The 72,089-nt window shown below is 42.1% G+C and overlaps 1 non-coding gene across 1 annotated transcript; it reads right to left on the minus strand.

Moving 5' to 3' along the window:
* Positions 1-39,855: 39,855 nt before the first annotated feature.
* LOC128897509 (U6 spliceosomal RNA) lies at positions 39,856-39,962 on the minus strand. Its single transcript, XR_008462428.1, has one exon. It is a non-coding gene; the product is annotated as a U6 spliceosomal RNA (small nuclear RNA).
* Between the last annotated feature and the right edge of the window lie 32,127 nt (positions 39,963-72,089).

The following is a 72,089-nucleotide window of genomic DNA, read 5'->3' on the forward strand; positions in this document are numbered from 1 at the left end:
AGGAAGCAGTCCTCCATTCACTCCAGAAATCTTCTGGACTGCCTTCTCTCTGCTGAATTAATTTCCCAGTAGATATCTGGCAGGTTGAAGTCTCCCACAAGGACAAGATCTGATGATCTTGAGACAGCCTCCAATTGCTTATAGAATAATTCATCAGCCTCCTCATCCTGGTTGGGTGGTCTATAACAGACTCCAACCAGGATGTCAGATTTGTTCAGCCTCCCTCTGATTTTAACCCACAGGCTCTCAACTCCCTCATTTTCCACCTCAAGTTCTGTGGCAGAGAGTGTCTCCCTAATATACAGAGTCACCCCTCCTCCTCCTCTCCCTTGCCTGTCTCTCCTAAAGAGCCTGTAATCCCCCAGTGTAGTACTCCAATCATGCATGTTATGCCACCATGTATCTGAGATGGCGACTATATCATAGTCACCCTGTTGGACCAGGACTTCCACCTCCTCTTGCTTGTTGCCCATGTTGCGTGCATTGGTGTACATGCACTTCAGCTGGGCTCTCAGCTTCTCAATTGACCCTAATTTGTGCCCCATTCTTTCCTCTGCAGAGAGACAGATTTCCTCACCCACCCCCTTCACACCTAGTTTAAAGCCCTCTTAATGAGCCCTGCCAACTCTAGTGCTAGGACTCTCTTACCCTTTCTAGATAATTGCACCCCATCAGGACCCAGCAGGTGGGGTGCAGTAAAAGTTGCCCCATGATCGAAGAACCAAAATTCTGCTGCTGGCACCATCCCCTGAGCCAATTGTTGATGGTATGGGTTCTCCTGTTCCTCTTAGTGTACACCCCTGCCCGTGAGGGAACTGAGCAGGAACACCACTTGAGCTCCAGCTGCATCAATCAATTGTCCCAGGGCCTTGAACTCCTTTTTAATCTCCCTGGTGCCCTTCTTGTCAATTTCATCACTACCAGCTTATATTACCAGCAGAGGGCAATAGTCAGAGGGCTGGATTAACTTTGGGAGCCTCCTTGTGATGTTCCTAACCTGCGCCCCGGGTAAGGAGCGGACCTCCCTGTGGGATGGGTTGGGATGACCTGTGGGTCCCTCAGTACCCCCCAGGAGAGAGTCCCCAACAACTATAACCGTTCTCCTTTTCTTTGTGGAGCTAGTAGTTATAGTTGGTGGGGACTGCTTGGCCTTAGGCTCCTCTCCAGATGGCTGCTCCTCGGCCCTCTCATCTCCACTGCCCTTGGCCTGCAGGGCCTCATACTTTATTATGCAAGGGCAGTGAAGAGGAGGAGGGGGCCGGGATGGATTTCCCTTGCCACCCCTGGCAGGGACCTGTGTCCATCCTTCCCTGTTTCCAGGGACCCTTCCCTCAGCAGGGGAGATCTGCAGAGCCCTCTCCCACAAATCTAACTCCCTTTTGCTTTCCCTTATTGACCTCAGCCTAGATACCTCTTCCTTCAGCTCTGCCACCAGACTGAGGAGAAAGTTCACCTGGTCACACCTGACACAGGTGTTCTCTCCTTCCCCCTCTATTCCAAGTGCCAGGCTCAAGCACTGTCTGCAGCCAGCAGCCTGGACTCCTGCATGCTGATGCAGCAACTCTGTCTGGGTAGATGCTGTTTTTCTAGCCTTCATCTGAGTGATAACCAGGGTTCAATGTTTGTTCGAACTTTTTTTTTTTTCCCATGTGAGCAGCAGGCAGGATAGCTCTCAAGCCAAAATGGCACCGCACACACAGCCTGGGCAAGATTTAAATCTCCCTTGGCTGACGTCACACTCCCGATCCCAAGCAGGCTCGTGAGAGGACAATCCTGCCGGACCTCCCTCCCAACCAGGGGGTCCTCCTGACCCGCAAAGCCCCAAAAAGAAAGCGAAAAGCCAAGCAGAAAGCTCACGATTCAAGCAGAGTGGTCCTGAATACTGGTTCTGGTTGGCTTTCAAGCCAAAATGGCATCACGCGCACAGCCCAGCCAGGATTTAAACCTCCCGCAGCTGACATCACGCTCCCGATCCTGACCAGGCTCATGAGAGGATGATCCTGCCAGACCTCTCTGCCAACCAGGGGTCCTCCCAACCCACAAGGCCTCGTAAAGAAAGCAAAAAGCCAAGCAGAAAGCTCATGATTCAAGCAGAGCAGTCCCGAATGTGAGTTCCAGTTGGCGCTCAAGCCAAAATGGTTAGGTCATTTAGTTCAAGGTCAACTCCATTCAGCACAGAGGAAAGACAGCAGCTCAAAGAGACTGAAAAAGACTGAACTGACTGAGATTCAAACTGAACTAAAGCTAAATATTTTAAAGTTGCATTCTACCAAGCTACCAATGAAATTCATTTAGACTTATCTTTGTTTTAGTTACCAAACCAAAACATTCAGCCTGAGTATTCCAGTAACTGTCCCTTTCTTAAAGGCACAGCCTAAAACTGTACACAAAGAGCTCAGGCCCAGCCAGCATGGATTTGGGAAGGGCAGGTCCTGCCTGACCAATCTGATCTCCTTCTAGGATCAGGTGACCCTCCTGGTGGATGTGGGGAAGGCTGTGGATGTAGTCTACCTGGACTTCAGCAAGGCCTTTGATACCATCCACCACAGCAAACTCCTGGCCAAGCTGTCAGCCCATGGCTTGGATGGGAGCACACTGCATTGGGTTAGGAACTAGCTGGAGGGCCAAGCCCAGAGAATGGTGGTGAATGGTGCCACATCCAGCTGGCAGCCAGTCACTAGTGGTGTGCCCCAAGGATCAGTGCTGGGACCCATCCTGTTAAATATCTTCACTGATGAGCTGGTTTAGGGGATTGAGTCCATCATCAGTAAATTTGCAGATGACACCAAGTTAGGAGCAGATGTTGGTCAGTTAGAGAGTTAAAGGGCCCAACCTGGGGGCAGGTGTTGTCCTGTTAGAGGGTCAAAGGGCTCTGCAGAGGGTCCTTGACAGGCTGGACAGATGGGCAGAGTTCAACAACATGAGATTTAACACATCCAAGTGCTGGGTTCTGCACACTGGCCACAACAACCCCATGCAGTGCTACAGGCTGGGGTCAGAGTGGCTGGAGAGCGGTCATGCAGAGAGGGACCTGGGGGTACTGGTCAACAGCAGGGTGAACATGAACCAGCAGTGTGTCCTGATGGCTAAGAAGGCCGATGGCATTCTGACTTGTATGAGGAATTGTGTGGCCAATAGGAACAGGGAAGTCATTGTGCTCTTGTACTCTGCATTGGTTAGGCCACACCTTCAGTACTGTGTCCAGTTTCAGGCCCTTCAGTTTAAGAAAGATGTTAAGATGGGCAAAAAAGCTGGGGAGGGGTTTGGAGCACAAGCCCTACGAGGAGAGGCTGAGGGAGCTGGGGTTGCTTAGTCTGGAGAAGAGAGGGCTCAGGAGAGACCTTATTGCTGTCTACAACTACTTGAAAGGTGGTTGTAGCCAGGTGGGGTTTGGTCTGTTCTCCCAGGCAACCTGGGACAGTGTGACCGTTTTAGGCTGTGCCTTTAAGAAAGGGGCAGTAGTTGGAGCACTCTGGTTGAATGTTTTGGTATTAAAATGAAAACATGATATTCTAAACGAATTTCATTGGTAGATTGGTAGAATGCAACTTTAAGTTTCAGTTCAGTTGGAATTTTTCTCAGTTCCAGTCTGTTCTGTGTTTTTCAGCCTGCTTCTGCCTCTGAGCAACAGAGGCTGGACCTGTTAACCTTGAGATAAGAAAACTAATCCCTGCATGTGCTTAGAAGCCTAACAAGAATTATCTTCCTTAATAACTGCCTTTTCTCTCTCTCTAACCCTTTTTGGGAAAAAAGGGAGGTAGGGGGAGAGAGAGGGGGAACCCTCCTCTGTCCGGAGGAGGGAGTTTTGTTCTGTATTACTTTCTTTGCTGTATATTTCTGTATATATTGTAAATACTGTATATTGTGTATATATCCATTTGCTTTGCATCCTGCTTGTAAATATAGCTTTAATTCATTTTGCTTCTCCAACTGAGTTAGCCGTGGTTTCTTTCTTTGTGGGGGAGGGAGAACTGAACTTTCTCTCACCACCACAAGAGGACACACTCTCTAGCTGTGCCAAGGGAGGTTTAGGCTGGATGTTAGGAAGTTCTTCACAGAAAGAGTGATTGTCTATTGGAATGCACTGACCAGGGAGGTGGTGGAGTCACCATCCCTGGAGGTATTTAGGAAGAAACTGGATGGGATGCGTGGTGTCATGGTTTAGTTGACTAGATAGTGTTGGGTGATAGGTTGGACTCAATGATCTCGAAGGTCTTTTCCAACCCGGTTAATTCTATTATAATTCTATTCTAAAACTAATGTGTAGCCACATAGAATGGTTTGAGTTGGAATGACCTTATATATGATCTAGTCCAACCTCCATTCCACTAGAACAGGCTGCTGAAAGCCCCATCTAACCTGACCCCGAAAAATTCCAGCAATGGAGCATCCACAACCTCTCTAGGCAGCCTCTGCCACTGCCTTACCACTGTCACAGTAAAGATTTTCTCCCTGAAATCCAATCTTTTTCAGTTAAAAGATGCATGGCCTTATAAAAACTCCCTCTCCAGCTTTCTTTTAGGCTCCCATTGTGTACTGAAAGGCTGCTATAACGTCTCCCTGGAGCTGTCTCTTCTCCAGGCTTAACAATACTAACCTCTCAGATTGTCTTCACAGGCGAGGTGCTCCAGCACTCTGATTATCTTTGTGACCCCACTATAGACTCATTCCAGCAGATCTGTACCCTTCCTATATGAGTGGCTCCAGAGCTGAACACGGTAGTCAGGACAGGGTCTCACAAGAGTGGAGGAGAATAATTACTTCCCTTGCCCTGCTGCTGTTCTTGTGGTTCCCCTGATCCGTGTGCAGGAACTTGCACTTGGCCTTGTGGTTTTCACAAGCCCACATCTCAAGCCTGTCAAAGTTCCTCTGGATGGCATAGAATGGAAATGATCTAATTCTCCTCAAATGAGGATGAAACAAAAATCTTCCATTTCTGATATTCTAATGGATGTAAAATTACTAATCAAGTGTTTGATAGCTTCAGGCACAACCACTGTGTCTTTAAGACCTCTACTGATATCACACAAGATGGCCATGTTTATCTGAACTAGAATTAACTTCAAAAGTAAAGGACAAATAACACTGAGGCATAATAGCTTAAAGTACACTTGTCACATTCAATGCAAATTTTGGAAGCAACAAATAGATACTTGTCAAAACTTGTCATTTGTATGCTGTTGCATGATGATAAAATGCGTGGTGTTTTAGGTGTCTCTTGTCAACAGTATGTAATTATCTGTAGCTACATTTAGGTAGTGTTTTTGCTGAGAAGATCAACAGCTCCAATTCCCTCTGCAGGGAATGTGTTTGTTTAGAAGGTTCTTAGCTTTTCTGAAACTCTGTCATCTGGTTCTCTCCAGGGGTTTCAAAGTAATCATCCCACTATTCCAAGGAGCTAGTAAAAAAACCACAACACAGCATACCAAAAATTAACACCTGCACAACTCACTGAAATACATTCAGGGTTTTCATCTTATACATAAATCTTCTATTAAAAGCAGTTTAATCCCAGGATTTGTTTACAAATAATCACATTCTCATTTATGTTGCAACAAAATGAATCTTGTGCAAGAATATATGATGCTTAGGTGAAATCTAACTAATCTGGAGCAATATCTTTGTTTATTTTCTTTGATGTGTCTATACTGTTACTATGCCTAATGAATAATAACATCCTCATATGCCTCCTTAGAGTAGATCAAGTGATTATTAAGATATCTGCCAAACAGAAGTGACACCTAGATATGAGGCTTAGCCAGTTTTCAATGATAAAATAAAACTTATGGAGTATAACACTGTTTCAGACATGGCATCTCAATCTCTGTTTTTGAGCTCTGTTGTTATTCTGGAACTCAAGGGTACACCTTTCATAAAGTGCTCAGTATTTAACATATCCCACTGTTGTCAGCAGCCCAAAAGTTAGCCTCAAAGTGAAATGATTGTGTGTTGTAGCTGCACTGGCTTACTCGCATCAAATAATCCTTTTTTTTTCAGGTTTTCCCATACTAAAAAGTTTAAGCAGAACCTTTTCAAGCTACATGGAGCCATGTGGATAACACTCCTAAAGTCCCTGAATCATTTTGCTGTTTTAGCTTGAGGAAAAAAAAAAGCCACAAAGAAAGCACCCAATATTTTCGATAATGAATATATTTTTATATCCTTAATTAATGAACAAAACATTTGTGAAATTCAGTTAGATCCTGTATTCTCCACTGACCTGGCTACTTTCCTGAAAGACTTACAATCCTCCTCAGCATCTTTTGTTTAAGAATTTTCAGAAGAACAGACTTTCATTTGACCATAGGATTTGAAAGCACTTACCATAGGCTTTCGAAGATCTATTTCTGATTCTTGTAAGATTATAACATTTTCCCAGTAGAAATGTTATTTATTAATAGAGAATGTAGTCAGCTGTAATTGGGAAGTCACTATCAGTCACAGCAGCTTGTTCTCAAGAGAAGCCAGTTTTCACCAAAAGCTACACAGAACAGCTACAAGTCTCCAGTTTTATATTTTCATTGTACTCTATATGAATGCTAGTTATCTAACCATGAATTTGTTTAGTTTTCAGTGTTTTGCTATTTTTGCTTACTTTTTCTGAAGGAGTTACGTTTTTATCTTAAACTATTTTAATGTCATATACTAACAATTCTTTTTTCTTAAAGTGTTATATTTGTATTAAGAAACAGAAAAAAAATAAGATTTGTAATCAGTACCTTTGCAGTTGTGATAAATGTTATTATTTTTTAACTTTGCTTTCATATGCCTTTTTTTTTCTTTCCTAGCTCAGCATACTAGTGATAAACATTTGTCAGAACTAAATTGTCATCTATCAAAATCTCATGCTTCAGTGTTTAATAACTCAAATCTCTTACCTCTTCCAGCAAATAAATCATACTAACCTGCCTATTTCATCTCTCAAATTTGAAAAAAGAAGCAAAAGGCAATTGCAAAATGTTGATATTTAACAAGAGAAGGTCAAACAAGATGGCCTCAATAAGTCAGCGTTGCTCACATTTTATTTTTGCAAGGCCAAGAGTTTTGGTCCAAAAAATATTGCTTCGACCATCATACTTAAAACACCAATCTCCCATGTGTGATGTCTGGTTGCTATTTCAATATTTTGAAAGACTTCTCTTGTTGGTTGATTTTATTTTACTAGTTAAGTCTAAAATTATGAGAATATGAATATGGATTGATTTTGTTTTGTCAGAACAAAAGAATGACTCATCAAAGCACAAATTTATATGCAAACTGATGTTACTTAAAGAAATGCACATATAATACATGTTCTGTTTCATATATCAGTTTGCATATTGACAGAATCTACTTCTGTTTATGTAGATCCCCATTGGGAACATTTATTTTTAAAAGGTTTAGCTGCAGTACTAATGAAACACATACGACAAAATATGAAAGGAAGAAATTATGGCATTTTTTATTGTGACTGAAAGAATACTCTTCAATGACTGCTGTGAATAAGAAGCAGAAATTTCAGCTTCCCTAACCTCTCAACAACCTTGAATTGTCCTTTCAGTATGTCTACTCTCTGCAGTGTTTGTGCATGAAGTCTTTATTATAAAAAGAATAAAATTTACAGAAAATAATTAAGTTACAGTGATGACAGGTAGAGTTTCAGAATTGATCATATTTTCTTAAATAGATAAAAAGTCAACTAAAATGTTATTATGATGTGCAATAAAATATTCTTTTCTGACGCCATTTACCTGGACCTGAGCAAAGCCTTCAACACTGTCCCGCACCACATCCTGGTCTCCAAGATGGTGCAGTATGGGTTTGGTGGATGGACCATTCAGTGGATAAAGAACTGTCTTGATGGCTGCATCAAAGGGTGGCTGTCACTGGGTCCATGTCCAAGTGGAAGCCAGTGACAAGTGGAGTCCCTGAGGGATCAGTACTGGGACCAGTCTTGCTTAAATTCTTTGTTGTCAATATGAACAGGGGCATTGAGTGCACCCTCATCAGGTTTGCTGAAGACACCAAGCTGTGTGGTACAGCAGACATGCTGGAAGGAAGGGAGGCCATCCAGAGAGACCTTGACAGGCTGGAGTGGTGGGCCCATGAGAGGTTCAACAAGACCTAGTGGTCCTGCATAAGGGTCCTGCAATAAGGTCCTGCATCTAGGTTGGGGTAATCCCAGGCACTGATATCAGCTGGGCACCAACTGCCTTGAGAGCAGCCCTGAAGCAGCCCTGATCTGGGATTGCTGGTGGATGAGAAGCTCAACATGAGCCACCAGTGTGCACTTGCAGCCCAGAAAGCCAATCACATCCTGGGCTGCATCAGGAGAAGAATAGCCAGCAGGTCAAGGGAGGCGATACTCCCCCTCTGCTCTGCTCTGGTGAGACCCCACCTGGAGTACTGTGTCCAGTTCTGGAGCCCCTATTACAAGAGAGATATGGATGTGCTGGAAGGTGTCCAGAGAAGGGCCATGAGGATGATTAGAAGGCTAGAGCACCTCCCCTATGAGGACAGACTGAGGGAGTTGGGGCTATTCAGTCTGGAGAAGGCTCCAAGGAGACCTAATTGTGGCCTTCCAGAATCTGAAGGGGGCCTAAAAGAAAGCTGATGAGAGACTTCTTGGGGTGTCAGGTAGTGATAGGACTAGGGTCAATGGAACAATAATAGAAATGGGTAGATTCAGATTGGATGTTAGGAAGAAGTTCTTCCCCATGAGGGTGGTGAGACACTGAAACAGGTTACCCAGGGAGGTGGTGGAAGCCCCATCCCAGGAGGTTTTTAAGGGCAGGCTGGATGTGGCTCTGGGCAACCTGATATAGCGTGAGGGATCCCTGCCCATGGCAGGTGGGTTGGAACTGGATGATCCTTGAGGTCCCTTCCAACCCTAACAATTATATGATTCCATGATTCTTAAGCATTTTCTAGAAGTGCATGTAGCCTGCAAATTTTCCATTTAATGAAATAAACTATGTCAATGCTGATACTTTATAAGACAACAGAAGAACTACATTGCAAATAGTTTCATGGATACTCTCACAATATTTTTTCTGAGAGTCTGTGGTGGGTTTAGAGGCAGACCCCCTCCCCAAAACAACCATCCTCTGCTACCAAGAATGTGCTGGGTTGAGGCAGCCCCCTCTCCCCACCACGGGCAGGAATAAAACACTCAAACAAACGGATTGCGAAAGTGATGAAAGTTTAAATGGAAAGAAGTGAAATGTTACAGAAAGCCCAAAGCGCAGTGACAAAGAGAGATCCCAAAGGAAACCCAGAGGCATCCCTGAGGGTACACCCGAGACCCTCAGGGCTCCTTCTTCCCCCTCCCTCTGCTGGGCTAGTCTCAGCTGGCCAGGCCTGAGACTGCCCATCCCCCCGTGGCCTTGGGCCTAGCCAGGCCCAAAGCCAGCAGACATCTTCCCCAGTTACCGGCTGGCGGAGGAGGAAGAAAAGAGGAAGTGCTAGACCCCGCGCTGGATCTTATAGTGGTGCAAAGAATCATGGTAGGAAATATACACAATTTCCTGTGTCCATCCCTCTGGGCTGGACTTCTGGACACAGGAAGTGAACACACCAGGGGGGCACCCAGCTCAAACTGCAACAGAGTCCAAGAAATATTTGCTTTCAAATATCTTAAGCTGTCTCCAGTAATCCATGTAACAATGTAAAAAGCATGTAATAGACTTCCTTGGCAGAAGAACAAAGCAGGTGGACACATTATGACAGAATTTTGTCATAATCGATTTTTTCTACCATTTTCAGAAAATATGTTAATAATCATGAGTTATGGTTTTGGTTTTGGTTTGGGTTTTGGCTTTTTGTTGTTGTTGTTGTTGTTAAGGACTCATTTCCTAGTTTTATGTTGAAATAATGTTAAAATTTTCATAATAACATACAGAAGAAGAAAGGAAAATAGTATTTTGTTTTCAGGCTTGAGAGACAGAAACAGATACTGTAAGCTGAGTACTACACTGCAGCTCAGACATGATTCCTGCTTTTTAAATTTTCCATCAGTAATGTTTTGTGACATGTTTCAAAGACAAGTAGTCATGCCACAACTGTGCTCATTTCCTGTCAAGCACCTGCAGATCACAAATAATCATGAAAGACAACAATCCACCCGGAGCAGTTTTTCACCTTGAAACAGACTTTCCCTAGTGTTATATTAGGGAAAGATCCCAATTTCCTGTGTTTCCTGGGAACTGGACCAATGACACTGATCACAGAAAGAAATCAGACATATGCCCTTTAACGAGGCTAAATGACACCATTTGTGCTGTGTAGGAGTAGTTTAGTTTAGTTTAGTTTAGTTCTATTTTATTGTTATTTTACTAATTTTATTCTGAAATTGGATCATTTCACTAACTGGAAAAGAGAGCATTAGTTATCTTAACATGGTTTCTGTTCTAGACATGACCCTTGGTTAGTATTTTCTCAAGTTTTACAGTAGGTCTACTAATACAATTGTTCTTAAACTCAATTGAAGTAAAATCAGTCAAGGCAGCTACTGTCTAAAAGTAAAAATACTACGTATTATTTCACTTATTAGTAATGCTTGTTTCCAACATAAATCTTGCTTTCATCATGTTCTTCATATTATAACTGTATGATAATAATACAAGTCTATTTGTTTTGTGTATATATTTGCCCTAGAGTAGAAAACACTGCAAGTTTTAAGAATTAATAAACCGTTAGATTTAGTGAAAATAATCCAGTTGGACTTGCAAGATAATCTGCTGTTATATTCTTTCTAAAAACAGAGTGTACATTACTCTCTGTATTTTATTTTCTTTTTTTTTTTTGGTTGGTTGGTATTGTGGGGTTTTTGTTTGTTTTGTTTTGTCTCAGATATGCTTCCTTCTATTCATGTCACTAATTTTCTTATTCTTTTGACTTTAGGGAACAATTTTCTTACTGACTGAAACAGTAATTAATATAGAAGTCTCTCTCTTTTTCTCATCATTGTTGTAACACCCTTTCACATGTTAGGTCATTTATTTTCCTGTTGTTTTTTTTTCCATGCAACAAATTATGCCCTCTAATAAAATTATCATACATGTATTTAATTCTTTAGACAGTGCAATTAAATAGCAAATGACACTGAGAGGTAAGGAAAACAAGACATAGTCAAGGACGTACATAAGTATTGCAGAAAAGACCAAGAATTATCTTTCACAGTTTTGAAAATATTTTTTGATGGAGAGTGTTGGGGGGTTTATTTTTAAGGATTCTCATTATTTTCTACATTTCTCCATTTCCCCCTTCATAAATGTCTGTGATTGTCTTTGATAGAATTTCATCCACAAGGAGTCTCAGATTAATTTTCCGTCTCTTCTGTGGGAGCAGTGTTGTAGCCTAAACATTTTACAAATGCAAGCAAGGAAATTTCTTGTATCTTCTTGTATCCACTTGGGTCACAACAACCCCATGATAAGCTACAGATTGGGGAATGTGTGGTTGGAAATCTGTGACTCGGAGAGGGACTTGGGGGTTCCAGTTGACAGTGAATTAAATATGAGTGAGCAGTGTGCCCAAGTGGCCAAGAGAGCCAATGGCATCCTGGCTTGTATTAGAAACACTGCAGCCAGCAGGAACAGGAAGGTGATCATCCCACTGGTGAGGCCACACCTTCAGTACTGTGTTCAGTTCTGGGCCCCTCACTGAGATTCGGAGAAGGGCAGTAAGTCTTGCGAAAGGCCTGGAGCACATGATCTAAGAGCAGCATCTGAGGCAGCTCGGGTTGTTCAGTCTGGAGAAGAGAAGGCCCAGAGAAGACTTCATTGCTCTCTACAATGACCTGAAGGGAGGTTGGAGCAAGGAGGGGGCCAGCCTCTTCTCCTTGGTGGCAAGCGACAGGACTAGAGGAAATGGTTTCAAGCTGTGCCAGTGTGATGGGTTGATGCAGACCCCCTCCCCACCACGGGCAAAAATAATGACTCAGACAAACAGATTGCAAAAGTGATGGAAAGTTTAAATGGAAAGCGGTGAATGTTTACAGAGAGCCAGAAGTGCAATGACAAAAGAAATCCCAAAAGCATACCCAGAAACATTCCATCCCCACCTGAGGGTACACCCAAGACCCCCAGGGCTCCTTCTTCCCCCCCCACTCCACTGCTAGGATAATCTCAGCTGGCCAGATCTGAGACTGCCCATCCCCCCAGCCTGGGGCCAAGCCAGGCCCAAGGCCAGGAGACATCTCCCCCAAGTTACCGGGTGGCGGCAAGGAAAGAAAGAGCAAGTGCCAGAGAATTATGGTATGAAATACCTGGTTTCCTGTGTCCACTCATTGGGCTGGACTTCTGTACACAGGAAGCACCCCTCGTATGAACACAGCAGAGGGCACCCAGCCCAAACTGCTACAGCCAGGTTCATGCTGGATGCTAGCAAATACTTCTTCACAGAGAGGATTTTTAACAATGGAATGGTCTACCCAGGGCAGTGGTGGCGTCACCATCCATGGAGGTGTTTAAGCAGTGTGTGGACCTGGTGCTTAGGGATGTGGTTTAATGTTGACCCTTCAATGCTGGGTTGAGGGTTGGACTGAATAATCTTTGAGATCTCTTCCAACCAGGTATTTTCTGTAGTTTTGTGATCTGTAAGAGAGAGATGAATGTCAGGATGTCTTCCTTCTTGACTTTTATATGTACACTCAGTAGTTTGTAATCCAGTTTTTTACTGCTGTTTAAAACACTGTCCTGCCACTTGAGATGAAATTTGTCCTACAGTCTTGGTGAAGGGAGGAGTGCAGGCAGGGAGTGGGACTGACCATGGCCAACAGCCAAACACCCTCATAGTCCCTCACACAACTCACTTCTCTTTCCTGGTGGATGGGGACATAATAGAAAGCAGGTGAGATGACTTGTGGATTGAGATAAAATTGAAGCAAAAGATGTGCACAAGAACAGTGCAGTAAGGTGTTTCTCTGGAAAGCATGGAAAGCAATTCCAAATAATTTATGCCTTGGCAGAATTCCAATCCAGAAATGAGCACACATGAATGGAGCTGTGAAAGTCCTGCTTCTTCCTCTCTGAAACGTTGGTTGAAGAACTCAGTGATGAAAACAGAGGATGAAGTAAATGGAGAATGCAACGGGAAATAAGAATGACTGTCGTCAAGGGGAAAAATGTATTAATGGACAATTTATAGCACTTGATCTTAGAATACATAGAATACATAGAATAAACCAGGTTGGAAGAGACCTTCAAGATCATCGCATCCAACCCATCAACCAATCCAACACCACCTAAACAACTAACCCAATATTGTCTTCTAGCTCAAACAAATTTTCCCCTCTCTGATATTTACTTTAAGTATCAACGTTATTTATACTGAATAGTCATATCCTTTCATTTGCTGGACTGAACAAACCAAAGTCTTTAAGTCTCCTCTCATAAAGAAAGCTGCCTGTGTTCTTGATTATGCTAATAGGCTTTCTCTGCATTTGTTCAAAATTTCACATAGTGATCCAGACAAGGTATAACTAAATCCTTATGAAATAATGTTAGGTTTTTAACCATCTCTACCAAACATATTTTATGGCTTCATTGCCTGATACTAATTTATCTCTTTTCCATAATCACACCAAACTGTCATCTTATACTCAGTCATGATAGATAGACACAGGAGGTTCTGTTTGCAGTTTATCTCCATGAAGATCAAATCACTGGAGTTTTGAGTTACTAAAGGTTGTTCTATTTCTATTATTTCAACCATCAGTGTTATCTTTTCTGCATAATATATTTAATCTAATCTGTACTTGAATATAATGTTTTACTATGTGTTAGTGCCTGTAGTAAGGAAAATTTCAGGAAAATAACTAACTTCCTATAAATTTTTAGTAAGCATGGAATCCTACAATCTGTCCTCTACAAAATTCTGAGGATTAAAATAATATGCTTACAGAATATTATAATTAATTACATATTTGTTTAAAATAGGATGAAATGAAACTTGTCTTGCTTTGATTAACATGAGTAACTTGCTTAGCATGAGTAGTTAGTTTTACTGCAGCTTTAGTTCACAAGCAGTGAACTTATGCTTTAGTTGCATGATGGGAGGCCTTGAGACCACTGCATCTTGTGAAAAAATATGATATCTCGTTCATCAGTATAAGTTGCAATCTGTGAAAAAGAAGGTAGCCATGTTCTCAGCAGAAGATACACCCTTGAGATGTGAAAAAGAATAACTGTCCTGGAGACAGAAGAAGGATCCAGTAAAGAACAAGGTGCTAAACCCAAATATTACTGTTGGACCAAACCACTGTGTTGGGAGGGGAATTTGTTAGTGTAAGGTTATGTCCATGGATTTCTCTGTTTTGGGTCCCTCTCCAGAGACATCCAGCTTGAGCTGAAGTAAACTGACTCTATGGCAGAACCTAGAATCCAAACTTTTCTTTACAGTCAGAAGCTAAGACTGGATCCAGTCCGTGATGATTCATGGGCTATGAATATACATACTCATGGTGAGTGATATCAAGAACTTACAAAGGAGATTTGATGAGTTTATTTACTTCAAAGAATAGAGAGTGAGATGTAAGGTATTTTTTAGGTTTTGTTAAAAAAATGTACAAAGTTTCTATTTGTAGCTTCTCTAAACTTCACTAGCATACATGTGTAGTATGCATTTTGTGTAGATGTCTGTATACCATTGTTTGTACTAAAAAAAAATAAATCCTCTTTTACATACCTTCTGTCTAAAAACAGACAAACCCAAAAAGGCAAGACTGTAGGAAACTGTGACCGTTTGAGGCTGTGCCTTTAAGAGAGAGACAGTGTTGGGACCACTCTGGCTGAATGCAAATTTAAGTTGTAGGGCAGTTGGAATTTTTCTCAGTTTCAGTCTGTTCTGCAGTTTCAGCATGTTCTGCCGTGCCAGCCTGATCTGCTTCTCTGCCTGCCTGCTTCTCAGCAAACTAAGCAGAGCTGACCTTGAGATAAGCAAAACTAATTCCTGCATGTGCTTTTGAAGCCTAATAACATCTCTTTTCCTTAATAACTCCCTTTCTTTCTCTCTCTAACCCCTTTTTGGGAAAAAAAGGGAGGTAGGGGGGGAGAGAGGGGGTTACAGGGAGGGAAATCCTCCTCTCGAGGAGGGAATTTTGTTGTGTTATTTTTCTTTGCTGTATATTTCTGTATATATGTTGTAAATACCTGTATATATTGTGTTATATATAACCTGTTTTTCTATATATGCTTGTAAATATAGCTTTGCTTCTCCGACTGAGTTTAGCTGTGGTTTCTTACTCTGTGGGGGAGGGAGAGCTAGGCCCTCTCTCAACCTACCACAGAAATGTAATAAAATTTCTTAGGTCAAAACCCCAAGGGACTAAAGGTAAGACGTATAAACTCGGAGTTTAGTAGTAGGAGACAGAAAAGAGAGAAACACCCCTACCTTTAATTTGCTGTCTTTATTAATAAAGCAAAGTATTTATAAAACATACAAACACAATTACTGTGCTGATCAGTCCTACAACTGACATGTACACAGTGATTTTATGTTTTCATCTCTTCAGGTTTCATTTCAATCTTTAACAGTAATTTACCTAAACCTAAAACCTGGTACTTAATTTCAAATCATAATATTGAACCACTGAGTTTAACCACATAACCTGATATCTTGTTTTCCAATATTAACTCAAAAAATGAACTCTTTTAAATCTGTGTTCTTGCCCTTCATGACTATGACATTGGACCAATTTCCAGTATTACTAAGACCTTGCTGACTGTTTGCAGTGTAAGCACTGTTTTCTGTACTCAGTGAGAAGAATAGTCCCAGAAGCTGGAAGGATTCCAAAACAGTAAGTTGAAAAGGATATAACTTGTTTTTATGGCTTTATCCAGAAGAACAGAGAGGCAATTTGCATTTCTGCTGTAGCTGTGCTATAAGTAGGCCACAAAGCCAGCTGAGATTGTGTTATTTCTGCCTCATCAGTTAGCACCTTTGGATGAGAAGGCAGATATGATTTATGGTGGAACAGAGGCTGACAGAGCCCAGCTGGAAATGGGAGATGAAACTGGGTTAGTGTTGAAATGCAAAAGGTAATCTAGGTCATATAAATGCAGATAAGTAATTCATTCTCATAAAACTGGAGACAAGGTTCCTAAAATAACAATGTTTGTATCTTCTGTCTTTGATTGGAAATGCTAGTAATACATTTTCACTGTAAGGATATTCTCCCTCCTATCATGCAGACTAACTTCAGCTGTAAACAAAAAGGTATTGCTGCCAAAAGGTGGTTTGATGAGCTGTGATGAACAAATTAACAATCTGTTCCAGGTGAGAGTAGACAGGTGTCTGCACATATAACCTTCATAGCTGGTGTTTATTTTAAAGCTTGTTGACTAGGTCAGCAAACTGTATCTTTATGTAATTCTAATATTTAGTACATAAGATTTATAAAAAAACAATAGTATTTTGATTTAACATTAGAAAAAATATTTCAAAAATCCTATTGTTTTTACATGGGCATTAAAAATTGTCATGACAAGTATATGGATTTATCTATTATTTTCTATAACAAAATAATTTATAGGCTTTATTTCTGTTATTTGGTTGGTTTGTTCTGGCTAAAACAGTAAAATGTCCTAAAAAGAAAAAAGGTTTAATTTTATGCACATGGTGTAAATACAAGGCATCTTTAGTTGAGGTCTGAGCACATTTTCAGGTCTAACTTACAATTTCCTTGGTTACAGTCCTGCATGTATGCTCCAACACCTTCTGCCTTGGTTGACCACCTGCTTGTGAATGTCCTGAGTATAAAAAGATTGCAGTACGTTAACCTCAGTCTCCCTGGTGAGACTACATAAAACTTATCCACTCCTTCATTCTGTTTCAGTACTGACAAAAAAATAGAAAAAAAAAAAAAGACTTGAGAAGAAAAGTAGATACTAATGTTAATGGAGCAGTGACTTCACAATTAAGTCTCTGGCCATGGTACCAGATAAAACAATTTAAATCAAGCATAAAGTACAAGTATGTACATTTCTAGACGTTCCAGCAGCCAAAATGGTGTGACAGAAACCATTGAATCATCATCACAGAATCATAACTATAAAATCATAGAATCATAGAATCACAGAATCACAGAATGGCTTAGGTTGGAAGGGACCTTAGAGATCATGTACTCCAACCTCCCTGCTGTGGGCAGGGATGCCTCTCAGCTAGGCTTAGCTGCGCAAGGTGTCATCCAACCTGGCTTTGAACATCCCCAGGGAGAAGGCATTCACAACCTCCCTGGGCAGCCTTTTCCAGACTCCCACCATCTTCCTCATTCCCTTTGTTGTATTTCTAGACACCCTTATGAAAAGTCCCTCTCCAGCCTTCCTGTAGGATCCCTTCAGGTACTGAAAGGCAGCTCTAAGGTTGCCCCAGAGCCTTCTCTTCTCTAGGCTGAGCAAGCTCATCTCCTTCAGCCTATCCTCATAGCAGAGCTGTTCCAGCTCTTGGATCACTTTTGATGGACTTGCTCCAGCAGCTCTCCTTCCTTCTTATGATGGGGACACCAGAACTGGATACTTTATTTAAGGTGAGATCTCACAAGGATAGAGTAAAGGGGAAGAATTATGTCTCTGAAGTGTGCTGGCCACACTCCTTATTTGAAAATTTCATTAGAGAACTGAACCTCACACTCTCCTTCAGCCTTTTCCATATCCTTGGTAACCAGGTCACCTAATTCCCTCCAGAGGAACCCTAGATTCTCTCTTGCCTTCCTTTTCCTCCCAACATACTTTAAAATCCTTTTCTGCTATCTTTAGAAATTGTAAATTTTATCTTTTTCTTTATTTTTTTTTCCTACTGTTCAGCATACATTTGCAAGACAAACCCCTGCATTTTCTTCAGCTGGAAAAAACCATGAGATTTCACAAAGCTGGTCTTCCAAGACAGATAAAGAAACATGAGGCACAAGATTATTCTTAGTATAAGTGTTCCTCTTCTCATCACCCATTGAAACTGGGTTATGGTGTATTCAAGACTGCAAGAATCTCTGTTAGCCAAGTGTTACTGGTACAGCAATCAGGTAACCTGGTTACTGAGGATATGGAAAAGGCTCAAGTATTCAGTGACTTCTTTGCTTCAGTATTCACTGATAACCACTTGAGCCACACAACTCAAGTTACAGAGGGCAATAGCTAGGTCTGGGAGAGTGGAGAAGTACTCACTATAGGTGCAGATCAAGTCTGGAAACACCTAGAGAACTTGAAGCTGTATAAGTCCATGGGACCTTATGGCATACATCCCTGGGTGCTGAAGGAACCGTCAGCAGAGGTTGCTAGGCCACTAGCCTATGTGAGAAGTCATGGCAGTCTGGCAAAGTTCCCACAGCTCTGGTAGATATGGAAAGAGCAACAAATGTCATCTACTTGGACTTGTGCAAGGCATTTGACACTGTCCAGCATGACATCCTTGTTTCTAAATTCCCTTCACATCTAAGCCATTCTATGATTCTAAGATTTTTTTTTTTTTTCCCAAGAAAGGGCTGTAAAACCATATTGGGGAAAAGTTACAGCCCTTAACAACTGAAGATCATTACAATAAAAGTATTACTGACTGAGTAATAAAAAGCATGGTTGGGGAGAGAAGGGAAGTGAGATTTTGTTTTAAAACATATAATTCTGTTTTCTAAACCATATGCTACATTGAATTTAGCATTTTATTTTGAACACACAAGAAAACTGTGCAGGTTCAGTTCCAGAACTGTCATTTCAGCTTTGAAACAGAATTTAAAATGTCTCCTATACATGTTGAGGGGAAGATACTGCTCACTCTTTTTGATGTCCGCTGTGGCCGAGAAAGCTTTCACCATAGCCTTTGCATAATACTACCATATCACTGCCCTACCTATCTTCCTTTTTGCTTCTTCCTGATGTACCGATAATCTATTTGATTTGTACTGTGGGGTTTTGTTCGGGTTTTTTACACTTATCATTTTTTGATGGCACCTATGTTTACTTACAAACATATTTTCTTTTTCTTTAATGTCCTCATAAGCTATCCTATTTTAAAAGATTTTTTGCCTAATTTTATTTGCTCTACTGCACTCTTCTGAAGCTTTGGTCTCTTTTTACACACTAATTTCCTCCCTTACCTTAGTTCCTTCCTTACTGCTCCCCTTTTCCATCCAGCAAATTCTTTTTCTGCTAACCATGTTCTCATTAATCTCTTTGATACTTGAAGTGTGCTCATTTCTTAGTTTTCTTCTTAAACTTGTCTCTGTACTAATTTCCTCTTTAGAATAAGGTATGGTGAGGATATTTCAAGATGGACAATTCTGGTATTAAAACAGAAAGAAGGAAGTGAAGAAGGCTATTTTCTAAATAAATCCCATGTAAACAATGAAAAATAAGTGATACTTCACATCAAGTTGAAATATGGTCCAGAGTTTCGTTTTTCAGGTAATACTTGTGTACAGGTTTTTTTTTTGTTTGTTCTCTATTGGTCTTGCAATATAACTGAAATTTACAGATTTACAGTCACTTGTAGCTTTCACATTTATACTAGATAATAATGACACTAAAATTACTCTGTTAAAATATGAGCTATTAATTTTTAGTATTAAAGACATAAAATGTACCCCAGAAGCAGAAGTATTATGTTATCACACACATCTGGTATCTTCAAACTTTAAGATGACATATTATTTTATAAATTTCTTATGAATTTGGGTCATTAAATAACAATTAATTAAAATGTGGCCAATTCATATGTTAATGAACTTTAGTTTTTGTCATAGCTTCATACATTTGAAAAAATTTCAGAGAATTTATCTAGTTTTTTTTGTTTGTTTGTTTTAATAAGTTCCACTAAAAAGATTTAAGAAGTCCTTAAAAGGTTACTTTTGGTATTCCCTCTCAAAAGCTGTATAGTGAAAATACATTACTGAAATCAGTGCAAGACTTTCTGTTACTATAATGCATTCAGAATCTCCTTATTGCAGCTTCCAGATAGAGATAAGCAGCCAAGTCATCAGAATCACGAGCTCTTTGAAAACTCACTGGTTGTATTGGAAACCTTTAGCTACCTCACTGATAACAGTTTTTAGGACTCTTATTTGATGCTTTTTTAAGGAAAGAAAATACTAAAGGACATAAGAGTTAGAAGCTGGAAAGCATAGAAACAGTAAACGTATTATATCACTTCTAATCTCTGAAAGGAAGACATGCTGTGCTTATTTTGAAGAAGTGTAAAAATGGCTATTGAAATAGGAAATAGAGGAGAGAAATGGGAAATATACTTCTGCAACTACTTACCTTAGACTGTCATTTCTTTATAGAGGAAACCAGCAGTAGGTCAAGATTTAACCTGAAAGTTTACAGTGATATTTCATAAAATATACTTTTCCTTCCTCAAAGTGTACCTCAGTGCATTTCTCACTGTAGTTTTGAGAAATCTTCAAAAGTATCAGGCAGAACAGACACGTAGGGTTTATTTGTCTTGAAATTATTTTCATGAAACTTTACCTTGTGTGATAGCATCCATGGAAATGTCTATGGATTTGTCACGAGCCCATTGGTATGTTGCATCTCTGCCTTGATGTCCTGACGAATTGTGAGCCCACTGAGCAAAGAATATCTCGCCTCAGTGTTTCCCGTCGAGATCAAGTTCAGAGTCCTTGTCTACTTGGGAAACTCTTGCAGCTAAATCTGCCTGATGGTTGTGCTGCTGTTCCTCAGTAGCTTTGCTCTTAAGAATGTGAGCATCAATGTGCCTTAGTTGATCAGTGAATTGGCCAACTGTAGGAGGATCGCCACCATAATTCCTTGCCACAATTCTGCTTGCCAAAATGTTCACATAATTGGAAGGAGCAAGTTTGATGAGCTTTTTAGCAAGACCAGCTGCCACAGGAATATCGTCAGGATTCAGAGTATCATGGTCACCATAGAGTATCTCTCTAACAGCAAATTCTCTCAGATGCTTAATTCCCTCATCTATAGTAGTCCAGGGCTTAGGATTCCATGGAAGGTCATCTCGGGAAGGGTATCTCAGGGAAACTGCCATTAAAAGGCGTATCCACAGATTAACCTTACCGAGAATCTTGGCTAATTCACTGATCAACTGAGACACATTGATGCTCACATTCCTAGCTCAGTTGGTAGAGCATGAGACTCTTAATCTCAGGGTCGTGGGTTTGGGCCCCGCGTTGGGCGCCAAAAAAAAAAAAGGAGTGTGGTAGTTTGAAAGGAAAAGCTCTGCTTTCCCTCCCCCTGGAGAAAGAAACCGCGGCTAAAACCCAGTCGGAGAAATGAGAGTATATTTTACAAGGAAACAGATTATATGTAACACAACAAATACAGGTATTTTACAATATATACAGAAATATACAGCAAATAAACACAGTCAGAAACCAGACCCCCAACAGAGGGGGCTTCCCCCTGTGCCCCCTTCACCCCCCTACCTCCCTTCTCCCCCAAAGAGGTAGAAGAAGAGAAAAGAGGGGGGTTAGCACAGCAGAGGCCTATTCACAGGGAGTTAGTTAGTTAATATCTTATCTTAGTTGGCCAGAAGCCCAGAAGCAGTCCAGCCGAAAGGAACAGCAAAAGAAGAGAAACTGAAAGTCCCAGCCGCGCTGGGTCCACTCTCACCTCCCACTTTACCTAGCCAATGAAATTTGTTTAGAATGCCAAAATATTTTATAAACATTTAGCCAGTGTGCCCCTTCCTTAAAGGCACAGCCTCAAACGATCACACCATGCTTGCAGTTGCCTGCTTTTTGGCCTGTGTTATATGCTTCTAAATCTTGCCAGAATCAAGGCTTCAGAACCTTTCTTTCACCTCCTTAAACTAAGAGGTGTTCAGGCATCAGTACAAAACAAAGAATTAAGAGAAGCAGAAATTGATGCAGCTTGTGTAACGCCAAGTAAGATTTTGAAAGATAATCCTAGAAAATATAAGGACTTGAGAAGGAGTGATATATTGCACATAGCCATAAGGGACAGACAGAGGTTACTTTGGCAGTGGTAGAATGATTATCATAGCAGCAACTGGAGTAAGTTGGCAAGTGTGTTTAGAACTTCTGTTTTTCCTCCCTGACTCCCCTTCCAATCCTGCTGTAGTGTACAAGGATCAATAAACATAAAAATTAGCACACAATTACATTTTTTTTCTTGTCTTTTACATGTTTCTGCATGTTTTGAATTCAACTCTGAATAATATTTTGTTGAAATGGTAATGAGCTTTATATAAACAAGCCTTTTCAGCAACTGATTTTCAGTTAGCATTTTTGTGTGTGTGTTACTTTCTATGTCAACTGTTAAAGAGTCTAGCACCCTTGGTGAATATGATAAAATGCACTGGTGTAAGCATGCAAACCTTTGAAATTCTAATTACATGGCAGGGCCAATATTATTGAGAAATATTAAACTCTTCTGCTACAATACAGCAACCTTTTCCAGGCAATAGTCTATGCATTTGTAATCCTGGGATCCTGGATGTACCTGCAACTCTGCAATTTTATTTTTTGTGTGTGTGTGTGAGTAAAATGTAATTATTACTTATTTTCATAATAACACATCAGATGCATTCTGCACAAATGCCTGCATAAAAAGCCTTTTTTTTCATATAGCAGTCCAGATAGTTTACTTCAGTGACTGATCTGCATTTATGCCAACTCACGAGTTTTCCCACTTGCACATATACCAAGATGTAGTAAGATATCCTGGATAGATAGGCTTGCTTCTCACATTATATCCCAACATCGCACTGCCTAAACTGTTTCCAAAATTTAGTAATTCTGATTACACATAACCTCAGCTACTTGCTGTTATGACTCTACGGAAAATCTTTATGTGGCAGGCTAATAAACAACTTCTGTTTAATATCATTGTACACATAGGGCCAGAACATATTTTAACAAATATTTACAATTTTCAAAATTCTGGGAAACTAGATCTTCTGGGTGCGTAGTCCATTTCAAGATATTTCATAGAAAAATCACAGTGGTTTACTTCTCATAAGCATAATTTCATTTTTAAATTGTTAATCAATTTCACATATATTTCATAATTTTATATCACTATTCCCATAATCTCTCAATTGTCTATTTAAATATAGGATATAAATCAGGAAATATTCTGATTGAAATTTCTGATTGAAGACCAAAGTTTCCTCTACTTTCATCCTGAAATATACCTTTGAACAATCTTCTTGGCATTATGTTAATAACAAGTATGTGCCAAGATATCAGATACATTAGTGAAGCAACTTTAGAAAGTCATTCTGACAGTTTTAGGCTGTGCCTTTAAGAAAGGACAGCTACTAAAACACTCTAGCTGAATGTTTTGGTGTAAGAAGGAAAACAAAAATAATTCTAAACTAATTTCATTGGTAGATCAGTGGGAATGTAACTTTAGGATTTTTAGTTTTAGTTCAGTCTGTGCAGTCTCAGTCTGGACAGCTGCTGTCATTTCTTCTGCTCCTGGTAGTTCTGACCTCGGATTAATAAGAGTCTAATTTTTTTTTTCTTCCCTTAACAACTGCTTTGAACTGACAGAATTTCCCTTAATATCCATTTCTCTCTCTTTAATCCTTTTGGGGAAAAAAGGAGGAAGGGGGAGAAGGGAGTTTTGGGGGAAACCCTCCTCCATCAAGAGAGGGGGGGGAAGTTTTCTGTGTTATGTTCTTCCCTGTGTATTTTTTTATATACTGTAAATACTGCATATTGTGTATATATTCATTGCATTTCACTCTGCTTGTAAATACAGCCTGTTCCTGTTTTCTTCTCTGAGTTAGCTGTGGTTTGGTGGGGGGGGCGGTGTAGAATTTAACCTTTCTCACTACCAGTCATGATCAGTTTTCTAATGAAGTTCTTTAACTTAATTCTTCACTTAATTAATTATATTTTTTGATTCCTTAATAAGTATTATCCACATAGTATTGCTGCCAGATCCATCTACCTAGTCACAAGAAACAGAAATTGGAGCAATTTTTTGAGGCAACTTTTAATTTTGCTTAGTTAATGCAATCACAGAATCAGAATCACTGAATGTTAGAGGTTGGAAGAAACCTCCAGAGATCAACTAGTCCAACTCCTGTGCCAAAGCAGGGTCACCTAGGGTAGTCCATTCAAGAATGCATCCAGGTGGGTTTTGAAAGTTTCCAAAGAAGGAGACTTCACAACCTCCCTGGGCAGCCTGTTCCAGTGGTCTGTCATCCTCACCATAAAGTTTCTCCTCCTGTCAAGGTGAAACCTTTTATGTTCATTGAATGGAAGCACAGCCTAACAGGCTGTTGGTCAACCCAGCCTCCCCCCACCCCACCCCACCCCCCACTTTTGTATCAACAGCAAACTTGCTGCTGAGCATACTCTCAATCCCCTCATCCAGGTTGTTAATAAAGTTGTTGAACAAAATTGGGCTTTGTATTGATCCCTGAGGAACACCACTGGCCACAAGCCTCCAAGATGACTGTGTGCCACTGATCACAATCTTCTGAAGTCTTTGTCAAGTCAGCTTTGAATCCACATCACTGACCACTCACCTACGCCACATTTCCTGAGCTTTTCTAAGTGGACATTACAGGAGACAGTATCGAAAGCCTTTCTGAAGCCAAGGTATATGACATCTACTGCCCTTCCTTTGTCTACCCATTTGGTCATGGTTTCGTAGGCTATCAGATTGGTCAAGCAAGATCTCCTCTTGGTAAATCAACCTTGGCTACTCTTGACAACCCTCTTTTCTTCTATGTGGTTAGAGATGACCTCCAGAATGAGCTGCTCCATCACCTTTCCAAGGATGATGGAAGTGAGGCTGACGGGTCTGTAGTTGCATGGGTCTTCCTTCTTGCCTTTTTTGAAGACTGTAATGATGTTTGCTTTCTCCCACTCATCAGGCACTTCTGACCTTCATGACTTTTCAAAAATGATGGAGAAAGGCTCAACAACAGTATCCGCCAGCTCTATCAGCAGTCGTGGATGCACACCATCAAGGCCCATGTATTTGTGTGTTTTCAGTTGTTACAAGTGATACCTAATCCAGTCCTAGTGGAGTGTCTGTTTCCCTCCAGTTCTGCTCCCTTACTTCTAAAGACTGGGATTTCTGAGGGCCTGTCATAGGAGTAAAGGCTGAGGCAAAGAAGGCATTCAGCAACTTTGCCTTCTCTACATCCTCTGTCACCATATCTCCCATATTATTCAGTAGTGGACCCACCTTTTCCCAGCTCTTCCTTTTGTCATTTATGTATTTGGAAAAGCTTTTGTTTTCTTACAACTCCCTGGCATGATTTAGTTCCAAGAGAGCCTTGGCCTTTCTTGTCACATGTCTACATTCTCTGGTACTATTTCTATAAACCTCCCAACTGACCTTTTTTCCACATATTGTAAACCTCCTTTTCCTTTTTGTGTTTTTCCAAGACTTCTCAGCTTATCCATGCAAGTTTCCTACCTCCCTTACTTGAATGTTTTTTTTTCAAGGGAATACATTTTTCTTGAGCTTGAAGGAGGTAATGTTTGAATATTAAGCAGCTCTTTTGGGCCCTCTTTCATTTTAGAGCCGTAGCCCACTGGATACTTCTAAGTAGAGTTTTGAAGAGGGCAAAATTAACTCTGTTAAAGTCCAAGGCTGAAATTTTACTTATCACCCTGCTTCTTTGTCTGTTGATATTAAAGTCTAACATGTCATGGTCACTGCAACCAAGATTACCCCCAGCCTTAAGATCTATAACCCCTTGACACTTGATCTTGAGGATGCTTCCAACTGCCTGCAGAAGGCCTCATTGACAGTTTCTTCCTGGTTTGGTGGCCTATAGTAAAAGCCCACAACTGTATCATTCATATTTGCATGTCCCTTCACTCTTACCAATAAGCTTTAAACACTGGTGGGTTTTTGTTGCTGTTGTTTCTGAGGTTTCTAGGAATATTTGTTCTCAAGTTTATTTTTAAGTCTTTTTTTTTTTTTTTTAACAAAATTTCTGTTTCTTATACCTGCCATTCTGACTTCAACTGCCCAGCCAGTTAGAATAGAATGGAACACAAGCCCTACGAGGAGAGGCTGAGGGAGCTGGGGTTGCTTAGCCTGGAGAAGAGGAGACTCAGAGGTGACCTTATTACTCTCTACAACTACCTGAAGGGAGGTTGTAGACAGATGGATATTGGTCTCTTCTCCCAGGCAGCCAGTACCAGGACAAGAGGATACAGTCCCAGGCTGCGCCAGGGGAGGTTCAGGCTAGATGTTAGGACAAAGTTCTATACAGAAAGAGTGATTGCCCATTGGAATGGGCTGCCTGGGGAGGTGGTGGAGTCGCCATCATTGGAAATTTTCAGGAGAGGACTTGATGGGGCGCTTGGTGCCATGGGTTAGTTGTTTAGGTGGTGTTGGATTGCTTGATGGGTTGGACGCGATGATCTTGAAGGTCTCTTCCAACCTGGTTTATTCTATGTATTCTATGTATTCTAGAATAGAATAGAATAGAATAGAATAGACCAGGTTGGAAGAGACCTTCAAGATCATTGTGTCCAACCTATCATCCAACACCACCTAATCAACTAAACCATGCAACCAAGTACCCTATCAAGTCTCCTTCTGAACACCTCCAGTGATGGTGACTTCACCACCTCCTCAGGCAGCCCATTCCAATGGGCAATCACTCTCTCTGTGTAAAACTTCCTCCTAACCTCCAGCCTAAACCTCCCAGGCGCAGCCTGAGACTGTGTCCTCTTGTTCTGGTGCTGGTTGCCTGGGAGAAGAGACCAACCTCTGCCTGTCTACAACCTCCCTTAATGTAGTTGTAGAGAGCAAGAAGGTCAGCCCTGAGTCTCCTCGTCTCCATGCTAAGCAACCCCAGTTCCCCCAGTCTCTCCTCATAGGCCTTGTGTTCCAAGCACCTCACCAACTTTGTTGCCCTTGTTTGGACATGTTCCTGCAAGTCAACATCCTTCCTAAACTGAGGGGCCCAGAACTGGCCACAGTACTCTAGGTGCAGCTGTGGTGGGTCTGGACTACGCAAGGAGAGAGGGTGAGCCAATACTAAGCTGGGCCCTGAGATGCTGGGACGAGGGGGTGGACACAGTGGACCTGGATAAGAGGGAGGCGAAGATTTTAGGCTCCCTGACTCGTGATGCTGGTCTGGACAAAGAGTTAGCCAAACTTGATGGTATACACACTCTCTGGGCCCGGATACTTAATGCCATCAAGAGCCGGTACTGCTCAAGAGATGACCTGCCCTGGGCCCCAGTTAGATGGACAACTATGGAACAGGGCATTCGGTATCTGAGGCAGATGGCTGTGCTGGAAATAATTTATGGGGATGGCCAGCTCCCCTCGGACCCAGATGAGGTGCCCATGAGACGGCCCTTCGTAAAGAAACTCACCCAGGGTGCTCCTCAGAAATATGCTCACACATTAGGAGGGATACTCCTGACTGGACAGGATGGGAGCCCTAAAACTGTCTGTGAGTTTGCCAATGATTTAAGGGAATATGAGGACAGCATAAATCAGAAACCCCTGATCTCAGCCATAGAAACTATGGCTAAAGACATTGTCAAAGAGATCAAGACCTCCATGTCTGAACTGAAAAAGGGGAGCAATGCCTCCTTTGCCCCTTCTCCCTCAGAATGGGTCCAGGTTTCGGCAATCAGGAACAGGCCATCTTCCCCTAGGAGGTCACCCCAAGCCAATCGGGGGATGTCAAGGGTGTCTCTGTGGAGGTTCCTCTGTGACCATGGAGAAGACATGGACACCTGGCATGGCCAACCCACCTCTGCCCTCTGGAACAGAGTGCGGGAGCTGCAAGGTGGGCATCACAGGGATAACTCATCCAGGAGAAGGGCTGCCCCAGTTTCCAGGGGTGGTCCCTCTCGCTCAAGAGACCCTTCCCCTAGTAACACAGGACCCTGTGACAAGTGTGGGCATCGCCGCCAGCATTAGAGGTGCCCTACCTCCAGCCAGGTGGAGGCCAGGGACAACAGAGTATACTGGGATGTGTATGTAAAATGGCCTGGCACTTCAGAAGCCCTGAAGTACCGAGCTCTGGTGGACACAGGGGCCCAATGCACCCTGATACCATCGAGGTACAAAGGGGCTGAGCCCATAAGCATTCAGGGAGTTACAGGGGGCTCACAAGACCTGACTGTACTACAAGCTGAGATAAGCCTGACTGGGAATGAATGGGGAAAGCACGACATAGTGACTGGTCCAGATGCACCTTGCATTCTTGGCATTGACTTTCTGCGGGAGGGATGTTTCAAGGACCCTGGGGGGCACAAGTGGGCATTTGGGGTGGCAGCTGTGGAGACTGCAGGCAAAGAACAGCTGTCCACCATGCCCGAGCTGTCGGATGACCCCTCCGTAGTGGGCAGCCATAAGGTACAGGATTTGAAGTTACCTATTGCCTCCCGCATAGTACATCGCAGGCAATACAGGACCAACAGAGACTCTCTGCACCCCATACACCAACTGATTCGACGACTGGAGAGCCAGAAGGTGATCAGCAAGGCTCACTCCCCCTTCAACAGCCCGATATGGCCAGTGCGGAAGGCAAATGGGGAATGGAGACTGACCGTGGACTACCGTGGCCTGAATGAAGTGACTCCTCCGATCAGCGCTGCCGTGCCAGACATGCTGGAGCTGCAGTACAAGTTGGAATCGAAGGCGGCCAAGTGGTATGCCACAATTGACATTGCTAATGCCTTTTTCTCCATTCCCATTGCAGAAGAGTGCAGGCCACAGTTTGCTTTCACCTGGAGGGGGGTACAGTATCAATGGAATCGGTTGCCTCAGGGCTGGGTCCATAGCTCAACCATCTGCCATGAGGTGATCCAGACTGCCTTAGAGAAAGGTGAAGCCCCTGAGCACCTGCAGTTCATCGATGACATCATTGTATGGGGTGAGACAGCAGAGGAAGTCTACCAGAAGGGTAAAAGGATAATCAATATCCTGCTGGAGGCTGGTTTTGCCATCAAGAGAAGTAAGGTAAAAGGGCCTGCAAGGGAGATCCAGTTCCTGGGTGTTCAATGGCAGGATGGCCGTCGCCACATCCCTCAGGAGGTGGTGAACAGAATAGCCACTATGGTGCAGCCCATGAACAAAAAGGAGACACAGTCCTTTTTGGGACTTGTGGGCTTCTGGAAAATGCACATTCCTGGGTACAGCCAAATTGTGAAGCCTCTCTTCCATGTAACAAGGAAGAGAAATGATTTTGTGTGGGGACCTGAGCAGCAGGTGGCATTCGACCAGATCAAACGAGAGGTGGTCCATGCTATGGCTCTGGGACCTGTTAGAACTGGGCCAGAGATCAAGAATGTGCTGTACACTGCAGCCGGTGAGAATGGTCCTACGTGGAGCTTGTGGCAGAAGGCCCCTGGTGAAGCCAGGGGCAGGCCCCTAGGTTTCTGGAGTAAGGGGTACAAAGGCTCCGAGGCCAACTACACCGCGACAGAGAAGGAAATCCTGGCTGCCTATGAGGGTGTCCGGGCTGCCTCTGAGGTAATTGGGACTGAGTCGCCTCTATTTCTAGCTCCAAGGCTTCCAGTCCTGACCTGGATGTTCAAAGGAAGAGGCTCAACCCCACACCATGCCACAGATGCTACCTGGAGTAAGTGGATGGCCCTCATAACTCAGCGAGCTCGGATGGGGAGCTTTGAACGCCCTGGCATAGTGGAAGTGGTCACCAATTGGCCAGAGGGTGCTGACTTGGGAATGCCACCAGAGCAGACAGTGACTCGTGCTGAGGAGGCTCCCCCATACAATGATCTCCCTGATAATGAGAAGGGCTATGCTTTATTTACAGATGGGTCCTACCGGCTTGTGGGCAGCAAGCGGAGATGGAAGGCAGCTGTCTGGAGCCTGACAAGGCAAGTGGCAGAAGCAAGGGATGGAGAAGGTGAATCCAGTCAGTACGCAGAGGTAAAAGCTGTCCAGCTGGCCCTGGATATAGCAGAACGAGAGAACTGGCCAGTGCTGTACCTCTACACTGACTCCTGGATGGTAGCCAATGCCTTGTGGGGGTGGCTGAAGGAATGGAGGAGGAATGGGTGGCAGAGAAAAGGGAAGCCTCTTTGGGCCGCTGACCTGTGGCAAGACATTGCTGCCCGCCTGGACAGGCTGCCAACCAAGGTACGGCACATCGATGCACACATCCCCAAGAGCAGAGCCACAGAGGAGCACCAGCACAACCACCAAGCAGACCTGGCTGCTAAAATCTCCCAAATAGACTTGGACTGGGAACACAAGGGCGAGCTGTTCTTAGCTCGCTGGGCCCATGACACTTCTGGCCACCAAGGGAGAGATGCCACATACCGGTGGGCTAGGGACAGATCCGTGGACATCTCTATGGAGGCCATCTCACAGGTCATCCATGAGTGTGACATCTGTGCCGCCATCAAGCAGGCCAAGCGTATGAAGCCTCTGTGGTATGGGGGGAGATGGTCAAAATATAAGTACGGAGAGGCCTGGCAGATTGATTACATTACCCTGCCTCGGTCTCACAGCGGCAAGCAGTACGTACTGACCATGGTGGAGGCAAGTACAGGGTGGCTGGAAACCTACCCAGTACCTCATGCCACCGCTTGCAACACCATCCTGGGCCTAGAGAGACATGTCCTGTGGAGACACGGCACCCCTGGGAGGATTGAATTGGACAATGGAACCCACTTCAGGAACCATCTCATAAGGGACTGGGCAAAAGAACACGGGATTGAGTGGATCTACCACATCCCATACCATGCACCAGCTGCAGGGAAGGTCGAGCGCTACAATGGCTTGCTAAAGACCACCCTAAAAGCCATGGGGGGTGGAACCTTCAGGAACTGGGAAAAGCACCTAGCTCAAGCCACTTGGTTAGTGAACAGCAGAGGATCTGTGAACCGAGCTGGTCCTGCCCAGTCTGACCTGCTGCATGGAGTTCCTGTGATTGCTGAGAAGAACCTGCTGGGGAAGTCAGTGTGGGTTTTCCCTGCTGCTGGTGGGGGCAAACCAACCCGAGGGGTGGTCTCAGCTGAGGGTCCTGGTCACACCTACTGGGTTATGTTAGAAACTGGGGACATTCAGTGCATCCCACAGCGGAACATGACTCTGGCTGAGAGGGGATGAACTCAGAGGGGGCAATACTCATCAATGTGTCATAGTCATTGTGTAAATAATTATAACTTGTTCTAAGTTTCCCCTCCTAGCTTTATACTGGCCTAGCATCCAGGACTCGACGTACACACTGCACACCAACCCAGAGAGCTCCTGCATCATCTCACCTCACCTGTTCCTGATATCCTTGCAGCATTGGACTATTCCTGATGTCCCTACAGCAGCGGACTGTTCCTGATGTTTTAATTTCCCTTTCAAAGACAGACTGATTCCTGATTCTTCTCCACATGCCTGCCCAGTTCAAGCACACCTACACTGACCATCATCAGAGAGAGAGAGAGACTGCCCTGGGAGAGAGTAAGCCGGGATAACAAGAGAGTAAGCCGGGATAACAAGGGACTTGGGCCAAGGATTCAAATACCACGTGTCAAGATTGCATGAAGGGGCTGTGGCAGGAGAGAAGAAGTGGAACAGAGGGGGTGGATTGTGGTGGGTTAACGCCCTTTTCTGAAAAAAAAAATAAAGCTGAGTGGAGGGCTTGCTGTACTTTACCCTCCCCTGCGGGGCGTTTTCCCCTAGGAAGTTGAGTCTGTTCCACTCCCCCCTCCCTGCCCAGCTAGGGTATAAAAGCAGGACATCATAGCTGTTGGCCTTCCTTTTGGCTCCTGCCTCTGCTGGATGAGAGCTGCTGCATCTGCCCTCCTGCTCCTCAGCCACGTGGCCGGACCTGATCCTTCTCCCTGCTGCCTCCACACCTCCTCAGAGAAAAGACTGGTTTTGTATTATTTTTCTCTTGTCCCCCTCCCATCCATCCTTGTTCCTTGTCCCTTGTGAACCTTTCCTGTTATTGTTATATAGTTTAAAGAAAATTCTTCACCTCTCTACTTCCAAGCCGACTCCAGATTATTGTTTTGTGGATCCGCTCCTTACCCTTTTTCTTTCCCCCTCTGTTTGGGGAGAGGAGGGGAAGTGGGGGAGAGATTCTCAACCTTTCCCCTATCTGGGCTTTTCAACTCCCAGCTAAGGTTCAAACCATTACAGCAGCCTAACCAGTGCAGTGTACAGGGGCAGAATGACCTCCCTGCTCCTGCTGGCCACACTGTTCCTGATGCAGGCCAGGATGCCATTGGCCCTCCTGGCTGCCTGGGCACACTGCAGGCTCATGTTCAGCCTACCATCAACCAGCATCCCCAAGTCCCTCTCTGCCTGGCTGCTCTCCAGCCACTCTGACCCCAGCCTGTAGCTCTGCATGGGGTTGCTGTGGCCAATGTGCTAACATTTTAGGCTGGGCTACCACTGCTTCATGGCAGGGAGCTGTGATTTTATTCAATATCATACAGCTCTGTAATTGTCTGAGAGGTATTTCTTTACACCTTCTATTTTCTGCAGAAGATCTGAGTGTGCAGGTCCAGCTCGATTCACTGAACCTGTACTATTTACCAGGCAGGTTGCTTGTGTTAAATGTCTTTCCTAGTTTTTCAAAGATTCACCCCCCATGGCTTTAAGAGTGGTCTTTAACAAACCGTTGTAGCATTCAATCTTCCCTGCAGCTGGTGCATACTAAGGGGTGTGGAATAACCACACAATACCGTGCTCTTTGGGCCAGTTCTTTAGAAAATTGTTTTTAAAATGAGTTCCATTGTCTGACTCAATCCTCTCTGGAGTTCCACGTCTCCACGGGATTTGTCTTTCCACACCAAGAATGGTGTTGCATGTGGAACTGGGTAAGTTTCCAGCCATCTAGTGCTTGCCTCTACCATAGTAAGCACGTATTGCTTACCAGAACGAGAACGTGGTAGAGTCAATCTGCCAAGCTTCACCATACCTGTACTTGGACCATTGGTCACCATACTGGAATTGTCTTGATTGAAACAGCTATGTCTTGCCACAGGTCAGCTGCCCAAATAGGCTTTCTTTTTCTCTGCCAACCATTCATTTTCCAGTCCTTTAGCCAAGCCCACAGAGCATTGGCTACCATCCATGAGATGGTGTAGAGATAAAGCTTTGGCCATCTCTCACATTCAACTACATCAAAAGCTAGCTGGACAGCTTTCACCTCTGCAAATTGACTGGATTCTCTTTCTCTATCCTTTGCCTCTGCAACTCGGCGTGTTGGACTCCACACTGCAGACTTCCACCTTCGCTTGTCTCTGACAAGGTGACAGGAACCATCTGTGAACAAAGCATAATCCTTTTCATCATCAGAAAGGTCATTGTAAGGAGGAGCTTCCTCAGCATGAGTTACTCTATCCTCTGGAGGTTTAGTAGAGTTGGTGCCTTAAGGCCAAGTTGTGATCACCTCCACTAGACCAGGTCTTCCAAGATTTCCCATTCGAGCTCTTTATGTTATCAGGGTCATCCACTTGGACCATGTGGCATCTGTGGAATGGTGTGGTGTGGAACAGGTGCCTTTGAACATCCAATTCAAAACTGGTAATCTGGGAGCTAAGAGAAGTTGTAATTCAGTTCCAATCACTTCAGAAGCTGCTTTTGCTCCTTCATAGGCAGATATAATCTCTTTCTCTGTTGGAGTATAATTTGCCTCTCAGCCTCTGTAACCTCCACTCCACAAACCAAGAGGATGTCCATGTGTCTCACTTGCTTTGCCACAAGCACCAGGTTGGACCACTGTCACTTGCAGCTGTGTACAAAATGTTCTTAATATCTGGACTGTTTCAGGCAGGTCCGAGACCCATTGCTTGAGCTGCCTCTTGCTTTATCTGGCCAAAGGCTGCTTGTTGTTCAGGTCCCCAGTGGAAACTGTTTCTCTTTCGAGTCACATCATACAGAGGTTTCACAATCTGACTATCCAGGAATGTGCAGTCTCCAAAATCCCACTACATCCCAGAAATGCAGAGTTTCTTGCTTGTTCATGGGATTTGCCATGGTAGAGTCTCTATTTACCACATCCACTGGAATGTGTTTGCATCCATCCTGACACTGCACTCCCAGAAACTGAATCTCTCTGGCAGGTCCCTTCATCTTGTCTCGCTTAATGGCGAAACATGCTTTCAGGAGAATGTCAATAATTTTGTTACCTTTCTTGAAGAATTACTCAGCAGTTTTACCCCAGACGATGATATCATCAATGAACTGGAAGTGTTCTGAAGCACCACCTTTCTCCAGAGCATCATGGATCACTGCATGACAGATGCTTGAGCTTGGATCCAGCCCATTTGCAATCTGTTGAAAGTGTATTGGATTCTTCTCCAGGTGAAAGCAAACGGAGCTGTGCATTCCTCTGCTATGGAAATAGAGAAAAAAACATTAGCAATGTCTATGGTAGCATACCATTTGGTCTCTTTGGTGTCCAGCTCATAGTCGAGTTCCATCATGTCTGGTACTGCTGCACTCATAGGTGGAGTTACTTCATTCAGGGCACAGAAGTTGACTGTCAGACGCCAGTCTCCATTCGGCTTTCGCACAGGCCACACTGGACTGTTGAAAGGTGAATGAGTTTTGCTGATGACTTTCTGACTCTCCAACTGATGAATCAGATTCTGAATGGGCACCAAAGAGTCACAGTTGGTTCTGTATTGTCTGTGATGCACAGTTAGAGATGCAACCAGCAATTTAACGTCCTCTATCTTATGTTGTGCCACCACTGCAGATTCATCAGAAAGCTCAGGTCTAACAGACAGCTTCAATTTTTGTCCATAAACTTCCACAGATGGTACTCCAAAAGCCCATTTGTAACCCTTAGAGTCTTTGAAACACCCTTCTTTCAGAAAATCAGTTCCCAAAATACAGGGTGAGTCAGGTCCTGTCACAACTGTATGCTTCTTCCACCATTTACGATTTAAGCTTATATCAACCTCCACCTTAGTTAACTCTTGAGATCCACCAGTGACTCCCAGAATAAATATAGGCTCTGATCCCTGATAATTTGATGGCATTTTGATGCACTGAGTGTTAACCAAGGCCCTGTACTTCTGAAATTTTGAAGTGCCAGGCCACTGGATGTACACAGCCCAATAGAGTCTGTTATCTCCATGTGGTGGGTTTAGAGGCAGACCCCCTCCCCACAGCAACCATCCTCTGCTACCAAGAATGTGCTGGGTTGAGGCAGCCCCCTCTCTCCCCACCACGGGCAGGAATAAAACACTCAGACAAACGGATTGCAAAAGTGATGAAAGTTTAAATAGAAAGCAGTGGATGTTTACAGAAAACCCAAAGCGCAGTGACAAAGAAAGATCCCAAAGCAAACCCAGAGGCATCCCATTCCCACCTGAGGGTACACCCGAGACCCTCAGGGCTCCTTCTTCCCCCTCCCTCTGCTGGGCTAGTCTCAGCTGGCCAGGCCTGAGACTGCCCATCCCCCCGTGGCCTTGGGCCTAGCCAGGCCCAAAGCCAGGAGACATCTCCCCCAGTTACCGGCTGGAGGAGGAGGAAGAAAAGAGAGAGTGCTAGACCCCGCACTGGATCTTATAGTGGTGCAAAGAATTATGGTAGGAAATACACAATTTCCTGTGTCCATCCCTCTGGGCTGGACTTCTGGACACAGGAAGTGAACACACCAGGGGGGCACCCAGCTCAAACTGCAACACTCCATTATCCCTCTCCTCCCCCGCACAGGAGGCATGGCACTCCTAATTATGGGCACTATGTACACATGTGCAGTGAGCACAATGTCCCGTGTTAGAATTGGAGCCATTGTTGGAGCTATTAGAGTTGTTCTGGGAAACTGTGGAAGTAACAGATACCCTTCTGGTATTGCTACCTCTGGTTCTGCCACTTTGCAGTTCCTTCAGTCTCCTGAAAAGATTAGAAGTTGGTTGGCCATCCCACCTGTTCATGTTCTCACCAAACTGATCACACAGTGTTATCCAAATACTCCCACATGATTCCCTTGGTGGTCTGTTTTGGTTTGACCTGTTTTGGTATGACCTCCTTGGAGGATGTCTATTCCTCACAGATGAAACTTGTATCCATCTGGAGGAAGAATTGGAATTATTTCCTTGTGTCAACTGGCATATGGCATTTTTAAATTCATCCTTCATCTCTTTCACGCAATTCTTTATCTCACCAGACAGAGTTTCAATGGCTCAAACCAAAGAAACACATGTGAGACTATCCTCCAGTTGCCTCATTTGATCAGTGAAATGGCCAACTGTAGGAGGAGCTCCATGATAATTTCTTGCAACAATTCTGCTTGTCAGAATAGGAGCATAATTAGGAGGAGCAAGTTTGATGAGCTTTTTAGCAAGACCAGTTCCTACAGGAATTTCATCAGGATTCACAGTTCCATGGTTACCATAGAGTACCTCTCTGACAGCAAATTCTCTCAGGTGCTTAATTCCCTCATCCATGGTAGTCCAGGGTTTTGGATTCCATGGAAGATCATCTTGGGAAGGGTATCTCATGAGAGCTGCCAATAAAAGACATGTCCACAGAGAAACCTTACCAAAACACCTGCCTAGATGTCTATCTATTCCATTATCCTTTGAGAGAGTTCCTAGCTGAGGTGCTGACTTGTCTCCAACCATTAGAGCTGGAGCACCTGTATTGAAACATCTGCCAAGGCAAGCTAGAACTGGATCATTCGCTGCTTCAATGCAATCCTTCCGCACATGTCTTAATTCTTGGTGAGGGGCTGTCATGTTCTGAATATCATCCTCTTCCTCATCTGTCTCATCTTCCTGTACATGCTGTCCCCATAATCCTGCTGCCACTCTCCTAAGGATGTCTTTAATCTCGTAAGCACCTACATTAGCTGTTGTCTTACCCGGATCTGCAATTTGCCCTTCTGGATCTCCATTCAGTGATGGTCTCAATAACTCAGCTATATCTTTAAGACAAATCTTCTCTCCCTCCTCAGCAGGCTCTTTTTTAGTCGAAGTTCCCTCATCAGCAGCAGTATCTTGCTGCTCTTCCCCATTGGCTCCTAGATCAGTTCAGCACCTTCCACCTCTCTTGTCTAAAGCTGCTACTTGCTTGATTGGAGCTGTGTTTGAATTCACAGCTGCCTTAACAGAAGCTGACAGGTTTTGAGATGGCACAGCTGCCGCAGAGGACACTTCCAGTCCTGCCAAAGAAGAAGGAAATGACTTTGCCTCTCTAATGGCCACCGAGGACATGGGAGCCACCATGTTAGGTGCTGCCGCTGCTGCTGCTGCCACCACTGGCTGATTGCCAGAATCACCAACAGCACCGTTCAAAGCAGCCTTTCCAATAACCTATTAGCTCTATTCTTAACTGATTCAGATTCTCCATTCTCCTCATCACTAGAAATATTCCTGGCAAGCAGGAATCAGGCTTGAAACCAGCAGCCCAGCTGAAGTGCATGTACACTAATGCACACAGTATGGATAACAAACAAGAGGAGCTGGAGGCCTTGGTACAACAGGAATGTTATGATGTAGTCACCATCACAGAAACATGGTGGGATGACTCACATGACTGGAGTGCAGTAACTGATGGCTACAGGGTCTTCAGGAGAGACAGATGAGGGAGAAGGGGTGGAAGGGGGCCCTGTACATCAGGGAGGCTCTAGCCACTGTGGAACTAGGGATTAAGAATGATCAGGTCAAGTACCTGAGGGTGAGAATTAGAGGGAAGGCCAAAAAGGCTGACATCCTATTGGGAGTCTGTTATAGACCACCCAACCAGGATAAAGAGGTTGATGAATTATTTTATAAGCAACCAGAGGCTGTCTCAAGATCACCAGACCTTGTTCTTATGGGTGACTTTACCCTGCTGGATATCTGCCTGGAACTTAACACAGCAGAGAGGAGGCAGTCTAGAAAGTTTTTAGAGTCTATGCAGGATAGCTTCTTATCCCAGCTGCTGTGTGAACCTACCAGGAGTAAGGTCAGAGGCTGCCTGGGGTCCAGTGACAATGAAACAGTTGAGTTTTCAATATGCAGTCAAGCTAAGAGGGGCATCAACAAAACCTCCACTCTGGACTTCCAGGGGGTGGACTTCAGACATTGTTTAAAAACAAAGGGGTCCAGGAGGGCTGGACCTACTTCAAGAATGAAACCTTGAAGGTACAAGAACAGGCTGTTCCAGTTCTTCATGGAGAGAGTCATTCGTCATTGGAATGGGCTGCCCAGGGAGGTGGTGGAGTCACCATCCCTGGAGGTGTTCAAGAGGGGATTGGACATGGCACTTGGTGCCATGGTCTAGTCATGAGGTCTGTGGTGACAGGTTGGACTCGGTGATCTTTGAGGTCTCTTCCAACCTTAGTGATATTGTGATACTGTGATACTGTGATCAATGTGCTGGAAGATGAGCTGCTGAGGTAGACAGCTGGCCTGGATGGGCAATGAGCTTCTGAACACATTAAGGGGGAAAAAGAGGGTGTATCACCTTTGAAACAATTTTTCAACATTGGACCATTTTTCAGCAATCCTGGCTCACCAGTGAGGTCCCAGATAACTGGACACTGATCAATGGGATGGCCATCCACAAGAAGATGGTCAGATGGTCAGAGTCCAACAGCATGAGATTTAACACATCTAAGTGCTGGGTTCTACACATTGGCCACAACAACCCCACATAGCTCTAGAGGCTGGGGAAAGAGTGGCTGGAGAGCGGCCAGGCAGAAAAGGACCTAGGGGTACTGGTTGATAGTAGGCTGAACATGAGCCAGAAGTGTGCCCAGGTGGCCAAGAGGGCCAATGGCATTCTGGCCTGTATCAGGAATACTGTGGCCAGCAGCAGCAGGAAAGTCATTCTGCCCCTGTACTCAACACTGGTTAGGCTGCACCTTGAGTACTATGTCCAGTTCTGGGCCCCTCAGTTTAAGACAGATGTTGAGTTGCTTGAATGTGTCCAGAGAAGGGCAATAAAGCTGGGGAGGGGTTTGGAGCACAAGCCCTATGAGAAGAGGCTGAGGGAGCTGGGGTTGCTTAGCCTGGAGAAGAGGACGCTCAGAGGAGACCTTATTGCTGTCTACAACTCCCTGAAGGGAGGTTGTAGCCAGGTGGGGGTTGGTCTCTCCTCCCAGGCAACCTGGGACAGAACAAGAGGACACAGTCTCAAGCTGTGCCAGGGGAGGTTTAGGCTGAATGTTAAGAAGAAGTTCTTGACAGAAAGAGTGATTTGCCATTGGAATGGTCTGTCCAGGGAGGTGGTAGAGTCACCATCACTAGAGGTGTTTAGGAAGAGACTGGATGAGGAACTTAGTACCATGGTTTAGTTGATTAGATGGTGTTGGGTGATAGGTTGGACTTGATCACAAAGGTCTTTTCCAACCTGGTTTATTTTGTGATTCTGTGATTTAAATGACAGCTGCAGGTAAAAATTGTCAATACTTTTTAATAAGGATGCACTCATTGTGGTGGTTTGGTCTGGCCTGGAGGTCAGATACCCACCAAGCCACTCTATCACTACCCCTCTTAAGTCAACAGGGAAAGAAGGGAAAGAAAATATAACAGAAGCTGGGGATAAGATAGGAACAATTTAATAACACTAATAAGCAAACAGCAATAGACCGTGCGGAAGCAAAAGAAAGCAGAGAGAGAGAGATGTTAGTCTCTACTTCCCATCAGCAGGACGGTGGTTGGTCTCGGGAAGCAGGGCTCTCTAAGCTTGGTAGTTCCTCAGGAGGATAAACGCTATAGACAAATCCCCCCACTTCCTTCTTTCACTTCCTTCTTATACCTGAGCTGACATCATATGGTGTGGAATACCTCTTTGGCCAGTCTGAGTCAGCTGGCTCAGCTGTGTCCCCTCCCAAGATTTTGCCCACCCCTCAATGTACTCTTGGGGCAGGGAAATGTTGAAAGGACACAGCCTGGATACCGGATTCAGCCGTAGCCAAAACACTGATGTGTTATCAACTACTGCTGCAAAAAACACAGCACCAGAATGATGCTGTGAGGAGAATTAACTCCAGCTCAGTTCAACCCAATATAATCTCCACAAAAATATGGAATGCTTCATGAATTTGCATGTCATCCTTGTGCAGGGGCCATGCTAATCTTCTCTGCATCATTCTAATTTTAGTATATGTGCTGCCGAAGTGAGCATGTTGCAGTTTAAGCTGGGTGCCTCCTGCTGTGTCTACTTCCTGTGTCCAGAAGTCACAGGACACAGGAAATTAGGTATTTCTTACCATAATTCTTTGCACCACTATAAGATCCAGTGCAGGGTCTAGCACTTCCTCTTTCTTCCTCCTCCGTCAGCCAGTAACTGGGGGAGATGTCTGCTGGCTTTGGACCTGGCTAGGCCCAAGGCCACGGGGGGATGGGCAGTCTCAGACCTGGCCAGCTGAGACTAGCCTAGCAGTGGGGGGGGGGAAGAAGGAGCCCTGGGGGTCTTGGGTGTCAGCGTGCTATTTTCCTGGAGGGGTGGAAAAGCAGTTAGAGCCTGATTGGTCTGACTGGCTTGCGCCAGGGGTGGAAAGATGCCACTGAGTAAATACAGATAGAAATAAAGGTTTGGTTGAGAAGTTGTGAGGCTTTTTCAGGTGCCCAGAATGTCCAAAGGATCCATGAAGAGCCTGCAATGCAGAAGAGTGAACTCTGCATCGCTGGGAGGTTCTATTGGATGAAAGAAGAACTGGAATGGACTGACACTTGAGCCTGAATGAGAGACTGTTTGAGTGGACGCCCAGATGAAGATATGAACTTCGCCGGACATGTCATCAGAAGATTTCTGATTTGATGATATGCTTGGGTGCAGGGATTATGGTATGAAATAAGGGGTGGCATGTTGCAGTTTGAGCTGGGTGCCCCATGCTGTGTTCACTTCCTGTGTCCAGAAGTCCAGCCCAGAGGGGTGGACACAGGAAATTAGGTATTTCTTACCATAATTCTTTGTACCACTGTAAGATCCAGTGCAGGGTCTAGCACTTCCTCTTTCTTCCTCCTCCGTCAGCCAGTAACTGGGGGAGATGTCTGCTGGCTTTGGGCCTGGCTAGGCCCAAGGCCACAGGGGGATGGGCAGTCTCAGACCTGGCCAGCTGAGACTAGCCTAGCAGTGGGGGGGAAGAAGGAGCCCTGGGAGTCTTGGGTGCATCCCCAGGTGGGGATGGGATGTTCCTGGGCCTGTTTTGGAATCTTTGTCACTGCGCTTCTGGTTTTCTGTAAACATTCACTGCTTTCTATTTAAAATTTCCATCACTTTTGCAATCCGTTTGAGTTGTTCATTTCTGCCTGTGGCAGGGAGAGGGGCTGCCTCAACCCAGCACACTCATATATGAGGAAGTTTTTGATTAGCTTTATTCATGTAGAAGCCAATATTACAACTACAGAGTAATGTGATTACCTGATTTGTCTTTAAAAGACAAATTGAACAAAGTCAAGATTTAGATCTAGGTACAAAAATGGAAGAAATTTAATAGAACATACAGCTTTGTTCCTTAGTATATTCAGAGAATGCATATCAGGTATTTCCTTACTTTCTTAGGGCTAAATCCTTTTAAATTTTGTAGAACAGTTTGTATGTAAAGGAACAACTCTAGTCTGTTGTGAATGTAAGTTGTTTCAGAGCTTGAAATGTGTCAATACGGTTCTGTCTGTGAATAAAATCAATGCCTATCTTTTTCTTTCAGATTGCTCTAGCAAGGTGTTGATTAAACTATGATGAGGCCTGCTGTTGCAATTAGCACTAAATTAGATTGTTAATTGGCTTCTTTTGTAGCAAATTAAGGTTTTTCTTCTGCTACCCTCTGTGCTCATTTTGAATTGATATATGGAGTAAGAATAGTGCAACTTGATTGAGGAGGGAGTGACTCTTCAAAATTCAATCTTGTAACTGCAGCTACAGATGACATGAAAATGTCTACAAGTTAAAGTGAAAATATGTTATCAATTGTACATAAGCAAATGATTAGCCAAAATGTCATTTGTTTAATATGTTCTTTTATTATATACATTTATAAAAACTTCTATATGGCTTCAGAAAAACAAACAAAAACCCAACCCCAAACTCTGAAACCCAAACAACAACAATATAACAATAACACAAGAACATAGTCTTGACACACTACTTCCCCAGAAGATGAATGCAGAATACACTCACCACATGCAGGGCTTTTTTGCTTTTTTGTTTGATATTTAAGAAAGATGATAATAATTAGAGCATTACACGAAGTGTAGAAGGGAAAGAAAAGTCAGTTGTAGGTGTTTTGTTTTGGTTTTATTTCTTCTAATTATTTAGCAAAATAGCTTAATTTTACATGGGAAAAGTAAGAAAAATTTGCTACCAGAATGTGTTATTAGCTCAACCTGGCCTTATAAAAAAATTGTTAAAATTTATATAAAGCTGTCTTTTCTTTGAGGGACCATGGATTCAAGGGTGAAACATCTGAGACTTAAGTACTATGAACATAATGTTTTATCAATGGACTTATAGACATGAATCCTTAATTCTGTGTGAGGTTCTGGGCTTTTCCTACTTTTTATTGAGTGCATAAAGAGTGTTAGGTGTCTGATTAAAAAAAAAAAAAAAGAGAGAAAAAAGTAAAATTCCTCCTCAAAGCAATAAACAAAGGCAAGATAACTGGTAATCAATGTGTTCAGGACAACTGGATGGAAAACCATACCCCTAGGAGGTGTATATAGAATGCCTTCCTAATTAAAATTTGAGTCAGGAGACATTAAGGAAGAATACAAAGGGTCTGTTCTTAAATTTTGTCATTCAAGTTACATTACTTGGCAGTACTGTGGTCAAGAATGAAATTAGTTTTGGCCAGAAATTGAACCAAAGTGGTGAGAATCTTACCTTGCAATCTGATTATGAAGATGCTAATCTAGTGTGGTGGAGTTTTGTATCAGATTAATTTTTTTTTAATTTTACTTCTTCCTTTTTTTGTTTTCTGAATTTTACATTAGATATCTTAGTCAAACATATTCCATTTGCACAGCAACCAGGAAAATGGATTGGATTCATTTAGCCTTCAGATAGCATGGTATGAAATAATAGGAAAAAATTTTCTGTGCCATGAAGACGACTGCAGGAAGATGGCCCCTCGGCAGTCCTTTCTAAACTTAACCATTCTGGAAGTGTATTCCATGTCTCCAGCTACAGATAAGGAAAAAAGATACCCCCAAAATTGTATGCTGTGTATACAGTGAAGAAAATACACAAACAAACAAATAAATAAACAATTTTCAAGGGACTTCATACATTACTAGGGACTTCACATTTTGAAGGTGTCCTGGCTTAGAATGGGACAGATCATCTATTGCCCCAAAAGGCACAAAAGAATGACAAACAAATGGATTAGAGAGTGATGGAATGTTTAAATGGAAAAAGCAATTGATATGTTACAGAAACTGCAAAGCATAGCAGCAAAGATGTCACAAAACATAGAGAGTCCTTTACACCACACCCAAAGGCACCCCAGCACTTCCCTTCTCCCCACCTGAGGGTGTACTCAAAACCCCCAGGGCTCTTTCTTCCACTCCACTGCTAGGCTAGTCCCAGGCTGGCCAGGCCTGAGACTACCTCCCTGCTTCTTATCTTAGTATTAGGTCTAAACAGGCCTAAGAGACCTTGAGATACTCCCCCACTGTTACCAATAAGAGGGCGTCTCTTATGAGAACAGAGAGGAAACAAAGAGGAAGAGAATCATAGAATGACTTTGCAGATGAACTTATAGGGTCCAGGATTTGTGGGTAGAAATACGCTGTTTCCTGTGTTTATCTACTGGGTTGGACACTCAGGACACCAGAGGTGTAACTTATGTGACAGTCCAGGAAGCACCCAGCCTGAACTGCTACAGAATGCCTTTAAATGCATTTAAGAATATTTATGATAAAATAACTCATGAAGTTATTGTCATAGATAATAGAACCTATACTTCAAAAAATTAAGGATCTGGAACCCTAGAATGGTCTAAAGTACTGGACAGAGGCCAATTTGAGGTCTTGAATTTTACTTCAGTACTGAAAAATAAATTCACATCAAATAAACCCTCCTACAGTAGTAAACTTGTCATGGGTTGAGTTAAATCTGCTGATGATATTCAATGCCATGCTGCCATGATGTCGGCTTCACAATGAAAGTGCTGGCTGGAGCAAAGTCATGATGCTTAAAGTTCAGATTGTAACATGAGGGGCTACATGTTTCAGATGCTGCTTCTGGTTTCCAGGTCTGGATTCAGGTCTTTTTCCCCTTTTTTGATTGTCTTATGCATGCTTGGGTGGGGGGAACCGTTTAATTGCTGGCTTCTGCTGCTGCTTCAGCATTTTGCTGCATGTTTTCTGCAAGTAGGCTAAGGTAATTGTGCATTGTATTATCTCAGTCCAGGGTTGTTTGGTATTTTTTGCATTATTTTTCCTAACTGTCTGTGTTGGGGCTGGGGACCTTGTGACAGGGGGCTGTGTTAACCCGGGACAAAACTGTAGAATCTGATTATGAAAATTCAATTCTGTTTGGATATGAAAGTCCAATGACTATTTTCTCAAAACAATGTGTGACATACCTGATCTGAATAGACAAGGTAATGGCCCTTAATAGCTCTGGAGAAGAGTTGTTGGCCTGGCAATGAAAAGAGACAATTTCTGTGGAGGCAGGAATTCCCTCTTTCCTTATATTAAAACCACTGCAACAGCACCTCAGAAAGGCCAGTGACAGACATTGCACTGTAGGGACATGGTACGCACTTCTCTTAGTGATTTGGAGAGACACCCCTCCCCCCTTCCCCCTCCTTTCCCCTCCCCTCTCCTCCCTCCCTTCTCCTCCCCCCTACTCCCTGCCCCCTCTCTCCTCCTCCCCCCTCCCCCCCCCCCCCGCTTTCCCCCTCTCTCCTCCACCTCGCTAAAAAGGTTATAAAAGGACCACAATTTCTGGAGCCCACATGTTACCTCTACCAAAGAAAACCCGTCTAGTTTATACACCACCACAGAACTTGGATTATTCCTGTCAGACCTGATGAGAACCAAAGGTGGTGAAGACTTACTTTCTCTCTTACTTCTTAATTCTCTCTATATATATTTTTTCCTCTCCTTTTTCTTCCCATTTGCCCTCTTTTCTGGTCCAACCAATCATCTGTAAGGTGCAAGTGGCTGATAGTTTTCATTGGTTCTAATAAACATAATTCATCAGCTGTTTGGTGTCATTTCATCTTAATTTATTGCAAGGGAACCTTGGATTGGGATACGGAGTTGTGACAGTGGGACACAAAGAACATGAAAAAATCTGAATATTTGAATATCATTACAGGGAAATAGTAGTTAAGGTGTTAAAGTTCTTTATAAGAAGTCAGCATAATCTTTGTTTAACTCTGGCTAGTTAAAGCCTTAATTATTCAGAGGTTTGGATAGTTCAACTTCAGTTATATTTAATTTTGAAGCTTTACTTTTAAAGGATAACACAAAAGAATTAATTGATCTCAAGGATTCAGTGTTCTTACATAAAATGGCTAATTCTTAGGGGTTTATTAACAACAGACAATCTAATAATAATAGGGGTAGAAATGATAACACATGTAAGCTTTGAAAAGTATCTAGTATCAGTGCTATATTTACCAGTATTCTCCATGTATCAAATTAAATTATTTTGTCCCTTACATTTCTCCTATTGGAAAACAGTCCTCAGACAGCTTTTTTTTTTTCTTCTTTCAGAGTCTATGAATGTAATGAGGTTTCTTTGTTTGTCATAAACTGGAAATCACTCAAATAACTTGATGTAAAATATCTCTGTACTGTATCCTGGGCTGCATAAAGAGAAGCGTGGCCAGCAGGTTGAGAGAGGTGATTCTCCCCCTCTACACTGCTCTCTTGAGACCCCACCTGAAGTACTGTGTCCACTATTATAAGAAGGATATGGATGTGCTGGGATGTGTCCAGAGAAGGGCCACAAGGATGATCAGAGGGCTGGAGTACCTCTCCTATAAGGACATGCTGAGAACTGAGATTGTTCACTCTGGAGAAGGCTCCTAGGAGGCCTTATTGTGGCCTTACAATATCTGAAGGGGCCCTACAAGAAAGCTGGGGAGGGATGTTTTTAGGGTGTGATAGGACTAGGGGGAATGGATCCAAGCTAGAGGAGGGTACATTTAGATTAGACATCAGGAAGAGGTTCTTCACCATAAGGGTGGTGAGACACTGGAACAGGTTGCCCAGGGAGGTGATAGAAGCTCCACCTCTGGAGCAGGATGTGGCTCTGGGCAACCTAATCTAATGGAGGGCATCCCTACCCATGACAGAGGGATTGGAAGTAGATAATCCTTCCAACCCTGACAATTCTGTGTGATTCTGTGTGAAGTCACTGCAAATCCTTCTGGTAATTGTGTTTCACAGTTTTCTATGGAAAAAAAGGGAAAAAAAGAAGTGTCATAAAAGCCTTCAAGTTCTGCCCCAGCAAGAAGCACAATATTCTTGTGGCAGTACATCCAAAGCCCCTTCACCATCCCATGAAGCAGGGCTGCAGAGAAGCATAGAAGCTGTGATAGAGGGAGCCAGGAGGGTGAGACACCTCCCCCACCCAGGGCTGTGGTTCAGTAGACTCATGAGCCCTTCTCCCAAGCCATGTGCCCTGCCAGGCACGGTAAGATATTGTGACAGTTTCAGGCTATGCCTTTGAGAAAGGGACAGCTACAGAATTCTCTAGCTGAAATGTTTAAGACTAAGAAAGGAAAACAAAGATAATTCTAAACGAATTTTGTTGGTAGAGCAGTAGAAATGTGGCTTTAAGAACTTAAATTCTGAGTTCAGTCTGCTCTTCAGCCTATTTTTCTGTTCCTGGCCAGCCTGCATGCACCTGAACTTGGACTGAAACTTATGAGATAAGAAAACTAACTTTTCTTAACAACTGCTTTGAACTAATGAAATTTCCCTTAATATCCATTTCTCTTTTAATCCTTTTTCTATCCAATTAGCCCTTGGACAAGAAAGGGGAGAGAGAGGGGTTTTGGGGGAATCCAGGTGGGGATTCTCCTTGGGAGGGAGTTTCTGTGTTCTGTCTATGGTTTTTCCCTTCCCACACAGGTAGGTTAACAGCTGTGGCAGTTCAGGAGAATTCTCTGATAAAAAGAGACAAAAAGAGGAATTTCCACAATCAGCAAATGGTGTTGTATTTGATATGTTTTTAAAGTCTCCAGAAAGATCCTTCCCTTTTTAAGTGGGGTATTACTGCTACTTTTCAACTGATCTTTTCCAAATACTATTCTCAAACTATCTGTAACCATTATTATTGTGAAGATAAGCCACAACTGAACAACCAAACCTTTATGAACTTTTTATTACTTTATCAGAGAAGTAGAGCTAATTTGTAAATAAATATTTATAAATTTTCTCACCTTATTTACTCTTATTCATAACAGTTCCCTAGATATGAAAACTTTTGTGCCTGCCTTCCCTCTCTGATTGAGACAGTGTGATTTGAGCACAGAAAACAGAAATTGCTCTTCTGCTCCAGCTTGAAGGATGTGATATGATGGCCTTTCTTAAATAATATTTGTTGGTTGGTGTGTTTTTTTTCATATGGACTGAGGAAGTGAAGTCAGTTTGCAATCTGTGCACACTTTCAGTTCACTTTCTGCTGATTCTGGAGGTAAATGCTATTCTCAGGAAAGCACCAAGTTAGTTAAGGTAAGATAGTTTCCTATTCCTACCGTAGTGTTCCTATGGATAAGGAGAAAGATGGGAAAGAGGACTGAGAAGAATACTTCATCCTGGTGGCTGGATCAGAGGTCTTAAAGGTATGCTGACTTTTATACTGGTCTCCGCTTTCAGGACATCTGTGTGCTTAACTAACAGCTGTGTCTTACAACATGCAAGGAAGTTACTGATAACATGCATAACATGCATGTATCCTTGATGTATGTTTCTTTCTAGTCTAGTTTACCATTGGAATAGCAGATCAGGGAACAACAAAGAACCAAATGCACAGTGCTTAAGGAGAACAGACACATTTTAAAAATATTTTTTCTTCCTACAATAATGATTCAGTATCAAGTAAGACAGAAATGCTATTTGTGCTGAAATAGCAACAACAGTATCTGCACAACAATGTTCTCAAGACTTCAGAATAATTTGTTAACAAATTGCTATGGAATGGAACAATTTCAACAGATTAACAAAAAATTATACTGAAAAATTGCAAACAATTTCTCTAAGAGCATTACTGTTATTGAATGGTATATCTCTTCTCTTTTACCTGTCTTAGCACTTTTCCCAGAGTCTTCAACTTGTTTTGATTTGGAGTCAGCAAAGGAAAATACTATTATTTGAATTACACATCAGATTTTGTTATGCTTCAGCTTTCAAATTTTCAAGCTAACAAGGTGAAGATAGAGGGAAAAAATAGCAATGTCAGTTTACAGTGCTGTGAGAAATACGGGGCAGATTATGAAAATTCAGGAGGTAAACTGAAAGCTACATTTAATTTTTCTCACATCTGACACTGTTTGTTCTATACCAGAGCTTCAGAAAATTAAATCTTTAAAATTAACAAATCCGTTAGGCCCGGATTCAGGTATTCTTGGGGTATACATATTTATCAGGATGGTCAGCTACTTGCTATAAATTTCTGAAGCTGTATTTGTGAACTGCAGGAAGCAGTTTCTTGATATGCATGTCTGCAGTATTTCTCTTATTGTCTGTATTTCATTACAGAAAAGGCTACTATGCGAGCTCACTATTTATTCCAGTTCAGTGAGATGAGAAGTGATTGGAAGGTGAAAAATACAAGAGTACTTGAAAAAAAATTCGTTTAGATGTGAAGATGGACTTAACTACATTGTCAACTGAGAGCAGTCTACGCCACTGTCAGTGATTAAGAAACTAAATATTCTTAATTCAGGGAAACTGTGCTTATTTGGCTATTTATTTGTTAGTTAATTTTTAATCTCTGATTAGATTTTGTCCTGCTATGTTTAGAGGGAGTTTATATGTTACAAAACATGTTTGTATGAATACAAAACACCTGTTAACAATTCAAAGAAGAAACAGGAACCACAAATCTTCAACACAGAACTAATCAGCAGTCAGTAACTTAAGTAATTTGAAATATTGATAAATAATAAGGTTATTCTTTATAAATATAGGAGTCAGATTTGTTTTCAAATTTTCACTATGTAACAGTCCATTACAAGTAAAACATATCACAACAAAATAACTGAACATTGCAGTTTTATTTGAGACTAAGAGTTCCATGACTTCTGAAATAAAGTGATATCCCCTGTGATTAATTAAAAGAAGCCGTATTTTATATTTTCATTTGTTTGATTGGTTTGGGGTTTGGTTGTGCTGTTTGTTCGGGTTTTTTTTGTTTTAGTTGGTTTGGGCTTTTTTGTTGTTTGTTTGTCATGAAAACCTGACATTTACAGTTTGTAGATATAGATTATTATTACATAAAGTTTAGCTTTCTTTTCTTAACTGTGAGCTGCTGAAGCAAAGAACACAAAAAAGATACAGATAATGGTAATTATTAATACTGATGGTAATCACTGTCCCCTGACACTTCCTCCTTATCATTAGGCCACCTCAGTCTGATTCCTTCAGTGATCTTTCACCACTAGTGAGTTGTACTTGGTACTTGCATGATCAAATAATCCAACTATGCAAATATTAGAGAGATAGTAGACTAACATTGGACTGTATCATGACTCTACTTTGTTCAGTATTGTATACCCCATGTTGTCTAGGAAGGTGAAAAGCGTTTCCACACTCTGACAGTTATGTGTAATCTGCCCAAACAGGGAAGCTGCTTCTTTTTCTTTTTTTTTTTTTTCCCAAACAAGGCAATAAATAGTTATTGTGAAGCACAAGAGATTTTGACTGAAAATTATTTAAGTGTAGATATTGTAGTATCAAATTATATTATCTTATTTTCTTTGCTTTTATTTGGTGATTTTTTTCTTCTGTTCAGTGAAGTATTAAAATAAGAATTTGCCCAGTGAAATACTGCATTTTTAAAAGGTTCTGCTGTCTTTCTGTTCACATCTGTGATGCAGTAGGTATATGTATCGGTTCTTTCACAGTCTCCTCTGTACAATTTTATTTTCTTTCCTTCTAACTTTTATTTCTTTTTCTCTGAATTTTCATTATTCTTCCCTCCTTTCAGATTACTGCTGTTTTGTTGAATACTTTTTAAAATTTTTATTTATTTATTTGCCAATATGGTATCTTTTATTTTTAGATCCAGCTGTTAGTATCCCTGAGATTATATATGGTGGAATCCTCAAAGGAGAATGATTTCAAAGCCTGTTTATACATACTGATGATATAGAAACCAGAAAGCAGAATTTTTAAGCTAAATTACATAAACTGTATCACAAAGTATCACAGTATCACTAAGGTTGGAAGAGACCTCGAGAATCATCGAGTCCAACCTGTCACCACAAACCTCATGACTAGACCATTGCACCAAGTGCCATGTCCAATCTCCTCCCAAACACCTCCAGGGATGGTGACTCCACCACCTCCCTGGGCAGCCCATTCCAATGACGAACGACTCACTCGGTGAAGAACTCAATGTCCTTCCTAAACTGAAGGGCCCAGAACTGGACACAGTACTCAAGGTGCGGCCCAAGCAATGCAGAGCACAGGGGCACAATGAACTCCCTGCTCCCACTAGCCACACCATTCCTAATGCAGGCCAGGACACCACTGGCCCTCCCAGCCACCCAGGCACACCGCTGGCTCATGTTCAGGCTGTTATTAATCATGTGCCATTAAAGGTCTATACAGTATATAGTTGGCATATAGCCTCTTTCTCCTTGTAATTCCAATAACTGCAGCTCAGAGATAAGCTTACAGTTCCATAATTAGTATTTTTTTCCATCCTTACACTGTACCTCTTTTCTGAAACACTTTAAAAAATTTTTAAAAATTGCTTTACCCCACTTAGAAATTAGAGGCAAGCCAGGACCCTAGGAAAAAGCCAAGTGATGGATTTTACTCATGAGGGTGAAGTAGGAATTTGCAGGTGGTCCCTGGATCTCTCCTTAAGCAGCAGTGTCTGGAACTGCAAGTTTATAATCCAATTTGTGAATCACGTGGCATAAATCCAAATAAAATGGACCCTGCCAAAGTTTAACTGTCTCCAGACACAGCTCCTGTGAGGCAAATCTCATGAAGTAGCACTACCTTTGGTGCTCAAGAGAAGCCATACTGCTAGTGTGTTTCAGTGAACAGCTGCAGTTTACAGCAGAGTAAGGGTTGCTCCAGCACAAGGTAGGGAGCAGGAACACAGGGTACGCAGGTCAGGGAAGAAGCCAGGTCTGGGTTCTGCAGGCAAATCTCTCCAATTTCATCACAAATATAGTGAATCCCAAAATTAGTCCAAGTCCACTTTCTGGTCACTCTATTTAAGATCTTCACCAGAAAATGTGCCCAGTGCCAATATATACTGGATATGAAGAATCCAGCCAATCACATTTCCAGATTCCAGTGTGGGCTTTCCCATGAGTGAATACACATGTGGGACTTTAGCTCTCAGGAGGAAAGGCACCTTTTTACCTTCACATGTTCAAGCCCACAGCAGGAGGGGAAAGGAATTTTGTGCCTTTTTCTTCCTCCATTCAAACCTCCACAGATGGAGGAGGAAGAAGGGGTTTTTGGAGTACCCTATGACAATAACAAGTACAGTATCTATTATCTTGTAATATCTGTTATCACCCAAGTGCTGCCTTTCCAAAGCCTTGACAGTCATTATTCTTCCTTGTCTCAGAATGATAATAGCTTTATGTTGTGATCCAAACAAGACAAGGGATGAAGAGAAGATTTATTCAAATGTTTAACTTCATAACTTTTGGGAATCCACTGAAGCAACTGTGAATGTCATCAAAGTGGCTATGGTCTCTTGCAAATCCGAAATATCATTGAGTCTCTACATTAGGTTGCTAGAGGTACAATTAGTCACAGAGTAGGCATTTACTACATTATAACTACATTTGCAATGTATGAAGAACATAGTTCAAAAAGTGTTAAAGACACAACAAGCAGCTGTACTATCTTACAAATCTATACTGCAAGTTTGATTTCAAAATAAATGTTAAGATGCAAAATTCAGTTTAACAATTTTATAATTTTATTCATTATCTCATGTGTATTAAGCTCCAACAACAAAACATGCAGAAAAGCAATCAGATTGTTTCTTTAGGTGACTATACTACACAGTCTATGCTTTAAGAAACCTGTCTATATTTAGATAGACCTGCTATCTGAAAAGAAGAAAGCATTAAAATTTAAACCTCTGAAGCAGACTAAGTTACAATACTGCATTTTTGTTGGGATATAGAAAAACATTGACACCATTCTATCATATTGTGTCCACATAATTTATGCACATGTGAATGAATGTAAAAATGGTTGTGGGAAGAAATATGATTCAGCTTTACAGAATATCACGTGGAATTTATAATATGAAAAAGAAGTGAGAAAAAGGAGCTGTAATTTCAATGAAGAAGGGCACAGCTGACAGGTGTAAGTGCGAAATTCTGGGAGGTAGTATATATATGCTTAGAATGAAGAGATGTAAATTTGATGACAAGCAATGAATGGAAGAATATTCTGTTCAGAAAGCTAGTACTAAAAAATTAGAGATGTCTTTGATGATTCTCTTGTCCCTGAAAGAAGTTTTATGCAATGCCATAATTTTTATTATTGTGTAGCATGACTGAAACATGGAACTTCTGAAATCAGTTAGGAGAACAGTTCAGAGAGGTTATGGTTTAGATATCTTTATTTGATGTGGAAGATTCAACATTTCCTTTTGAAATAGTACCAGCTGTGTCTTAAATACTAAACACTGACTTATTTTTCATAAAGAATTAGATCTTGGAATTGTGTCCACTAATTTGAGAATTTAGGTTAATGCTCTATTTAGATATTTAGTCTGTACAAAATTCTCTCCATGTTTTTTATACTGGAACCTCATTTAAATGGATACATGTGTGAGCGTCAGATCCATCCACAAGAAGGGTCAGATGGAGGAACCCGGAAACTACAGGCCTGCCAGCCTGACCTCTGTGACAGGGAAAATTATGGAGCAGATCATGTTGGGGGCAATCACTATGCACCTGAAGGATAGCCAAGGGCTCAGGTCCAGCCAACATGGATTTAGGAAGGGCAGGTCCTCTCCAACCTGATCTCCTTCTATGATCAGGTGACCCACCTGGTGGATGTAGGAAAGACTGTGGATGTAGTCTACCTGGACTTCAGCAAGGCTTTTGACACCATTCCCCACAGCAAACTGCTGGCCAAGCTGTCAGCTTGTGGCTTGGACAGGACCATTCTATGCTGGGTTAGGAACTGGCTAGTGGGCCAAGCCCAGAGAGTGGTGGTGAATGGTGCCACATCCAGCTGGTGGCCAGTCACTAGTGGTGTGCCCCAAGGACCAGTGCTGGGCCCCATGCTCTTTAGCATCTTTATTGATGATCTGGATGAGGGGGTTGAGTCAGTCATCAGTAAATTTGCAAATGACACCAAGTTGGGAGCGGGTGTTGTTCAGTTAGAGCATAGAAGCGCTCTGCAGAGGGACCTTGACTGTCTGGACAGATGGGCAGAGTCCAACTTGATGACATTTAACAAGTCCAAGTGCCAGGTGATGCACTTTGGCCACAACGACCCCATGCAGTGCTACAGGCTAGGGTCAGAGTGGCTGGAGAGCAGCCAAATAGAAAAGCACCTGTAGGTACTGATTTACAGTGGGCTGAATATGAGCCAGCAGTGTGCCCAGGTGGCCAAGAAGGCCGATGGCATCCTGGCCTGCATCAGGAATAGTGTGGCCAGCAGGAGCAGGGAAGTCATTGTGCCCCTGTACTCAGCACAGGTTAGGCCACACCTTGAGTCCTGTGTCCAGTTCTGGGCCCCTCAGTTTAAAAAGGACATTGAGACACTTGAACATGTCCAGAGAAGGGCAATGAGGCTGGTGTGAGGTCTTGAACACAAGCCCTATGAGGAGAGGCTGAGGGAGCTGGGATTGTTTAGCCTGGAGAAGAGGAGGCTCAGGGGAGATATTCTTGCTGTCTACAACTACCTCAAAGGTGCTTGTATCCAGGAGGAGGTTGGTCTCTTCTCCCAGGCCACCAGCACCAGAACAAGGGGACACAGTCTCAAGCTGCATCAGGAGAAGTTTAGGCTGGAGGTGAGGAGAAAGTTCTTCACAGAGAGAGTTGTTAGCCACTGGAATGGGCTGCCCAAGGAGGTGGTGGAGTCACCATCCCTGGAGGTGTTCAAGAGGGGATTGGATGTGGCACTTGGTGCCATGGTTTAGTAGTCATGAGGTCTTGGGTGACAGGTTGGACTTGATGATCTTTGAGTTCTCTTCCAACCTTATTAATTCTGTGGTTCTATGATCATAGTTGTGAGCATGAACTAAAGAGAAGGTCATGGCTCAATCACATGTCAAAGACAGTCCTAAAGATGTCTTATTTTTCCAGTGGAAAGCCTCTTCTCTCATGAAGTAGTTCTTCAGAGAGTTCAAGAAATCTATATGTTTGCTTCCCAATAAGCCAAAAATACCTTTATCTGTAGCAGTAGTCTCCATAGGTTTTCCAAAACCATGATGGTACTGTGCAGCTACAGTAACACTCTCCTGACAATGCAACCAACTAAGAGTTGTGTAACAATAAAAATACCCACCAAATTTCTGTGTATGGTGTATAATGCTCCAATTAATAGTCAGACTACTGGTTGTACTAAATCAGAGTCAGACTAGGACTCTCTTTTCCTGATATGAATTCAGTTGCTGAATGGTGTTGAAAGACTGGCAGAGGAGTATGCCTGGAGGTATTTCAGCTGCATTCAGAATGAGAAAAATCCAAATGTGGGCCCTCTTTGGAAAGCAAATAGATTAATAAAATATGTCAGAAGAAATAAGACAGAAAACTGAGAGCAAATAATAGACATGGATTTTTAGGAAAGTTGAAGAGCATCGGTATTATTCAGTTGGCTTTGAGTTCAGAAGATATCCAGTTATCTAGTGATAAAAAGTGAATAGATAGTACCTGAATTATTCTGAAGCCAAACATGAATGAAGTCCATGGAGAGACTGCCACTGACTTCAGTGGGATCTTGTTCAAATCTCAGAATTTACTCTGAGTTCTCTAAGTCATCTGATACTTAACAGAATATTCCACAGAGTGCATAATTTAGTCATTCTGTAGTACCTTTACAGACAAAATTTTACATTGCTTTCATCTGCATGGGTTTTCAATGATTAACTCATCCTATGTTTCATAATTAAGATAATTTCACTTAATTAAGATATCAAAGCGCAATAGAAATACCAAATAGACTGCAATTTGAGAAAACTGAGTATACATGCTGTGGCTCTGAATGTCATCTGAACTTGACTAACAGTTCATTGTTTAAATGAAAAAAACTTGCCTGTTTTTATATGATTAATGATTAACAAACATTTTAGAAAAAAAAATGTTTTAAAAATAGGATGGGTTGTTGCTTTTTAACCAGAGCACTTCAATGGGAAACTTGCATATTTAATCATATAATAAATCTAAATAGGAAAGTATTGTTATATTCTTAAAGAATGAACACAGAGACATAGAATTATAGAATCATTAAAGTTGGAAAAGACCTTTAAGATCATCAAGTCCAACTGTAACCCAGCTCCTGCAACTGCTAAACTATGTCCTGAAGCCCTTCTTGAATGCCTACAAGGATGGCAACTGCAACACTTCCCTGGGCAGCCTGTTCCAATGCCTCAACACTCTCTCAGTATAGAGCTTTTTTCCTACATAATGTTAATATCCTTTTTCTTTTTGTGTTTTTTCCAAGAGTTCTCTGCTTATCCATGCAGTTTCCTGCCTCCATTACTTGATTTTTTTTTTCAAGGGAATATATTTTTCTTGAGCTTGGAGTAGGTAATGTGTGAATATTAATCAACTCTCTTGGGCCTGCCTTCCTTCTAGAGCCCTCTCCTACTGGATACTTCTAAGTAGAGTTTTGAAGACAGCAAAGTTAACCCTGTTAAAGTCCAGGGTTGAAATTTCTTCTTCTTTTGAAGAAGAGTAGTATTAAGGCTTGAGAAATACTAATAGCATTCAATTGTTAACTGGACTAAGAGCAAGGACTGATGGCCTTGCTAAGGTTTAGCCACACAATTAAGTAAACATTCTTTCCTTATTCATGGTCAGTCATTTCATTGTAGAATGCAGTGCTATTAGCACTTGCTAAATCACCTTGGTCGTTTCTAGTCATTTTAAGCATAACTCAACCAGAGAAGAAATTACTGGCACTCAATCTGAGTTCTTTCTGTTAGGCTTTCAAACTTCCAAAATTTTAGAAAAATTGAAACTTTACCAAATATTAATATAGGTCAGTCCTGATGTCATATAGGAGAGAATGTAATTGCTCCTCAGAATTAAAGAAGTTTAGGTACCTATTGCCTTCTGTGAGTATATATTTCCCGTAAAATTGATTACTCATTGTAGGCAACGGAGATCGGAACCAATACGGAAGACCAATATGATTAAAGTATTGTTCAGATTAATTACGAAACCTCTACAGCTTATATAGACACACAATCTCACAGAGCATGGTTAGTATAATTTCATTGGTTGCTTACAATTGTCCACGCATCCTACTGTTATATATCATTGGTTAAACTACTAATATCACACAAAGTTGCTGATTGATATATACATATTGTTATTCCAAGATAGTTCTTTGTGTTTACAGCTACCAGTTCTTTGTTTTAGTCACACACTGCTATCACAGCACTATTTTGCTAACCGCTAGTTCCTTCTGCACTTATGCTAAGCATGGCCTACCACTATATCAAGCTCTAAGCTTATATTATCAGATTGCTCACACTACTTATTGCTATGATTGCCACAACTCACTATAATATTGTTTGCCAGAAATGAAAAACAAATTTTTTCATTGTCTTTATTTTTCCTTGCTTTTATCCCTTTGATGTTTTGTTAATTCATGTTAAAAAAGAACCAACAAAACAACAAAAAACATAAAGTATGTTTATAAAAATGAGCTGAAAATACTCTTGTTTTCGCTTTCCATATCTACTATATCACAATTTTATTAAATTACATCAGACATATTGTGACTGTTTGACGCTGTGCCTTTAAGGAAGGGGCACACTGGCTAAATGTTTATAAAATATTTTGGTATTCTAAACAAATTCCATTGGCCAAGTAATGTGGGAGGTGAGATTGTTAGTCCCAGCGCGGCTGGAACTTTCTCTCAGTCTTCCTTTCTTCACTGTCCCTTCCAAACTGGAAGGTACCCCACTCTGTTGGGGGTCTGTTTTCTGACTGTGTTTATTTGCTGTATATTCCTGTATATATTGTAAAATACCTGTATTTGTTGTGTTACATATAATCTGTTTCCTTGTAAAATATACTCTCATTTCTCCAACTGAGTTTTAGCTGCAGTTTCTTTCTCAGTGGGGGAGGGAAAGCAGAGCCTTTCCTCTCAACCCACCACACTCTTTTTTTTTTTTTTTCTTGGTGCTGTGGTAGGTTGAGAGAGGGCTTAGCTCTCCCTCCTCCACAGAGTAAGAAACCACAACTAGCTCAATCAAAGAGCAAGCTATATATTTACAAGCATATATGGAAAGCAGGTTATACATAACACAATATATACAGGTATTTACAATATATACACAGAAATACACAGCAAAGAGAAATAACACAACAAAAATCCCTCCCCGAGGGAGGGATCCCCTCCTTGCAACCCCCTCTCTCCCACCCTGCCTCCCTTTTTCCCCAAAAAGGGGTTAGAGAGAGAGAAAGGCAAGTTACTAAGGAAAAGAGTTGTTAGTAAGCTTCAAAAGCCCATGCAGGATTAGTTTTTGCTTATCTGAAGGCCAGCTCCAGCAGTTCGCAGAAGCAGCAGGCAGGGAGAACAGGCTGAAACCTCCAACTCCCCCAACTCCCAAACTGAACTGAGGAAAAAAATAAATTCCAACTGCTTCACAATCTAAAGCTGAATTTTTGTTTATCAAACAATGAAATTCATTTAGAATATCAGAATGTTTTGGTTCTAGTACCGAAAACATTAGCCAGTGTGTTCCAGCAGTGTTTGTTCTTAAAGGCACAGCCTCAAACGACCACAGTCCACCCCTTTCTAAACAATTTCATTGGCTGTTCGTACTGTCCATCCAATCCAGAACAATATTTACAGTTTGTAAGTCAAGTTCATAGTCCATTCCAGCTATACTCAGATGTAGATGATTCAGAAGTCCAAGAAAATCCAAAATCAAGGAAATGGAAAACAGTTTGTCTCTCCGCAGACGAAGCAAAGAAAGGGGAAACAGGGACTCAGGGACTCTCAGTTGACTCAGGGCTCTCAGGGTTCTCAGGGCTCGTGCACTGTAGATTCCTCAGGGACTCTTCCTTTGGACGCGTTGTAGCTGTACAACAGTCTGAAATTAAACTGTCAGCTAAAGTTAAATCTATTTGTGGAATACACTGAATTTGACCATTCTTTTGCATTACCCAATAAGTGTAACCCGGACCTTCTGCTGAAACCACCCCTCGGACAGGTTTAGCCTCTCCTGAGGGTGAAAATACCCAAACAGTTTTACCTAACAGATTCTTTTCTCTAACAACAGGAACTCTATCACCTTCTACTTTCTGTAGCAGCTCTGAATGTGCCGGTCCAGCTTGGTTCACTGAACCTCTACTATTCACCAGCCAGGTTGCTTGAGCTAAATGTTTCTCCCAGTTTTTCAAAGATCCACCTCCCATGGCTTTGAGAGTGGTCTTCAACAAACCGTTGTAGCGTTCAATCTTCCTGCAGCTGGTGCATAGTAAGGAATATGGAAAATCCACTCAATACCGTGCTCTTTTGCCCAGCTCTTTACAAGGTTGTTCTTGAAATGAGTTCCGTTGTCTGACTCAATCCTCTCTGGAGTTCCGTGTCTCCACAGGATCTGTCTCTCCAGACTGAGAATGGTGTTGTGGGCAGTTGCGCGTGGAACTGCATAAGTTTCCAGCCATCCGGTGTTTGCCTCTGCCATAGTAAGCACATAATGCTTACCAGAACGAGAACGTGGTAGAGTGATGTAGTCAATCTGCCAGGCTTCACCATACCTGTACTTGGACCATCTGTCACCATACCACAATGGCTTAATTGGCTTTGCCTGCTCAATAGCAGCACAAATGTCACAGTCATGGATGACTTGTGTGATGGCATCCATAGAAATGTCTATGGATCTGTCACGAGCCCACTGGTATGTTGCATCTCTGCCTTGATGTCCTGATGAATCATGAGCCCACTGAGCTAAGAATATCTCACCTTGATGCTTCCAGTCGAGATCAAGATCAGAGTCCTTGTCTACTTGAGAAACTCTTGCAGCTAGATCTGCCTGATGGATGTGCTGCTGTTCCCCAGTAGCTTTGCTCTTAGGAATGTGAGCATCAATGTGTCTCACCTTCACTGGAATTCTCTCGATTCAATCAGCAATGTCTTGCCACAGGTCAGCTGCCCAGATGGGTTTTCCTTTCCTCTGCCAGCCATTCTTTTTCCAGTTCTTTAGCCAACCCCACAGAGCATTGGCTACCATCCATGAGTCGGTGTAGAGATAAAGCTTTGGCCATCTCTCACGTTCAGCTACGTCGAGAGCTAGCTGGACAGCTTTTACCTCTGCAAACTGACTGGATTCTCCTTCTCCATCCTTCGCCTCTGCAACTCGGCGTGTTGGACTCCACACAGCAGACTTCCACCTTCGCTTGTTCCCGACGAGATGACAGGAACCGTCTGTGAACAAAGTATATCTCTTTTCATCATCAGAAAGGTCATTGTAAGGAGGAGCTTCCTCAGCACGAGTTACTCTCTCCTCTGGAGGTTTAGCACAGTTGGTATCTTCAGGCCAACTTGAGATCGCCTCCACCAGACCACGTCTTTCAAGATTTCCCATTCGAGCTCTCTGTGTTATCAGAGCCATCCACTTGAACCAGGTGGAATCTGTGGCATGATGTGGTGTGGAACCTTTGCCTTTGAACATCCAATTCAAAACTGGCAATCTGGGAGCTAAGAGAAGTTGTGATTCAGTTCCAATCACTTCAGAAGCTGCTTTCACTCCTTCATAGGCAGCTAGAATCTCTTTCTCTGTTGGAGTGTAATTAGCCTCTGAACCTCTGTAACCTCGACTCCAGAAACCAAGAGGTCGTCCACGTGTCTCACCTGGAGCTTTTTGCCACAGGCACCAGGTTGGACCATTGTCACCTGCAGCCGTGTACAAAATGTTCTTAATGTCTGGACCATCTCGGACAGGTCCCAGTCCCACTGCTTGAACTACTTCTTGCTTTATCTGGTCAAAGGCTGCTTGTTGTTCAGGTCCCCAGTGGAAACTGTTCCTCTTTCGAGTCACATCATACAGAGGTTTCACAATCTGGCTGTATCCAGGAATGTGTAGTTTCCAAAATCCCACTATCCCCAAGAAACGTAGAGTTTCTTGCTTGTTCGTGGGATTTGCCATGGTAGAGACTGTATTTACCACATCCACATCCAACGTGGGGCCTGGTAATTAAGTAATTAAGTTGATTTATTGCTTGTCTCAGCCAGAGAAACGAAATGAGGGTACTCTGGGTTTTAGAACGTTTATTCTTCTCGGTCTTTCATGTGTTGGTCTACCGGTACTGCATCGGATTGATGTTAGACCAAATAGGTAAATATTTAATGCGTAAAATCTATTTGTGGTTTATGCATAGGATCCAGCTGTTGTATGAACACTGTTTGGGTTTTTTCGGCTCACTAATTACAGCAATAGAAAGTCTTCCATTTTGCCGATCGAGATAAGGGAGTTTAACGCTTCAGGAGGTCAAAGAGTAACTTTAAGTGCTGGCTGGGATCCTAAGGTGATTTATTTGACGGGTGTAATCCTGCTGTTGGTGATAATTATTGTGTATCTGCTGTAGGCTCTATGTAGAGAGAAAAAGATTTCTTGACCATGTTTTGTGATTAAACAAAAACCCAGGAAGCATAGGCGTCCCTCTAGGTCTGTCCCTGACTCCTAAAGTGACGAGGAAGGAGGTGAATTTGTGTTAGTTAGGAAAAAAGCAAAATCTATTGGTAAATCTGCTCTGAATACTCCTATTATTGATTCTGGCAAGCAGCCAGGGGTGGCTCCCATTCCCAAGATGGTGACCGGTAACGAGGCAAGGTCATTTCCGTCCGCCATGACAGGACCGGAAGGGGCCCTCACGGTGGCTGGTTTAGATCAGGACCTGTCAGCTTCTATTAAGGTGGCCGTAAATTCAAAGACAGCTCCAGTTAAACAAGTGGCAGTCTTAAAAACCAGAGGTGGAAAGGCCAAAGCTGCTCCAGGAGCTAATGGAGCTAATGGAGGAGAAGAGCAGGAGACTGATCCCAATGAGGGAACCTCTGCTGGACAGGCTGATCCTGGTGAGGGAACCTCTGCTAGGAAAGGGCCTGCTGGAGATGAAGAGAAGGTTCGTCTTAGAGATATAGCTGAGTTACTGAGATCAGCTCCAGCTCTAATGGTTGGAGACAAGTCAGCAGCTCAGCTAGGAACTCTCTCAAAGGATAATGGAATAGATAGACATCTAGGCAAGGCTCTCTGTAAGGTTAATCTGTGGATACGCCTTTTAATGGCGGTTTCCCTGAGATACCCTTCCCAAGATGACCTTCCATGGAATCCTAAGCCCTGGACTACCATAGATGAGGGAATTAGGCGTCTGAGAGAATTTGCTGTTAGAGAGATACTCTATGGTGACCATGATACTCTGAATCCTGACGATATTCCTGTAGCAGCTGGTCTTGCTAAAAAGCTCATCAAACTTGCTCCTTCCAATTATGCAAACATTTTGGCAAGTAGAATTGTGGCAAGAAATTATGGTGGAGATCCTCCTACGGTTGGCCAATTCACTGATCAACTAAGATAACTGGATGATAGCATGACACATGTTTCTTTGGTTTCAGCCATTGAAACTCTGTCTGGAAAAATTGAGAATTGCATGAAAGAGCTGAAAGATGAAAATCCCAAGCAAATTTTGTGTTGGCAATTAGTGACAGACAATGCAAATGCTGACTGCCAAAAAATTATTGAAGCATTGCCAGGTGAACCATCTGTAGCTGATATGGTAGCGGCCTGTTCAAAAGTTGGCAGCACTGATTTTAAGATGACTGCACTTGCAGCTGCCTTGAAATCAGGAGGCCCAGTAAAGTGTTTCAGCTGTGGGAAAGAGAGATATGTGAAAGATAATTGTAAGCAAGTGAAAGCACATCTGGGACTTAACTTGAAAAATTCTCCTTGTGCTCATTGTGGTAACCCTGGTCATTATGCCAAACATTGCAAATCTAAATTTCATGCAAGTGGTCAGCTTTTGCTGGGAAATGGGAACACAAAAGGGCATGTGATGACACAAATACCCTGCCAATGTCAGCAATCCATTTCCAACCAGGGCATAGCCAGCTCAGCAGGTCCAACCTTGTGCAACAAATTATCTGCCAGCACAAGGAGATCAGCAGGGATGGATGTATCCACAGCTGATGTAATAACTATTTCAGACACAAAGACACACAAGGTGCCTTTAGATGCATGGGGGCCAATTGGTAAGGGGCTCAGTGCTTTATTAATAGGATGATCTAGTGGCACCCTTCAAGGAATAAACATACATGTAGGGGTAATTGATACTGATTATGTTGGGCAAATATGTGCCCTCAGGAGCTAAAGTCAGGGTTTGGGATGTGCAAACAGGTCAGTGATCTGATCCTTGCAATTTAATAACTTGGGGACGAGAGTATGCTTGTGTATCAACAGATTCTGGACCATGCTGGGTTCCAGCAAGATGGGTTAGATCAGCATTTTCATCATCCTCTGGACACTGACTGTTGCAACAGTTATGCAGATTCCAAAGCAACCACAGAAGAATGTATAGATCACACTTGCTAACACCCTGAAACAAAATATGTTGTGCCTCTCGGTATCAACACCAGCAAATCCTTTCAGCACCTGCCTGATGGGCACTCAGTGAATGAATGGAATGACATTGCCAAGAAGATTGAACCTCTGAACTTGAAGAGATCATTTTGTATACAGTTTTTGTGGAATTTTGGTGAGGTGTTTGGAGGACTGATTTAGAATTGGAGTGTATGGCTCAGGGTTGGAACAGCAGGGTTGCATTAGAGCCTCAAGAAATCTCTATGTTTGGGTTAGTAAAAATGGATTATTGTGTTATGCTTAATGTTACATCAGATGAAGCCACAAATGTTCAGGATGTTACCCTAGTGGGGAGGGAGTATCGAAACTGTAGTGTCTGGTGTAATCAAGCTACATTTATAAAAATGCCACTGCATTCTTATCCTCATTGTTTGCCTGCAGGTATTTTCCTTATTTGTCGGAGTAGATCCTGGCCAGTCTTACCCTCATGGATGAGGGGAGGACCCTGCAGTCTTGGTCAACTAATCGTGTTAGCACCAAATGCATCTGATATTTACTTTAGAAAGAGGCAGAAGCATAACATTCACGCCTTTGAGAAGGATTGTGATGACAGCATTGATTTCTAGGGGAGGGAAAAAGTCATAATAATAGCCTCTGTCCTCTCTCCAGGTGTGGCAGCAGCTAAGGCACTAGGTACATTAAATAGAATGGGATGTTGGTTAGCAAAACAAGGTAATGCTTTCTCTCTAGCCCTGAAAGAACTATTGCTTCCTGTGGCTTCTGTTCAACATGCTTCTTTGCAAAATAGGGCTGCAATAGACTTCTTGCTGTTAGTTCAGGGTCATGGTTATTAAGAATTTGAAGGATTGTTTAAAGGTTGGAGATTCTCTGGTTGGTTTCTTTCAATTGTTAAAACTGAGTTATTCATTTTGGTAATTGTGATTGTAATGTTACTGATGTTGCCCTGTCTGATTAATTTGTTGCAAAGGGCCCTGCAGCAGATGATCAAAGCAACATTTGTAGCAGAAAAACAAAAAGGGGGAATTGTGGGGGACTGTGATGAATCTGTGGACCTTCTGAAGAGCTCTGGTGAGAAAACATCACTGTGTTCCCATGAGAAGCTGGAAACTCCCTGGACTGGATGTTGGAGGATGAGAAAATGCAGGATAAGATAGGAGGCCACCTGGACTAGCTTTACAAGTAACTATAGCAATGCTATCACTAACCCATAAGAATCTTGAGAAAAGTTTGTTAACCAATCACACACAGCCATATTAACAACAGACATACAAATATGTGTTGCTTGCTGGAACAAAGAGAGTCTTTTGTCTTTCTCTATACTCTGCTTGCATTTTATCTTCGTTGCTTTTGGCCATCATGCTATCCTTACAGCAACACAAAAATCTTACCAATCATGTGTGTAGTGATCCTGTTAGATACTCACTCTGGCCAGCATCTGATAACATCTAGACTGAAGGAAGAGTAACAAATTACTGCATTTCTCATAGATTATGAACTAATGTACTGATTTCCAGTAGCATCTGGGCTACATTAGTAGTAGAGAAGCCTGATTTAGGAAGTAAAGGGCACTGGCAGTCAGGGAGAGCTCTCATTGATCTGACAGCCACATCTTCGAGAGAGATGCTCATTCTCCAGTAGGGAAATCCCTTCACTGCAGTCAGCTTCACTGAACCAAGTGTAGAAATAATATCAGCATGAAATGTTTGTTTTGATTGATTATCTAAAATAGGTGCACTTAAAAATATAATTCATTCCTTCCTAGTTCTCCTAGCTTGTGTACTATAATCAAAAGTCATTTGACAAGCATTTTAAAATATAGCTTTATTGAACAGCTAGGTACCTCAGCTTCTAATTAATTTAGTCATTTCTCCCTGAAGCATTGTTCCTCACAGTACAGCCTCTTGAATGTGGCATTTCAGGGAACAGAACCGAGATATGACAGCAATCACTGTATGTGTTGTTAATGCCTGTGGCTAGATTTTGTAATTTTGCAATACCTTGAGGCACCAGGTAATACAAATATCAGGCAATTCTTGTAGTGATTTACAAAGTGCATCTAAATGTACCATGGCAATTACTACTTCAATATATGAAGACCAAGTAAGTTCTTCAGCCATCCTGGATTCTACAATGGACAGAAGCTGCCAACTGAGGCAGTTCTCAAAAGATATTTCACATGGGGTACTTTTTACCATACTCTGGGGCATATCATTTCAGGTATGTTGATCAATGTGAAAATAAAACACACATAGTTCAGCACTTAAAATAAACTCCCAGTTCAAGTTGGTAACAGACAAATATTTGGACATTAAAATCTGTTCCTGAAGAGAAAATAATCCATGTGATCCATTAATAATGAGTACCTGCTCTTTGATCCTTTCTCTTCCTGTTACATCAGAGGAAACCATGAGATCCAACATCTTGCTTTGCAATGTTTCAGGTGTTGCCAAAACAGCAAGTAAAGCACTTATAAATAGAACCTTGAAAACAAAAATGTTAGGCAAGATCGAAAATAGATTCAGTATCAAAATTTCACAGCTCAAACCAAGTTTCCAGTGTCTTCCATCTCCCATGCTTTAAATCATATAGATTAAATACTCATGAAAGCTAAAAATGTACCCTGTAGTAGTTTTAGGCTATGCCTTTAAAAATTTTTCACAGATCTTGAACAGAAAAGTAGTAAAATGTAAATAAACCACTGTAGGGCATAAAAAGGAAACAAAAATTATAATTCTAAACAATCACATTGGAAGAGATAAGGGACTAAAACTGGTTGTACCAAAAAATTTGGCCTCTCCTCTTCTGTGGTAGGTTGAGAGGCCAATTCTCTCTCTCTCTCAAAAGAAAAGACTCAGACAAACGGATTGCACAAAAATGGTGGAAAATTTAAATGGAAAAAAAACAATGAAAGTTTTAACAGAGAACCACAAATACTGTTTCAGAAAGAGAGATCCCAAAGCATACCCAAAAGTGTCCCACCCCCACCTGGGGGTACACCCAAAACCCCCAGGGCTCTTTCTTCCCCCCCCCCCCAGCCTTAGGCCTATCTCAAGAAAGGCCGCAAGGCGGTTTACCCCATTACCCAGGTAGTGGTGAGGGAAGAAAGAGGCAGAGAGGACCCCATGCTGATGTTTTATAGGGGAGCAGGGCATTATGGGATGAAATACCTGGCTTCCTGTGCCCACCTACTGGGCTGGACCCACCTGAACCACCACAACTTCTTGCTTCTTCGCTCTAGGAGAGATAATAACTTGCTTCTGCTTGACTTAGTCTACATTGTTTTGGCTAAGTCTAGCTTCTCTGCTCCTTTCTCTTGTCCCTTTTTTTTTGTATAGGGGGGGAAGGGGGAGTCAGAGAGGGAGAAGCTAGTAGCTTCCCCTGGTCCTTGACAAGGGGAGTTCTTGTGCTGTTTATTAATAGTAAATACCTGTAAATATTGTAAATACTGTAGCTTTTTGTAGATATTCATTGCATTTCATTGTAGATAGTAGTTTTGCTTGTAAATACAGCTTTCATTTTCTTCCAACTGAGCTGGTCTGGCAAATTTAATTTTGGGGGGGTGGAAATTTCAACCCACCACACTCCCCTATGAAAAGAACAAACCACAAAACCAACCAACCAAAAAAAAACCTAAATAAATCCACACATTGAAAACCAAACCAAACCAAAAACAACCCAACCAAACAAGAAATTTAAGAAAAAAGGCAAAATATGCTAGATTTTTTCAACTCCCTACAAAAAATATTTTGTTTATTAGGAAAGAAAAATAATTCAGAATTCACCAAACTATAGGATATTTCATAAGCTGTAGGCAACTTGCAACTTGTGTAGCAAAAGTAATAACAAATTTTCATAAATTTTTCTTTAGGTTGTAAGTGAAGTCTTTATACCTGCTTGCATGTTTTGATTTCTAGTCAGACTGATTAGGCACACGTATCTGTTCTCTGGACTAAGAAAAACTAGTTACTGATCTTACTAATGACCCATTGGTCATTAGTATATTGAGCCAATACATCTGAAGTGCAGGTCCAAGATGTGCCCTAGAGAAGATGGGCAGATAAGGGCAACAGAGTTGTTATTCCAGTGAAGTTTGTGAAACAGATTATTTTGATTCAACTAAGGAACATCATCCCTTAACCAGAAATTTTATTATAATAGTATTCATATAGTAAAATTGCTTATGAAGTGTCAAAATGTCACAGTTGATACAAAAATAATGTTTGGGGTTTTCTTTGTGTGTGTTTGGGGGGGATGTGGGGAGCTGTTGATTTTTTATATTTATATTTTTCTAGTATGAAATAAAATCAAAATGTCACACTACCGCATCTTTTTCCTTGATGAAAAGCCTGGCTTTGTACCTTTTTTGATCCTATGGTAACACTTCTTTCATGAGTTAGACAAATAAAAAAATTATATTGTTTACATTCATACTGTCCCAGTGGCATATATACACAAAACTATTGTTACACTGAACAATTTTATGTGTACTTCAATAGTCTTAAACTCCCTTAGGATATGGATATGTTTGGTGCAATGAAGAATAGCAATGGATACAACTGCCTAAAATGGTTTTGGAATATGGAGCTATAAGACTGCATCAGTATAACAATGGGACTTGGGAATTCTAGGGCACAGCTTTACATCATATTGACCTATTTTTCTTATATCTATACACCAGGCTAATGTGTTAAAAAAGATTGGAACCAAAGCAAACAATACATTTTTTTAAAAAAAGAAGTTAACTCTGTAACGACTTTATAAATGAAACTTAATGGGTTTGTGCTGAAGTAGATTAGGAGTGTTCACAGGGTCTATTTTGTTCAGTTAACTCAGTTCTCCATGTCACAGGCCTCTAGCCAAGTAGTTGCAATAAAAAATCTGGTAACATCTTAAAGACATCATATTTCTGAACACAGCAGCATAATCTCTTTCCATCAACAAAAACTGGCATCAGAAATGGTTTCTGTTGAATTACTATAGGTCAGTGTACTTCATGAGAGAAATATGTGTGTTTGTGAGTTGTCTTTTCTTTACTGGAGAATGTTACCATGATCTGTTACACCTATTTCATTAAAGCTACAGTTTTAAAGTGCCCAGAGGGTATAAGATTAGTGTAACACGATTTCTTTCCGCAACACCAAAATGTCTGTTTTCATGATCCAATTGTCTGTCAAATTTGCCTTAGAACTAGTAGAAAAATGGCTGTCAAAACATGGACATTCCTCAAAGCAAGCTATTCACATGAAAAATTAAATAATTATCAAGAGAATAAGTAGTAATGAATAATGATCCAGAAGAATGTAAGCAAAATGGGAGTATAACTGAAAAGGAAATTATAAGGGGAAAAAAGGCATCGCACAGGAATTACTTGATCTGAAATTGCTGAGTAACTGCATGAATCCCATGGGCTACTTAGAAGCTGTGAACATAGCATTGAAAGTTTGCCAGTTAAGGACAAATAAATTATAATACCTGCTCTCATTTTTATATGTATTTTGAGTAATATCTAAAAAGATTTCAACATTGTATGCAAACTGTAAACAAAGAAATATGTTATGAATGGATGAATTAACAATAAACGAAACATCAATGCTTACGGTGCATTACGCATAAGAATATAATTTAGCTAGATTTATTTATTTATATTTAGGAAGTTACCATTTTACTTTGAACAAAGGAAAGCAAGAAAGCAAGACTTACAAAGCATCTGTGATAGTGTACACTGCTGAAGTGACATGGCTTCATTCCCCACTAACTGACATTTCTTAGAAGTGAGACTTCTCTTAGAGATTAATTTCTTATAGTATTCTGGGGTATTTTGGATATCATTGTCTTAAAGTTAGATATACCAAGCCATAGAAGGCTCTAAGAACATGAGATCTTGAATGGCAGCTTGCTCTCATGTGATTGTAAATCTGTAATCAACAGCTTTCCAGAAGCTGTAAAATTTTCAACTTAGATAGTATCAGTTTTGATTATATGTTCTTTCTTCAACTTTGTCATAGCAGAATTCTTTGTCTTCTTAGTAGTGGCACTAAGTACTGATGTCGAGGAAAAGGCTTTTTTGGTTTTTACATTGTTTTGCTCTGTTCCATTTGGGTTTGTGGTGTTGGGTTTTTTTTGGTGGGTTGCTGGTTTTTTTGGTGGGTCATTGGGTTTTTTGGTGTGGTTTTGTTGTGTTTTTTAAAGGATTTTTAAATGGTCCATAGGCATGAAGTAACTTCTTGTTAGTAAAGAGGATATAATAACTGAATTAGACTTTGGCAACAGTAGATTCTAAAAGCAAGATTTAACACTGAAAGGTTTTGATGAAGGACACAACATTCTGCAGTGTCCTAATCTTAGTTTTGGAGAAGTGTAGAAGCTATTTGGCAGTGTGAGCAACTTATTTTATGGACAGTGAATTGCTGCTAATCCTCCAGTTTGGATTAGATGTAGAAATAAGAAAACAATTAATTTCTAGAATGTGTATGAGCACTGATGTAATCAAGAATGGTTCATTTGCAATTGGATGCAGGTTTAAAACAAGATGCATTTGGTGTCATCTGAGGATAAAAAGTTAGGTTTGTGGAATTTTTCAGACTACATGGAGTACTGCACTGCTATAACTTTCATTTTAGTATAACACCAGCTCAGATTTACACATTGTGACCGTTTGACGCTGTGCCTTTAAGGAAGGGGCACAGTGGCTAAATGTTTATAAAATATTTTGGTATTCTAAACGAATTTCATTGGCCAAGTAATTGTGGGAGGTGAGAAGCCCCCTCTGTGGGGGGTCTGGTTTCTGGTTGAGTTTATTTGCTGTATATTCCTGTATATATTGTGAAATACCTGTATTTGTTTTGTTACATATAATCTGTTTCCTTGTAAAATATAATCTCATTTCTCCAACTGAGTTTTAGCCGTGGTCTCTTTCTCAGTGGGGGAGGGAAAGCAGAGCCTTTCCTTTCCTTTCCTTTCCAACCACCACACACATATATCCACAGCCTCATCTGAACTGGAGAAAACTGCATGACAGTTAAGTAAGGTCTCTGGTCCAGAGACATTAGAAGTCATTAATGAATAAATTCAAATCCATCACACTTTTACAAAACAAAATTCAGGCAACAAAATTCTTCCATTTTTATATTTATAAAGACAGAATAATTTGCCAGAGACAAACCATTTATACGGAAGTCTCTGCTCAACAGGCAAAAATCAGAATCTGAACATGATCATAGTAGTGTCATCATAGTATCAGTCAGGGTTGGAAAGGACCACAAGGATCATCTAGTTCCAACCCCCCTGCCATGGGCAGGGACACCCCACACTAAATAAGGCTGGCCAGAGCCTCACCCATCCTGGACTTAAACACCTCCAGGGAGGGGCATTCAACTAATGATGTTATTTCTATAGTACTTACTGCCAAGTAGTGACACTGAAAAAAGAAGTTTTAAATGTTGATTTGTATACATACATGAATAAACTGTATTTAATTTATTAAACATATGAATTAAACAATTATAAGGTGATACAGTAAAATGCTTCAAAACCAACAGGTTAGTAGCTATATAGGAAAGGAAGTAAGATATAGTCACTGTGCTAATATTTCAGAAGACAGCCTGACAGGTACATCCTGAAGATAGCATCACATTCTTAATTTTCCAAAACTGAATATATAGTCATGTGCTGTGCAAAACCTTTAACAGTTACTCAGATTGTCTACATCCAGGAGTATGTCATGGGTTGAGTTTAGATCTACTGCAATTCATACTATGCTGTTGTAGTGCCAGCTTCAAAACGTAAGTGCTGGCTGAAGTAAAGTATTACGGGGCTTGAAGTTCAGATTTTAACATGAGAAACTTCCTGTTCCAGTTGCTGCTTTGAGGTTTAAGGTTTCGGGTGTTGGCTTCTTTCTGTGGGGATTGAAGATGGGGGGAGAGATGTAGGGGTTTAGTTCACTGATTTATGCTTGCTGCTGCTTTCAGGACAATATGGTGGATTATATCAAATGGAGCAGCAATTCTGTCACTGCACTGGTTGCATATTGTATGAGAGGTTTTATGGATGTGTTTGGCAAGCTCTGGGAATTCATACTGGATGAATGCAGGAAGAGTACAGAAAACAACTCTGGCAATCTGTGGAATAAATGTTCAAAACTGATATACATGACTACATGAAAGACAACCTAACAAAAAAAACCAAAACTAAAAAACCTGCACCAAACCAACCCAAACAAACACAACAGCAACAACAACAAACCCAAAACAAAACACACAAACCAACCCAAACAACAACAACAAACCCCAAACCCAAAAATACAGCCCTATTTTGCTGGAGGTGGCTATTCTGTTCTCCCCACAATTGTCTATTCTGTATTAGAATAGAATAGAATAGAATAGAATAGAATTAACCAGGTTGGAAGAGACCTTCGAGATCATCGTGTCCAACCTATCATCCGACACCACCTAATCAACTAAACCATGCAACCAAGCATCCTGTCAAGCCTCGCCCTGAACACCCCCAGCGTCGGCGACCCCACCACCTCCTCAGGCAGCCCATTCCAATGGGCAATCACTCTCTCTGTGTAAAACTTCCTCCTAACCTCCAGCTAAACCTCCCCTGACACAGCCTGAGACTGTGTCCTCTTGTTCTGGTACTGGTTGCCTGGGAGAAGAGACCAACCTCTGCCTCACTACAACCCCCCTTCAGGTAGTTGTAGAGAGCAATAAGGTCACCCCTGAGTCTCCTCTTCTCCAGACTAAGCAACCCCAGCTCCCTCAATCACTCCTCATAGGGCTTGTGCTCCAAGCCCCTCACCAACCTTGTTGCCCTTTTCTGGACACGCTCCAGCAAGTCAACATCCTTCCTAAACTGAGGGGCCCAGAACTGGACACAGTACTCAAGGTGCGGCCTAACCAGTGCAGTGTACAGGGGCAGAATGACCTCCCTGCTCCTGCTGGCCACACTGTTCCTGATGCAGGCCAGGATGCCATTGGCCCTCCTGGCTGCCTGGGCGCACTGCAGGCTCATGTTCAGTCTACCATCAACCAGCACCCCCAGGTCTCTCTCAGCCTGACTGCTCTCCAGCCACTCTGACCCCAGCTTGTAACTCTGCATGGGGTTGCTGCGGCCAATGTGCAGAACCCGGCACTTGGATGTGTTAAATCTCATGCCATTGGACTCTGCCCATCTGTCCAGCCTGTCGAGGTCCCTCTGCAGAGCCTCTCCACCCTCCAGCAGATCAACTCCTGCCCCCAGCTTGGTGTCATCAGCAAATTTACTGATGATGGACTCGATGCCCTCATCCAGATCATCAATAAAGATGTTAAAGAGCATGGGGCCCAGCACTGATCCTTGAGGCACATTCTC

Source organism: Dryobates pubescens, chromosome 10 (genome assembly GCF_014839835.1).
Source record: "Dryobates pubescens isolate bDryPub1 chromosome 10, bDryPub1.pri, whole genome shotgun sequence".
NCBI classification, from domain to species: domain Eukaryota; kingdom Metazoa; phylum Chordata; class Aves; order Piciformes; family Picidae; genus Dryobates; species Dryobates pubescens.